General features: G+C 49.7%; 2 protein-coding genes across 2 annotated transcripts; one reads left to right on the top strand and one right to left on the bottom strand.

Moving 5' to 3' along the window:
• The first annotated feature begins 1,436 nt into the window (after positions 1-1,436).
• On the top strand, positions 1,437-8,125 carry VAMP3 (vesicle associated membrane protein 3). The gene is made up of 5 exons (XM_090024518.1): positions 1,437-1,580; positions 3,676-3,757; positions 5,535-5,693; positions 6,393-6,444; positions 7,212-8,125. Coding segments are annotated over exons 1-5 (315 nt in total). The 5' UTR covers positions 1,437-1,578; the 3' UTR covers positions 7,232-8,125.
• A 41,095-nt stretch (positions 8,126-49,220) lies between these two features.
• On the bottom strand, positions 49,221-57,064 carry UTS2 (urotensin 2). The gene is made up of 4 exons (XM_090024706.1): positions 56,962-57,064; positions 53,476-53,586; positions 50,115-50,158; positions 49,221-49,435 (listed from the first exon to the last, which is right to left on the bottom strand). Exons 1-4 carry the CDS (start codon positions 57,062-57,064, stop codon positions 49,319-49,321), a joined length of 375 nt encoding a protein of 124 aa, XP_089880832.1. The 3' UTR covers positions 49,221-49,318.
• Between the last annotated feature and the right edge of the window lie 1,112 nt (positions 57,065-58,176).

Below are 58,176 nucleotides of genomic sequence, written 5' to 3' on the forward strand. Positions count from 1 at the left end.
CAAGTGCTCATGTTTCTATTGCACAATATTAATGACACTTCCCTGCAGGAAGGAGCAACTGAACCCTACATCCAGGAAGATTATAGATGTATGAATGATGTTAACAGAATAAAATGGAACAGGAGGAGCTTAAGAAAGTATCAAGAAATATTTGACCAGCACTTAGATGGCTCCAGTCCTGATTAAGGCCTTTAGAATCTATTGTAATGGAAATATATAATAATAAAATATATATTTCATTTAGCAATTTTTAACTTTCTGCAAACAAAAGTCAATACCTCTCCTATTGGAAATATTGGGAAATTACATTACATCAGATCTCAGTAATGGAAATAATCCTTTTTTGCTTTTATAGCATAAATAACCCAAAAGGTGTGCTGGTCCTGAGTCACATGATTCAAACATGTATATCTGGTCAAACCAGATTACACCGTGTCCTCACAGACTGTGCAGAGATCCCAGACAACTAAAACTGCCAAGGTAGATTGTTGTCTCAGGCCAAGACACTATGATTTTAGGTTTCCCTACACTTAAATGTAGACAGCTGCAAGACCAGATTGGATGACCCCTTGGTGCTTCTACATGTGCACTTCACCACAGAGCTAATTAGTTCTGCAGTAAAGCATCACCATCTACCTGTGCTCCTCTATTAGGAGGCAGTAAACTAATTAACTCTGCTGTAGGATGGTACTGTCTGAGACAAATACTATCCTACAGTGGAGTAGTTGCAGATGCCAAAACACACATGTAGACGGTGACCAGGGCTGGCTGAGGCACGAGGGTGCTAGTGCAGAGGCTGTCTGCCAGCTAGGCCCACAAAGTAACACAAAGTGTGCTGGAGTTCACTGCTACTTGCCAAGTGCACCCCCTCTGTCCCCAAGCTGGCACCGTAATCACTATCTTGCCTTCTACCTGACTTCAGGCTAATACTGCAGTGTCTCGCCAGCCATTACTGACAGGACAAGCCCTCAGCTAGGTAGGGGGAGGGGGTGCAGGCTCCCTACAGGCCCGAGGCACTTTTGAACCTTTCACCCCACTAACATCTACGTGGGGCCCAGGACACTAAAGGGGCTGCCTGCAGCCTGGGGGACGGCTGCGCCCAGCACTGACCCTCGGCGGCCAGGCGGGGTGTGCCGGATGGGGGTGCGAGTCTCCTCCGGAGCCAGGTCCAGCCGCTACGGGCGCGCTGGAGCCCAGGCCCTTCAGCCGGGACGAGCACGTCAGTTGCCGGGTTCTGGCCCCCGCTCCGTGCCACGCCGGCCGGGCCGCCCGCTCTGCAGCATGGGTGACGACGGGGCGGCTGCCAACACGGACATGGCCCGCGCGGCGGCACGGCAGGCTCGGGTCGGCCCCGGGCAGCGCAGGCGGCGCCCGCCTGACTGTGGGCTCGGCCGTGCTGCTCCCACTCCAGCCCAGCGGCCCAGGCCAGGCCCCTCCCACAGGCCGTGGCGGGGGCTGAAGAGGCTCTTCCCCGGCGTCATATCCTGCAGTTGTCCAGCCTGCGCGCTACTTCCGGCTTGGTGCTGCTCCCCGGGGAGCCTGTGAGGTGCGCAGGAGGCCGCCCGCCAGACCGCCAGCATGTGAGTCCAGGGCGGGGCAGGGGCCGTGGGGACCCGGCTTGGTCGCCGCGTGTCCTGGGCCGGGAGCTGGCGCTGTCCTTGGGCTTCCTCCGGGCGGGCTTGGGGGGTGGCCCTAGGCCCTGCCTGTCGCGCTTCTTGGGGCCTGGCAGGGGCGGACAGCAGCGTCCCCGCGACCGAGCTCTGGGCTGGTCGCGGAGCCGCTCGTCCCTTCCCGTGACCCCCGCCCGCAAGAGGCTCCTCGAGCCAGGCTGGTCCCAAGGCGCCGGGCCCGGAGCTGGGGGCGGCGAGCGTGGGCCTCGGCCGCGACGGCTCCTTGCGTGTAAGCCTCCCGAGCTCTGCGGGGTCCACGGCGGCCTCCTTTCTGTTTAAGAGCCGTCCAGCTTCCGTGAAAGACCTAAGGCGCTGGGGCTGACCTTCCGTACTCAAAAAGGTAGCACCAGTCCTGTCAGTGCTGGGCTGCAACTCTCTGGGAGGATTCCCCTAGGGGTCGGCATAGCCACCCTTGCAAATTGACAAGGGGCCTGAGCCTTCCCCTTTCCTTTCACGTGCAGCCCAGTGGGAATTCATTTCTAAGTCAGGGATAGTTCAGTCACCTCTAACCGCAGATATTGCTTTCAAGATTCCTAGAAAAAGTTAATTGCTTGAGTGCTGACTACCTGTTGATATTGGCTAAGGGGAATGTAATGGTATGCTTGGATCTGGAACAGAGTAAACCAGAATGCTAAACACAGTGCACTCTACACCTGCTCCAGGGGTGGGGGGAGTTTAATTAAAGGGGCTGTAATTAAAGTACCTGGAGGGTCTGGTGTATCAGCATCCCTGTGCTTCAAAATGGCAACGGGGTGTGTTTGAAGATAAAGTGCCCTAACCACCATTTTGAAGTGCAGGGATGCTGATATACCAGACAGAAGCTGGCTGTGGGAGCGTGGTAATTGGCACTCCAGATTCCAGTAATGGAGTTTGCTGTATTGTAATTGCAGAATGTCAGAGCAGCCTCTGCACTGGAGTATAGGCGTCTGGTGTTCATAACAGGAATAAAAGCTGAGCAGATGAGTAAACTGACATGCTGAGAATGAAGCTCTTCCCCTAACTTAGGAGGGATGTGAGAGAGAAAGGAAACACCTGCTGTGTTTTTATACTCTTATTCACTTGGAAGTTCTGAAGTTGTAGAAGGAAATAAGACAGTCACTTGCTACCTGAGGTTCAGGGGAAAAACTGGGCTCAGGGAAGCTCTGTAACTGTTTACAAAGCTTTTTGTCTTCTGAAGTATCTAGCACTGAACACTGAATTGCCTTTCTTTCCTAGTGACCTAAGAAAATTATTAATTAGTAGAAGATGCTGCTTGGACATAATTACTCAAAACCATCTGGTTTTCCACAAATTGATCTAAATATCTGTTGACAGCTATTGAACTTCCAAGTTCAAATAATAAAATGTGCCTGAATTAATGTGCCTTTATTTCAAAAGGGAGGAAAATATTAATGGGTTGTAGTTCTTGGCATTTGATCGCAATGTGAGCTATTGCTTATCTCATTTCCTTCTTGGCTGTTGTATTAGTCTGCCTCTGCTTGCCCTCTGCTGATTCTACAGCCACGCACTGGTGGTAAATAAAGACTTGGGAACTCTGCTGGTAGCTAACTTCACTTTGCTGCTTAAAGACTACAAACTTCAGAGAGATCCTGCTCTGAGGGAGTGTCTGTACTGCCTCTAGGCTGCTATTGAGGCTCTTGCCAATAAGTAAACCCTGGCCATTGGCTTCTATTTCTTGCACTCCAGAACTGGAGCTGAAGCAAGGAAGCTCAGGTGTGCCTCACCCTGCTGCTTTCTGGTTCTTTATTTTTGGCATGCTTGAAAGTGGCAGAAAGGCTACCCTCAATCCTTGCTTTAGAGCATTTGAATGGGGCTTTATTCTTGTTGGCAGTTGCAAGAACCCCATTGAAGGACTGTGGCAATGACTGCATTTCTCTCTCTTCATCCTACTGAGAATGGGGACTGGTTGCTGAGCCATTTTCTGTGACTTGCATATAAAATCTGTCTGGAAGTCTTGTGTCCCAGTTAGGGATGCAGTATAAAATAACTACAACTCTCTCTGCAGGTCAGCAAGTGGCACTGGAAGCTCAAACGCTGCCTCTGGCAGTAATCGTCGTCTTCAGCAAACACAGCACCAAGTAGATGAGGTACAGTCTTCACCTGCACCTCTCCTGGCTTACTGACCTCAGGAGACCCCAGGGGAGGGGGTGTGTGGAGGGAGATGCAGCTAGAATGTAATGTGGTCAAAATTTAAATTTTGTCTGCCTGGGTATGTTAATGAAGGGACAGCATCTCTTCATGTTTGTTCTTGCCCTTAGTCTCATGTACTGTTTCTTCATTTGTTGCAAGCAACTTGTTCCTATATTAGTAAGTGACCCTTGGTTCACTTGCCCTGTGCACTAACTCTGTGAGACTTGGACATAAAAAGGTGCTGGTGAGCTTGGCTTCTGGGAGAGAATGAGCCTCCCCTTTCAGGAGCTGAAAAGACATTGAAACTTGTAGTTATTGTAATTACCTGACTCCAAGATGAATCTGAATTTAAGATTACTACCCCCCACACACACTAGAGTTCAGGGGTTAGCAGCTTTTTTGGGCAGAGTGCCAAAAACACTCCCAACTTTGACTTGTAAGTTGTTGTAACAGGGCAGCCCTGGGCCCTTCCCCACCATCCACCCCATGGCATGGGTGCCAAGCAAAATGCCTTCATGTGCCACACTCTGGCACCCATGCCAGGGGTTGTCTACCCTGACCTAGATTCTGTGTAGACCAACTTTATAAATTGGTTCTAATCTTCCATGTATAGACTCTAGTTATTGGAGGGTCATCTTAAATTTGGGTTAACCCGCCACCACTCCTACCTCTGTGGTGTTGCCAGGCAAGCCGTGGTTGTGGGGCCAGGCAGTAGAGGAATCAAGTGGTCTAAAACCTGCCCTTTGTCCCCTTCTGTTTATCTGTGGCCTACCTAACCCCATCCCTCCAATTCCTGCCTTGTCCTGATCCCTAGCTCCTTGCACCTGTCCCATTACCTCTGTCCGTGTGTGTTGCCTGGGGAGCACAGCACATGGTTGCTTCAGTCCAGCCTTACAGTAACAGTTGTGGCAACAGCCCCATAGCCAGGCCACAACTGTTGTTGCCATTGTTACTACTGAGCAAGCACATGGGCTGGGGCCAGAGCAACCATGAGCTCCATGTTCCAGGTTAGAGCCAGAAAGTAAGTTGGGGGAGGATGGGAGGCAGAGAGGGGTGGGGGCAGCAGCTGCAGCTCCAAGTCTGGTTCAAGACTCCCTGGGGCAGGGTTGGGGTTGGAGTTGGAGTTGCAGCAGCCACTTGTTCATGTCATGGCCTTGTACTCAAATCCAAGATGAGGGGCTTCCCCCCACATGTTAAAGGAGAGGGGAGGAGAACAACCTCCTTTTGGATTGGAGTAAATGCAGTAGTTTTTATCAATTTTGTGTGGAAACCTAAAACCTATCCTTTGAAGGAGAGTACAATCCCTTGAGTTATTAGGCAAGCTGTGTGCTATTCTAGCCATCCAGAAAAGTTCAGTGGGCTTGTATGCTAAATGAGGAGGGGAGGATAAATGTATGGTCTAAACAGTAGGCTTTTCATATCTTTGCTCTTAAGCTGTGCTGATATCACCTTGCCACAACAGTCTTAATGGCTTACTTGTACTTCTTGGGGATCTCAACCCACAGCTTCTGATGGTGCAATCCTAGGCAGCATCAGTTCACAAGTAAATGAACGACTTACAGATGTTCTTACTAAAGTAAGAACTCCTTTAAAAGGTGGTAGCTTCTACTTGGTTTATGACAGTGGTATCTTTCAAGTTTGTTTGGGCTTTTTTTTTTTTTTTTTCTTTTAAAAAATCCAGTGGAGGGGAACTGATTTGGTTTATGAATCGTTAACACTGCCTTTGACTTGCAGGTGGTTGACATCATGAGGGTGAATGTAGACAAGGTGTTGGAGCGAGATCAGAAGCTGTCTGAGTTGGATGACCGTGCCGATGCCCTGCAAGCAGGAGCTTCCCAGTTTGAAACAAGTGCTGCCAAGCTGAAAAGAAAGTATTGGTGGAAGAACTGCAAGGTAACCATCAGGCTTGAGTGTTTTCAATACCAATTAACTACTCTCTTGAGCTAAAAGAACCTGTGTGCTACACAGTGGCAAAACTGCACGCAGAAATGCCTTGATTTTTAAAAAGAGTACTCTGGAACCACATGAAAGCCTCTGACTTCCTGTGTACTAGCTAAAGCCTGGCTTTACATAACGTATTTTTTTTTTTTTTTAGCTACATTGCTGTTTTGGATAAATGATTCTAGTAATCTAAGATTCAGAAGAAGTCCACTGATGCAGGTTGAGTAGCAACATGCAGAAGACTATGTTGTAGAGGACGCTGCAGTTGCTTTAAGTTTTTGACCATTTTCAATTATAGGAAGAGCTAGGAACACTTAGTAGCTTCTGGATAGTCAGTGGTAAAGGACAGTTGTAAGACAGTTGCTGGGTCTTAGTAAAGAAGGCTTCGTTTTGAGCACTTCAGCTTGCATGTTACATAACTCAGATGGGCTTTGTGCTGTAGTGTGAACAACTACAGTAAAACGGGCCTTTTATGTTCTGAACTTAAACCTAACTTGTCTAATGTTGCCTGAAGCAAGACTGAAGTGTACCTTTTTTTGCTGCTTTAGTGGCATATGTTGCAAGACTATGTTTGTATTGCTGCTTCAGTAGTAACTTAAAAGCTTTATTAGAGCTGATCCATGGGTAATGCTGTGATGTCTTTTTACACAGATGTGGGCAATACTGATTGTTACTGTTCTCATCATCATCATAATTATCATTGGTAAGTCTTTTGTGTCTTATTTTTTCCTTTTAAAGGACTCCTCAGTGGGGTTAGCTAGCTGGGGCATATTTATTTTCAGGTCAGACCAATGTATCAGCAGCAGCCACTGTGTTTATAAAGATAAGGGCATTCAAAACATAGCTTACTCGGCAATACTTACTTTTAACAATATTAAATGTCTGACAAAAGTGGTAGTCTGGAGTGCTAATATTGCCAGATTGCATGTTACTGGTATACCAGTAAAGACGTGGTGACACTTGGAAACAGTAACTTGTGTAGTGAAATGGGATCTAGCAGAGGACCAGGACTAAAAGTGAGTTCTAGTCACAGCTTTACCATGGAGTTCACCTTTTTTTTCCCTCTGGGAGCTTGAGAAAGATGCTCTCAAACCTTGTCTTGGTTTCTTAATGTTTAAATAGAGATGAAGAGGTTTATGTAGCTTAAGGCTTGTGAGAAATCCTGTCTCTAAAGTACATGGAGGTAGATGTGTGTGGTCTGCGATTACAAATGTGGATGCCATAAATAACTTGCAAGTTAGAAGTACCCAGTATGTGACCCTGAAAGCAAATACATGCAGAAAGAAAATCATGGGTTGGGGAGGAACAACTGCAGGGAATGATTTGAGACTTAATTGTGTTTATGAGTTTCAGTTGCGCGATATGCTTTTTGTTTTGTTGTTGTTTTTTCTATGCTTGCCTTTTGGGAAAGGGGGAAGTTCTCCTGATCTTGACCCACTCCCCTGCCTCCCCCCCCTCTTCTATTTATAGTCTGGAGTACATCCTCATGAGTTCTAAGAAGAAACTCACAACAGTTGAAGATCTTACTTCAGTCTCTACTGCAAACCTGCTGTGTTCTCAAGCTCACCTACTGATGTATGAAGCAAAACTATTCTGATTAGTGAAACATTAGCTTTTCTCTGACTTATAGAAAGTGTGCCTTCTTTAAGAGGCACTCCTAATTGTTAAATACTAATAAGCACAGCCCACAACTTGTACAGTGCCTTATAAACTTGAGTATGAGCTGGTGAAGAGGATTTAATAAGGTTTTGCAACTCTGGAGCCAATATAATACTGTCAGTAGTTGCTTTCTAAATGCATTTGAAGAAGGTACCTAGGTATCTACCCTCTTCTCTATCTTATTCTTTGCTCCATTTAAAGAGGTCTCTTTTTGACCCCGTGTTACTGAAGAAATGGGAGCCAAATATCCAAGTTGTGCCTTTCTGGACTAAACTCTAGACTCTGCCACTTGAACAGACTTTGCCTTAATTTAATAATGCCTTATAATCACTAATGTGTTGTACACATCTACATATTTGTAACACTTGTATACGCCAATATTTAAATTGCAGAGACTGCATGTAACAGTTAATACTGCTTTGAGGTATTTAGAATTGCCTTTCAACATGGTGGGATGTTTATAATCTCTTCCAAGTAAAGTATGTCACTTGGTGACCTTTGACCAGGAAAGGCTCCTTTTAGAAGCATTTGGTTTTTGTAATGGTACAGATGACTTACCAAAGTTTCTATTTGCCAAAAAATGAAAATGCTTCAAGCCAGTAAGATGTTTCCATTGTAGACTTAGTGACAAATGTAGTTGCAGAGCAATCTGTTCACTCAGTTGTTACAAGTAATGTGTCTGTATGACTCTGTCTAGGTGCTCTTTGTAAAATATTTTGCCCCTGTTTTGGATTCAGTGGCTCTTTTTTGAACTTTCCCTAAGCCTCTGTATTGGAGCTAAATGCTGCTATCCTTCACTCCCCCATGAGGGATGATAAAGCCAGCATCTTCCTGTATTTTCATGAAGTGGGGGAAGACTCATACTTCAGGTGGCCCTCTATGCAGGCAGTATTGTATTTGCTTTCCTGCTTCTGAAGTCAGCCTCTCAGCTCTTGAGCTTGTTTCCATTCTCACTGAAGTCCTGCCATGGAAAACAGCCTCAGGTGCCTGAAGCCAAGCTGGCACAATGCTCCGAGTGTTGCAGTGCTCTAAGTGTGTGCTGCAGGGGCCCTGCCTGGCTGAGGCTCACAGCCCCAGCCCCCGAGGCTGCTGCCCGCCCGAGCTCGCTCTGCGCGGGGCTGCCGCGGGCGGTGGCTCCGCAGACTCTCGGCTAGGCTTGCTGTTCCCTGGGGAGGGCGAGGCGGCCCCGGCACCCGAGCGCGCAGGCGTGACGGGCGGCGCCGAGCGGCAGATAGAGCAGATCCCGGGGCGAGGTCGGCCGGCAGCGCGGGCCAATGGGAGGCAGCGGTGGGCAGTGACGCTGCCAGGATGTGTGCAGTGTGCAGCAGCCGCAGGGCTGCGCGGCGGGTGCGGAAGCGGGAGCAGAGCCCGGCAGTGCTGCAGGGGCGTTGCGCGCTGACTGGGGGGTGTCTCGCCTGTCCGCGTCTCCAGTGGGCGGGGGGGGGCCTGGAAAGCTTCGTCTGCCTCCGGGTCTGTCGTCGGCCCTGACTCCGGGCCGGGCCTACCGTCGGGCGGTGACGGGACCGCTTTGAGCCTCGCGCCGCGCCTCGTGGGAGCCCCTGCCGGACTGGCTGCAAACGGCTCCGCTGCGGAGCTCAGGCTCCAGACAAGAAGCTCCAGCTGCTGCTCCTCTCTCTCTGCTTGCTGTCACCCCAGGCAAAGGAGTGAGCTGGTGTTAGCAGAAGAGGAAGGTGCCTGAAATAAAGTAGCAGGAGGAGGTCTCTGGGGTAAAGAAGTGAATCCAAGGGACCCACAGGGAGTGGAGGTGAGGTGCCTCTCTAGTAAGGCAGGATGCCTTGGCCTGCTGAACTGTCCCTTGTTGTGGTGTTTGCTTGTGTCTTTGTATGGCAAAAGAAGGAGGTTGGTTTCTAATGTTTGAGTTAAAGAACCATCTTTCTGAAGTGAAAGTCTCTGGGCTTGTCAGCAAGCCACACTAACATGCAGAGCCCCCCTGCTGCAGCACTTCACCAGCCTTTATGAACAGAAATCTGCTCCAAGGTGCTGGCTTGGATCTAAATGAGAATCAGTTGCCAGCTGTCATTTCTGAGATGAGAACTCAGCAAGATAGTATGGTTATCAGTCCTGGTTGCAGGAAGTAGGATGGCGAAGACTCCGGGGTACACTGCAACACATGCACAGGACCCAGCCCCAGGGGCAATGGACCAGAGTCCAACAGCAGTAATTTCCACACGCGTAGATCTGAAGGCTGCTCAAGTGGAAGACTCTGGAGACCAAGCAGTTCCTGCCAGCACAACAAACTCATTGATTTCTATTTTAGATTTAGGGGTGGGGGGAGGGTACTTAAGTTTGGAGCAGAGGGCTAACACACAAAAGCAGAAACCTGCTGCAGCTGCAGTACCTGAGATTTTGTTCATTCCCAGGTTGCCTGAATGGCAAGGTCTGGAGCTTGTAGCTGTCAAGTATGTCACCAGGAATACTCTTGTGTGACACCTCATACCTGGTCTGATTTGGATAATTGTTATAGAGCAGCCATTTTCAGCCTGTGATCCGTGGACGCTTGGGGGGGGGGCTGCAGACTATGTTTAAGGGGTCCATGAAAGATAACCGATTAACAAAAGTATGTGAACATCCACACTTGCAATTCATAGGGGTCCACACCACCATTTGAAGTTTCCAAAGTGGTTCATACCTCTATTTGAAACTTTTTAGGGGTCTGCAAGTGAAAAAAGGTTGAAAACAACTGTTAGAGGATGGTCCTAGGGGCTAGAGGGGTCAATGATTTTTCCTTTGAATTCACTTTGTTTGCCTAATGCCAGTACTTACTCTTTGTAAAGCAAGACACTTTGAAAACATTTTCTCAGAATACTTAGAAGTGTAGGAGTTCTCTTTTTTTTTAAATGTACTTCTTTAAAAACAATAATTTACTAAAAGTTAAATTGACATGTATAATGTATTCATTTTAAACAAATTTACCCAGTGATTTATACAAACAATAGAGCATTGCTAGTAAAGTCCTGGGAACAGGGAAGAGTTAACTACAATAACTGTATTCTTGTAATACCTGGAAAAATAAAGTTTGTCTGTTTGGAGTTTTGTTGTGCATGTTTAATAACCGAAATAAGAATAAAGCAAAAAGAGCAAAAACAAAGAGGTTTGGGTAGCTTTAACTTACACATCTGCAAGCTGTACTGACAGAGGCAGTATTATAAACAAGTTGTGTGGCTCAGGCTCAGGAACAAATCTAGACATTAGGGGCACTTTTACATGTGCTCCAGAGGTGGTGGAGGGCTGCACTTCAATTAGAGTGGCTCCTAGAGCCACTGTAATTAAAGCACTGCAGTGTCTCATGTATTAGTGTCCCCGCGCTTCAAAATACCAGTTGGGCACTCATTCAAGTTTTAGTTCAAGCTCCCCACGGAAAATTTTGAAGCACAGAGATACTGATACATGGGGGGCTGCTGGAGTGTGGTAATTACTACGCTCCAGCGGACTGTTAATCAAACCTGCTCCAGCACAGGGTAATTATATTGTATCAGATCAGTCTCCACCCTCATGTACAGGCAAACTAAGTGTATTCTGAGGGTTTAATCTCTCAGTGAAGTAGATTCATAGATTCATAGATGCTAGGGTCGGAAGGGACCTCAATAGATCATCGAGTCCGACCCCCTGCATAAGCAGGAAAGAGTGCTGGGCCTACATTACCCCAGCTAGATACACATCCAACCTTCTCTTGAATACCCCCAGGGTAGGGGAGAGCACCACCTCCCTTGGGAGCCCGTTCCAGACCTTGGCCACTCGAACTGTGAAGAAGTTCCTCCTAATATCCAATCTAAATCTGCTCACTTCTAGCTTGTGGCCATTATTTCTTGTAACCCCCGGGGGCGCCTTGGTGAATAAATACTCACCAATTCCCTTCTGTGCCCCCCTGATGAACTTATAGGCAGCCACCAGGTCGCCTCTCAACCTTCTCTTGTGGAGGCTGAAAAGGTCCAGTTTCTCTAATCTCTCCTCGTAGGGCTTGGCCTGCAGGCCCTTAACCATACAAGTGGCCCTTCTCTGGACCCCTCCAGGTTATCCGCATCCTTCTTGAAGTGCGGCGCCCAGAATTGCACGCAGTACTCCAGCTGCGGTCTGACCAGCGCCCAATAGAGGGGAAGTATCACCTCCTTGGACCTATTTGTCATGCATCTGCTGATGCACGATAAAGTGCCATTGGCTTTTCTGATGGTTTCGTCACACTGCCGACTCATGTTCATCTTGGAGTCCACTAGGACTCCAAGATCCCTTTCCACTTCCGTGCCACCCAGCAGGTCATTTCCTAGGCTGTAGGTGTGCTGGACATTTTTCCTCCCTAGATGCAGCGCTTTGCATTTCTCCTTGTTGAACTGCATTCTGTTGTTTTCTGCCCACTTGTCTAACCTGTCCAGGTCTGCTTGCAGCTGTTCCCTGCCCTCCAGCGTGTCCACTTCGCCCCATAGCTTAGTGTCATCTGCGAACTTGGACAGAGTACATTTCACCCCCTCGTCCAAGTCGCTGATGAAGACATTAAAGAGTATCGGTCCAAGCACCGAGCCCTGCGGGACCCCACTGCCCACACTCTTCCAGGTCGAAACCGACCCATCCACCACGACTCTCTGGGTGCGACCCTCCAGCCAATTCTCCACCCACCGGACTGTGCAGTCATCCAAGTCACAGCCCCTTAACTTGTTCACCAGTATGGGGTGGGATACCGTATCAAAGGCCTTCCTGAAGTCCAAGTATACGACATCCACCCCTCCTCCTGCGTCGAGGCGTTTTGTGACCTGGTCATAAAAAGAGACTAGATTGGTCAGGCACGATCTGCCTGCCACGAACCCGTGCTGGTTTCCCCTCAGCATAATTTGTCCTGCCGGGCTCTCACAAATGTGAGCCTTGATGATTTTCTCAAAGATTTTGCCAAGGATGGAGGTGAGACTGACTGGCCTATAGTTACCCGGGTCCTCCTTCCTCCCCTTCTTGAAAATGGGAACCACGTTGGCCCTTTTCCAGTCCTCCGGGACTTGACCTGTGCGCCACGAGCGTTCAAATATTCCCGCCAGTGGCTCTGCAATGATGTCGGCCAGTGCCTTCAGTACCCTCGGATGGAGCTCATCCGGGCCTGCCGACTTAAAGGCATCCAGTTCTTCCAAGTGACCCTGCACCACCTCAGGGTCCACGCATGGAAGTCTGGTGCCTTGCTGCTGCCTCCCTACACTCCCAGTGAGAGACTTGTCGTGCCTCTCGCTTAGGAACACTGAGGCGAAGAACTCGTTGAGGAGTTCAGCCTTGTCCCCTCTGTCCGTCACCAATTGTTTCTGCCCATTTAGCAGGGGTCCTATTCCTCCCTGGGCCTTCCTTTTACTCCCTATAGATCTAAAAAACAATTTCTTATTGTCTTTTACTTGGGTTGCCATCCTCAGCTCCATGGTAGCTTTGGCCTGTCTAACTGCCTCCCTACAAGCACGAACAGAAGAGGTATATTCCTCTTTGGTGATCTCTCCCTGTTTCCACTTTTTATGTGCTCCCCTTTTGGCCCTTAGTCTGCCCTGGATTTCTCTGGTCAGCCAGGGAAGCCTCCTGGCCCCTTTCCCTCTTTTACCTCGCACGGGGATCGTCTCGCTTTGTGCGAGAAGGATAGCTTCCTTAAGGCACAGCCACCCTTCTTGGGCTCCCATCATTTCAAAACTACTACTCTGCAGTGCATCCTTCACTAATCGCCTGAGTTCGCTGAAATCAGCTTTCCTAAAGTCCAGCACGTTCACCCTACTGGTTACCTTACCCACTCGACGCCTTATGTTGAATTGTACTTTTAGGTGATCACTGTCCCCCAGATGGCTACCGATCTGTAGGTCCCCTACTGTGTCATCCCCCGTTGCCAATACCAGATCCAGTAAGGCATTCCCCCTAGTGGGACCATGTACCTCCTGCGTCAGGTGGAGGTCCTGTACACAGGTTAGAAACCTGCGTGAGCGGTGGGACTTTGCTGTCTGTGTCTCCCAGCAGATGTCCGGGTAGTTTAGGTCCCCCATGACCACCGCCTCTTCAGCTTTTATGGTCTCTGAGAGTTGCCTCAGGAGCCCCAAATCTATTTCTTCCCCTTGATGTGGGGGTCTGTAGCAGACCCCTACCACCAAATCCTTTTCTCCTTGCCCCCCATGTAGCCTAACCCACAATCCTTCTACTTCCTCATCCTTTGATTCTGTCTTGATGAGGGTTGATGTATATTGCTCCTTAACATAGAGCGCAACCCCTCCCCCCCTTTTCCCCACTCTGTCCTTTCTGTACAATCTATAGCCCTCAATATGTACCGCCCAGTCGTGGGATGGATCCCACCAGGTTTCCGTCAGCCCCACTAAGTCGTAGTCGTTTAGTGCAACCAGGAGCGCTAGTTCATCCTGCTTGTTCCCCATGCTCCTAGCATTAGTATATAGGCACTTGAGCCCTGTGACTGGTGCTTTTGCTACCCCCTCGCTCCAAGTCCTAAAGGGCTTTTTGTCTCTAACCTTCCCGTTCCTTACCTGTGCCGTATTGCTGTCCACCCCCTGTCTTTCACATTCCCAAAGCTCTCTTTCTTCAGGCTGGGCTGTCCTTGTGGGTGCCACCTGGTTTGGTGGTCCACAGCTTCCCCCACCCTCATCTTCCCCATACTTCCTGGCTACCCCATACTGCAAAAATAGTCCTGGATTCCAATCCTTGATGGTGGGTATTGAGTACTAGTTCACATTCAGGAGTTGTAGAGAACAAGGATAAGAAACCAATATTTCTGCTTTTATTTTCTTGGCAGCTTGAGTCAATGGTGTCACTCCTTAACGTGGAGAGTAGAGCTCTCAGTTTGATGTCAAGCTTTGAAAGTTGCCCATAATTAAATCTGGCTGTGGTGACTGCCCTGATCCTAGTAGGAGGGGAGGAGAATAGAGTCTATAACAAGACAAGCATCCTAGGGTCGCTGTGCTCTCCCCTAGTGCCTCTTACCATGTCCAGTTTGTCTACAAAGCACCCTAAATTCTCACCCACCACATCTTTGATGTCAAATGTATATGATAGGGAGGCTGCCCCTTAGTCTCCCTGAACACAGTTTTCTTCTTGTACATTAGCCCTGTTTTGGTAATGGGTGTTCCTGCACACCCCAGCTTTATGGGCTATGCATGGCTCTAATCACCCCTTTACCACGCCCCGAGCCTCGCCAATGTACCAGACATTGTTCGGTCTTATACTCTTTGACGCTCGGGCTCTCTGCAGCCCTCATCTTGCACTGTGCCTCACTGGGCGCTCGGGCTTCTCACTGCCCCCTTGTCTGGAGCTTCTCGCTCTGCCGCAGGTCCGCTTATGAGGCCGCCTCCTTCCCCTTATAGCCTCTCCCAAGCCACCAGTGTAAACTGCAAACACAAAACACAAGCCCCTAGGCTATAACATTAATTTCTGCCCCTCAGCTAAACATCACTCGAGACACCCCCAAGGGTGCTCCATCCCTCACCTGTACTAAACTCATGCATTTTGGCCTCTTCTCTTTTCTCGCTCCAGCAAAGTTCCTTCCCCTTTGGCTGCCCAAAGGAAACTGCCTGCCTGGCCTCAGCCTGGAAGTTATATAGGAACCAGGCCCTGGCCCTTTCGGTCAGCTGACTGCTAACAGGGGTGGGTCACTGGCTCCCTCCATTTGCCCTAGCAACCTGCACCTGGGCTCCTTCATTACTGTTCCACAAGTAGCGGCACCTTAGTGCCCTGCTACAAAGGGAAAGGGATCAATTTTGAAAAAGGAAGTCAGTAATTTAATCATAAAGTAAAGGAGGCTTTAGGTGACTGATACTGCAAGTTTGAGGGAGAGAAGCTGGAGGGCCAGCCCACAAACTGGAAGGTTCAGTTAATAAATGTGAATCAGGCATCAAGAGAAATACCTCTGTGCCAGGGGTTTCCACTAATCAGTACCTCTTTTCCTATAGTGAACTACTGGATTGGAGCCGTTCTCATAAAACGCTGATGATGACAACCTGGGGAATTAGAAAAGTACCTCTGAGAAGAGAAACGGAGTGACAGGAAGCCTAGTACTGTCTGTTTTCAGCTATGCCTTGCAGTGTGTCCAGCAAGTCCAAGGTATGTGGAGGTATTGGAGGGAAAGATGCAGACGTTAGGGAGCTGCCTGTTTGACTGAACATTTGTGGTAACCAGAAACATCAGTGTAAGCTAGACACAGTAATCTTGGCACTTGCAGAGAGGAATCATTAACTGTGTTAGTCTAAAGTCAGGTAGAAGGCAGGGCAAGGTGGTGTTGTAGAGACTAAGGCTGCTTACACATATTCAAATAATCTGGAAAAATTCTCCCAGGTTTGTTCTTGTAGAAAAACTTACCCAAAGCCATACACACAGATGTTCACATTCTGAAGCCCTGAACTGTAGAGAGTGGGCAGTGCTGACATTGTACAGCAAGGCAAGGAGGGGGGCTGTGTCCACACCTCAGGGATGTTGATAGACTCCTGTAGTTTGCCTGGTGATCTATGGCAGAAGTGCATAGGGCAGCACTGATTGGCTAATCCAGCTGCCCATCAACAATCTGTGTTTCCCTGCAGCACTATCAGGATTATGAAGGAGGCATGGTCTGCAATCTGCTGGAGCAGCAGAGTCCAGTGAGAGTCCCTGAGGGGAAGGGGTGGAGGGGGCAGAGGGAATGATGGAGGACCGTGTTCTCTTCTGAAAGGAGCCACAGCATGTATAGACATTTATTCTCCCAGGAGAAACTTTCCTAAGACTGATTTAACCCTGGTTGTTCCCAGGTTATTTTTCTTCTGAAATGGCCATTTTTGCTCTGGTAGAAAGAGCCTGAACATCTGTACACTTGTGATTTCTTCTGGGAGAGCAGTGATACTCCCAGGAGAAACTAAAGTTCTATACAAGGCCTAACTAGTTAGTCTCTTAGCTGCCACCCTGCCCCGCCTTGTAACTTGCAGTAAGTGACTTGTTTTGAACTCTAATTAAATAATTGCTTTTACTAGAAGTGCACTGATAGAGATTTTGGGGGGCCGATATTAATAGCTGATTTTTAAGGAGGCATATCGGCTGATGCCCATTCAATTTCTGATACAACTGTGTGCAGCTGGTAAGTCTGTTGTGGTGAAAGGGAGTGGGGTAGGGAGGGAAGGAGCATGGGTCACATATTAGGGTCCCACAGTGAGGGAGGAGTGGGGCTGGGGCTGGGGCTGGGGCCAGTCTGCAAGTGCTGTCCAGCCAGAGCAGGATAGGCATGGGGCGGAGCTGCGGCTTGTCTGGGCACTGCTTGTCCAGAAGCTGCTTGGCCGGCCCTCACCCACTCATCCAGTGACTTCCATCACTTGTCCAGGACGGCATGGGGGTGGGGGGGGCGTGTGCCCCTGGATCTGCATGGGGCAGGCCGGGCGGGCTGCAGCTGCTCTCGGGGTGGGTGGTGGCGGTGCTGGGAGGGGGCCTATGGAGAGGGCTGCAGCGACCCCAAAATTTGCCACAGCCCCCTCCCAGTGCTGCCCCAGCCTGCAGCTGCTGCCCACTGAGCCTGCCGCACTCCGCGCAGATCTGGGGGCACACATCCCCCACCATGCCCTCCTGGACAAGCAGCAGGAGCAGTGGCAGGATCTGCCAGATGAATGGGCTAGTGCAGGATGAGCAGCTCCTTGATGAGCTGTGTGCAACGGCAGGAGCTGCACCCCCCAGATGAGCCACAGCTCTGTTCTGCGCCTGTCCCACCCATGCCAGGCAGTGCCTACTCTAGCCCCACTCCCTCCCTCACTGTGAGGGGTGTTGATCTGCCCCCCCCACGCCCCTTCCCTTCCCCCTCATCTTCCACCACAACAGACTTATCAGCTGCACCCAGCTTTCCATGCTGCCAGTCCGTGTTCCTCACTGCCTGCATGCTGCACTGTGGCTGCACACACCCATAGGTATTTATTGGCCACATCAGGTGAATTTGTGACATAGTCAATTCTCCTTTATTCGGTGCCGAGCTGATACCAAACCGATGTATCGGTACACCTCTAGCTTTTACCCAGACTATCTTCCACCTCCAGCTTTTCAACCAATATCTTTCTTTTAATCAAGATACAATCTGACATTGTTTCCTAGTAGCTTCCTCCATCTTCTAAAATAAAGAGCTGTCCTTAACTCACATCTGGAGCTCAGGCAATCTGTGTCTTTCCTGGTGAGGTGGGCTAATCCTGCCGGAAGAGCCTGTTTGGTTACTTTGGACTTCTTCAGGTTCAGATTGTGCCTGGAACTGATATGGGGGTGGCACATTAAGAAAATCAGTGATATCTTCTGCAGATTCATTCCCAGTTATTTGTGGATAAAGTTGTTTTGGTGCTGATGGTACTATTGATGGGGGCCCCCTTTTGGTGCAACTTTCTGTTTTTAATTCTTTTATCTGAGATTTCAGTTTCTCTTGGGAGTCCTTAAGACCCCGAACTTGAGATTCTTGACATCTTTTGAAAGCTTCTTCATACCAATCAAAAATGTGTCCCACTGAGTCTGTGGTATATTACTACCTCTTAACTCAAGGTCTCTGCGGAGATGAACAATTTTGCTTAAATCAAATGTTCCCTCCAGGGGAAACTGCTGGCTAAAATCATCTCTGGTATACCAATTCCACTTGTCTAGAGACTTACAACTTTTATGACCATAGTGTGTGTACATGTACAATGCTGGAATCCCTTTTGGCAGAGCCGTTATGTCTTTAGACTTTCCACTCCCCATATCTTTAAACTCAATTCACACAGGCCTTTCATACAGGAATGGCTTATTCAGGGTGTCCAGTCAGGTTGTGAGATTTGCTAGCTGCACAGAGATGCTGTGGCTGATGTCCAAAGACAAGACTCCACTGCAATAACAGCACACAATGCAGTTACTCACGGTTAGACATGGCTCATTATTAGGGTGGGGAAAGGGTGAACCTGTCCACTGGGTCACGAGGTTCCAGTTGAGCCCCCTTGCATTCAAAACTGCCCTTCCAGAAAGCCTTGGGGCGGCTGAACCCAACCTTAGTCCCAGACCTGGTCAGTGACTTATATTTCTCAATTCATACTCTCAGTTCACACAAGGGAATTTCTGCGTTGAGGCAGGAGGTTCAAGAGCATTTCTTTAGTATCAGCCTTGGTCAATGCTTATTGCGGAAAACAGTCACACTCTAAGAGTTTCTACCTTGCACCCTTGCTTTTAAAGAGCACACAGAGCCAATCTGTTGTCTTTGGGGCGGCTGCACAAGGTTTCTACTCCTGGCCGCAGAGAGACCTCATAGTTCTTTACAGAACTTAATTCACACAGGGAAATACTTTCATTGACAACAGCAACACAGAGTCTTTAACCTTAACTCTTTCTACTCACAGTTACTACTTACACAGTGGGTCTGACGGTTCTGGCAAAAAAAAAAAAAGTTCAGATAGGGTGAGCCTCAAGCAGTGACTCAGGAAGACTCAGAGACAGCCTGTCACTGAAAAGCCCCAAATAGAGATTTCAAAAGGTCTCTTACCTCAGTTTGGTGCCAGGGCTTCAGTGAAGAGATGTCTGTGTCCCAGCTGATCACTCTGGGCGTCTCTATCTGAGTCACGGCACCAAATTGTGGAAGAAACCAAACTCCGTGTTGTGGTTGAATCAGAACTGACAGAGCCTGCTTTTCTTTATTTAGGGCTATACTGTGATCACAGGGAGAATGCCATACAGCAAGGGGAATCACCCACTCATCTGTTTCAAAGGATTTCTCGGACTCTCTAAGTTTACAAGCATATTTATACTGAAGACAGAGAAAGAGATAAAAAAATACAACCTTGGAGAAACAAAGCAATAGTAAAGTACACAGAAATTTAGGAAGTTTACTTAAACAAACCATCTGTGCACAGGGTAATATATCAAGATAACCTAAGGATAACCCAAGGCATGCAGGATTTCTTATCTCAGAACATGTAACTGAAATAAGCAGTATCAGCACTTCTGACCTCTGTTTGTTTTTCTAGTCAAGTAGTCCAGAAGCCCAACTAAATTACTCATACAATATTTTGGTTAAGTTGTATGTTGGAGACTAAAACTGCCCTTAATGAGACTTGGGTTTGGCATGGAATACTTCCTATGTGGGTAAAAGTTCCCCAGCTTGCAGCCTTAGGGAATAATCCAATTTCTCTAATCTCTGCTGAGTCTTTTGAACTGTTGTGTTGCCAGCTGTCTTGTCCATTCCTTCTTTCTTGCCATGGTTGTAGAAAGAATCAGTTCTGCCTCACAGCCAGTCCACAGCAATGGCTCTAGTGGTTATGGAAGTCTTGGTAGCAGTGGATCTTATGAATACTATATCAGCATAGCATCTTCCAGTGACTCCAATGGAAATTGTGTAGAAGAAATACGAAAACCAGTAAGTATGTAATTGTTATTACCCAGATACAAGTGGAAATGCAGTAATTACACTGGAACGTTTCATGGCATACAGACACTACACATAGTGAATTATACTGAAGTGAGAAAGTACAGCTATGTAGGTCTCAAGTGTTTGAATTAAATATGCTTGGGATTCATCCAACATACAAGAATCTTAAAATTGCAGTAGTAATTATTTACCTGACTGAAGTAAGGAGATAGTTAATATAAAGGTACTTCACAGCAAGTTGAAAACCTCTGCAGTGATGTGACTTCTCTCAGAACTATTGGGTTTGACAGGATGGGGTGGGGGAGGAGGGAAGCCTCTGAACAGAATGACACTTAGGAGAGAAAAATAGCACAAGATAATTGTGCACAAATTATGCAGCTGCTATCTCTATCAATATCTGGTTGCAAATAAACATCCTCTGTAGTGTGGGGGGAAAGAGTACTTTTCTCAGAAAATCCTTAGCTTGGTTTTACCTCCCATCTCTGAAGACTTGCACCTCTGCAAGAAAATTATTTCAATTCATCATGGGGAATCAGACTGGTAAAAGTTAGGAAGTACCAAATTTATGATGACAAACCTTCTCCTGACATACCTTGGAGTAAATCAGATAGAGCTTCCTGAGTATGTTCTTGTGGTGGTTGCTTGCATTTACTCGTGTTTCCTCCATCTGACTGTTTACATGTTGCCATATCCCAGGATGACCCTGTAGCAGGTCTGTGCCAACATCAATCAAATAAAGAATTTGGGGCAGCAGTTGTATATTGAGTTCCAGAGCAAATGGCAAGATAGAAAAGACCAGGTCCCTGGTGCTGAACTGCTGGGAGGTGAGTTTATAGAGGGCTGATTCCCATATTTAAGTTGGAACTCCCCAAGACCTTACAGTCATGATGTGTTCTTTGCTGACTCTGATGGTTTCGCTCTTCAGATCTCTTTTAATAGCACAGTAGAATGTGAATACACCATACAGACAGCAAGATAGCATTGGCCAGAGCAGATCGCATAGGAAATGTTGGCACACTTAGATTCTTGGCTCAGTGTGCCAACTTATAAGCTAGTAAAATACTTTTAGTTTTAGTTTTGTGAGGAGCCATAGCCTCGTGTGGTTTAGAGGTGGGATGTTTTGATTTGTAAGTTGAGGTGAAAGCAGAAGAAAGTAGGTAACGCTACTTTGCAGTTTGCAGCATCTGAAATGCCAATTTATAAACCTAATTTATGCAGAGAAATTTGGTATTGGGGTTTGATTCAGGATGTGGAGGGTATTTCTATTTGCCTGTCTGTTAGTTTTACTTACTTCCCACCCCCTTAAGCCTAATGATGGAAGTGGCTGTTAGTAAATGCAAGAGAGAGAGGACACACTAAGTGAGGTGGAGGTTGCATCTTAAGTTTTAGAGTCTTTTTTGCTTTTAAACAATATGTCTGTTTCTGAAAAATGTTGCATTGGAATGTGCACATAGAAGTAGTGATGTAGTATTGCAGCACTGAAGGTTATAGTATTGCAGGCCACACACCCCATAAAGGCTTATGCGGGGGGGGCAGCTTTGAAAGATATTTTTGAAAATTTCTTCTTTTCTAGGCAAGCAGCACACCACTTCCTATATTTTTCGGGCACTAAGAAATAACATCAGTCAACACCAAGCCAGTTCCATCATATCAGCAGATTAATTGTGTATGGACAGTATCATCAGGTAGTAAACTGACAGATTTTTTTTTCGTTTTTCAGTCCAGTTTGCTTACTGTTAAGTAGGGGAGGGTAACTGTAACTAAGGAAAAGTACAGCTTGTATCTGAATCGAGTGCCTAGACATTTAATTGCAGGAAGGTGGTTGGAAATGAACCCTGTTTTGAGATGTGAAGTATGGCTTGTGTTAATTTAATTGTGCCAAAAATTGGTCTCTATGTCCTTACAGCGAGTTTGCATTTGAAGTGTGTCTATAAATTAACTTATGCAAATAGGACCAAGGGACTGGTGTAATCATATATAACATTGTTTTCCCATCTTAAGATATTCCATCTTATTAATGATATTATGAATACACAGGAAATACCTATCAAAAATGCAAAGGGTCTGCATGCAAATTCAGATTTTTCTCTTATTGAATGCAATATCTTTCCAACAATGAAATAAAAAATGATACTAAACTATATCTTTCCTGATCTTAAGGTGGTTTTGGCTTGGCGGTACTGAAGCTAAGAAATCTAAGCTGCCAATTTACCGTTGAGCAAGCACAGATTCTTACACTTCTCTTCTGTAGTCTGAGAATTTTGCAAAAACTGAAAACAAAACTCTCTTCTATCCCACAGATAGTGTTATACATTGTCCTTCAAAAGAAAACAATTGTAACTGTACAATTTGTGAGAGCTCATCAAGAGCTGGTCATGTAATTGTGATATGCTTATATTACAGATATCTAGACAGCTGCAGTATTCCAGCATTTTAAAAAAAGTGTACATCCTGTGCAAACGTATCCTCTTCCTCTTCAAGCAAGCCCAGCAAAGTCAGAGTGAAGTCCAAGCATTGGAAGGTAATAGGAAGTTAACAGGCATCCATAATGAAAACAGAACAACATATCTGCTTGTTATGCTACTGCCATATTTTCCAGTATTTCTGTCCTTTGAAACCTGCTGATTTACACACTGACAACACAAGTAGCTTCCCTTTTTTGGCTGTGTTTAGAGACCTTACTTAGAGCTGATGTAAACAGCTGGCTCTGTGCTGTTTTGGGGGTTTTTTGCTGAAAAATGAAACTTGAAAAATTTAAGCTGTTCATCTTGATTATGCTGCCATTTAATAAGCAGTGGTTTGAGGTATCCTATACTTTTTCATTTATTTTGAAAATATAATTTGTTTATTTAAAGAGTTTGCATAATGAGTGTAAGGGGAAAATGTCGTTTTTGTGAGCAAAGAAAACTAGATGAATTAAGAGACATGGGAACTAATTTTGGGACTTGAGATTTTTTTTCTTTAACCATTGGATGCATGTATCTTGCCACCAGTAATTTCCAAGGCTGCATTGTCAGCTGAACCAGGGGAGACTGTAAAAGAGCAGACAACAGCAGTTGCGGTCAGAGCTCCACTGACAGACCTGACTTTGACCACCAAGGCTCTGAGTGTGGTGTCTGTTACCAACCAGTGCAGTTACAGCAGCACCTCTGTGCATGTGCCACATCCTGAATCAGGATGGGGCCCAGCATATAGGGGCCAGGGACGCAGTGACTCGGAGGGAGAAATGAAGTTAGTGCCTCAAAGCCAGGTCCAATTTCAGTGGGCCTAGGCTAGAAGGCCTATCTAGATTAAAGGGGCAGAGTCAGAAGAGGCCAAAGCCCCAACAGAGGGACAACATACCTGTAACATCCACAAGGCATGAAACGTGGTAAAGGAGGGGATTTGGACCATGCAGTTAGCCCTTAAAGCTGCAGGTGCCCTGCCAGGCACAGCCGACTACAGAGGCCCAACCAGGGGCCTGGGACCAGTGTGAATGTGGCTTAGCAAAGGTCCATGGGCAGCCTCCGCATTCATCTACATTACCATCAAGGTGTGACATGCGAAACAGGAAGGTGCCCTAAAGGCGGAGCGAGGCACAGTTGCAGAGCCACCGGGGGTTTCACAGCCACCCCTGGGACCCTGATGTGTTACACTGAGCCTGTTTAATAGGGCTGTGTGAAATTTCAACGAGTGTTTTGTTTCAAACTTGTTTCAACTCATTTCAAGCTTGAAACAGGAAAATTGAATGGAAATGAAAGGCTTTAAAATAGATTTGAAACGAAACAAGGCCACTCGAAACGTTGTGAATTTCGAAGCCAGCTTGTTTGCATCTAAACAGAAACTAAGTAGAGGGAGGGGGAAGAAGGGGGAAGGACTGCTCTGATATTGACAGCTAGCTCCTGGTTCGATTCCCCAGCTCTCTGATCATTCCCCCAGCTCTTCCCAGGGGGCACAGACCCCTGCATCTCTGTGCCGGGTTCCAGTAGACTGCCACTGCAGGCTGCTGAAACCCAACATGCAGATCTGGGGGCCTCCGCTCCCTGGAAAGAGCTGGGGGAATGAGCAGAGGGCTGGGGAATCAAACCAGGAACTGGGGGAATGTTCAGGGATCTGAACATTTCCCCCGCTCCCTGTTATTTCCCCCAGCTCTCTGATTGCTTCCCTCAGCTATTCCCGGGGGTGGGGCACAGCCCTTAGATGATGCAGAATGACAGCAGGCTGCCGCTTCCAGCTGGGGATGGCGGTGGCTCTGAGCTATTTCCATAGCTGGCAGCAGCAGCCTGCCGAAAACCCGCACGTAGATCTGGGGGAATGATCAGAGAGCTGGGGAATCAAATTGGAAGCTCCGGCTGACACACGGAGCCACCCCAGCTCCCAAACAGTGCACGGTGCCTTGCTGAGCCGCGCCACATCTGCGTCATGGGGAAGCAGCTATGCGGGTGCTTGGTGGGGAAGTGGGTGATCCCCACTGCCTCCTGTGCTGCAGAGAGGGGCTCTGCCATAAGCCCCCAGAGGCATCAGTCACCGCTGCCAGAGCCGCTGAGTGTAGGGCTTTTGTTTTGTTTTTAAAGCTCAGCACTCCCCAGGTGCGGAGCATGTAGATAACAGCATGCTGCTGCTGGTGGCTGGGGCCAGCGTCAGCACTCAATTCTGCCCAGCACAGCCTGTGCCTAGTGCTGGGAAGAACCCAATGCTGGTGCTGGCACTATCCAGCAGTGGCAGCCTGCTATCATCCCACATGTGGATCCAGGGGTCTGTACCCCCTGGGAGAGCTGCGGGGCTGTGTCGGAGTCCTCCGGACTATGCCCCCTGATCTGCGTGAGGGATGACAGTATGCTGCCGCTGTTGGCAAGTGATACTAGTTTTGCTTTGAACAGTTTGAGGTGGAGTTTCACAAAACCCTCTGTACCTATCTCCTTGAAACTTGACAGGCTTCATGCCCTCAGAACGGGCTACCATTCGTGCAATTGTCATCTAAATTGGACATGAAATGAGAACGTTATAAGCATTTTCATGATTCCCTATTATAGCCTATGGGCGAAACAGCAAAACAGTTTTAATGAAATTAAATGGAATACTGCTTCGAAACAGTGGAATGAAACCGTGTTCCTTCCAAATTTCAAAATGAAATGGTGCTGTTTCACGCAACCCTTCCGTTTTTAACTCTTGATCAGGCAGTCAAATGAATCCATCCCAAGTAGAGAGATAAATAGTGATTATAAACATCATTCCAAGCAGACCTAGTTTTGATTTTAAGGACAGGCATATATGCCACAGTAATTCAGAGCTCTGATCCTACGTTTCATAGATGTATGGAGGTAGGGAGCAGAGAGGAGTGAGGCTGAATGTTCCCTGCTTTCCTGGGAACCTGCTCTTTGAGGAGAGAAGTTGTCATGTCAAAGTGCAAATAAGCTTCATCATACAGGACACATCCACACATGCAAACACATACGCTTGCAGCAGCTCAAATAGAAGCTGTGCAAAATTGAGCTGTGGCTTTTTGCCCCAGTGCATGTGCCTAGACATGCACATTGGTGTTGGGCAACTTGTGCCACTTGGGGCAAAATAACCCTGGCTGGCTCCTCTTGGATCTGCAGCCAGGGGGAGCTAGAGCCCAGGGCCAGCACCAGTGCTGTCCCCATCAGTATAAAAAGCTGCCCTGTCCTGGCCCTGTCCCCATCAGTATAAAAAGCTGGCCTGTCAAGTAGCTTGGAGCTACTTGCTCTCAGGAGCTTTTAGAGGAGGAGCCTCTGGTAGGAAGTTGGCCACGCCTGTTCCTGTCCCAGGCTGTTGCTGTTGCTGTTAGCTTGGTCTAAGGACCTTTTGGGGAGAAGATGGCCAGGCCTCTGGCTACTCCTAGCTGCTGGCTTGGTCTCAGAGCTTTTGGGAGTAAGTTGGCCACACCCCTTCCTGCCTTGGGCTGCTGCTGCTGTTGCTGCCCCCACCCGCTATGGTGGGGGTCCTCTGCTGCACACTGCTGTCCCTGCTCGGGGAGGGGCCCACCACACCCCAGCTTCTGCACCCCTCTTCCAGCCTGCTGCCCAGCCCACAGCCAAGCTGTGGTCGGGGGACAGCTTGGGGAGGAAGCCTGTACTGCATGCGGGCCCCTTCCCCACCATCGCTGCCAGAGCCTAAAGGTGCCTTGCCTGCCCTAGCTGCCTTGGCAGGCCACCACCCACCTTCACCTCCACTTTCACCAGGAGCACACCCTGAGTGGCTGAACTGGATGGCTCCTACTACCACTGCTGCTGTTGCTACTACTGCTACCCCTCTCAGGAGAGAGGGAGATTCCCTGCTGCACTGCCTTGCATCACCTGACACCACACCTGCACTGGATTACTCCCTAATTGGCTGACTGCTCTTGCCCTTCCCCACAGCTACCTCGCTGCATCTGATCCTGCTTTGTCTTCCTGCCTACTGCTCTGCTGCTGAGTGTCTGGCTGGAGGCCTGAGGGACTCCTGGACTGATCTTCAACAAACAAAGCCCCTCTACCGCTCCAGTCGTCTTTTACATCTCCCTTAGCAGCCTTCCCTGTGTGTCCTTTCCCTTGTGTGATAAGTCCTGTGGTCCACTCGCTCTGCCCTGCTGTTTGTTGTGTGGCTGAGTAAGCCAGCTTGTTTCCCCAGCCCTTGTGTGTTTTCTCCCTCCCCCACAGTTTCAAAGCATAGTTCTCCCATTTTTTTTCCTGTGGGGCTGTAGCTCAGTGAAGCTTCAGCCCCCTTCCTCCCTACTGCCTTCTCTCCCACAACCCCAGCCTGTCCCTATTAGATTCACCAGCCCCAATGGATATTTTGTTTTTCTTTATTGTCTTCCCTGGCCTTACGTGAAACAATGGTGGGGCAGATGCCCCCACAGAACTTCCTGCAGCTCCCACTATGGGGGCGGATCCCAGGGATGCATACCCTTGGAGAAGTAGAGTCCAACCAACCTCCTCCAAGGGTGGAGAAACCTGCAACCTCTACTGCAGGGGCAGATGGGACTCCAATAGGGAGCCACAGGACCAGGACCATCATCAGGGACCAAGGGCAAGGACGTGGGAAAGGCTCCTCTTCAGCCTTCTCCACAGGTTGGGGTGGGAAGGGCAAGGGCCCTGCCCCCAAGCCTAGACCACCAGCACTTGAAGGCACCAGGTGTGCTACGCCAGCCAGCACACCCACTCAGCCTGTCCCTGGCCCTAGCCCCGGCCTCACCAATGCAGCCCCCGGGGGGGGGAACCACAGCTATGCACAGCCATCTGTGGGGAGACCCGAAGCCAGGGGGCCTGGACCCTCCACAGCTTGCTCTTCCAGCTTGGTGGCAGGGGTCCCTTTTCTGTCAGTCACCTGCAGGCACAGGGTAAAGTGCCAACTGCCCAAGCAGGAGAACCTGTACTTTGAGACCTGGGTGCAGGCTCTGACTCGGGTAGTGGGGGCTCCCAAGGTTGTAGTGGCCTCCTGCTTTCAAGGGGGTCTTTTTCTGTGCTTCAGAGGCCACCACACACAAGGCGGTGGAGAGGGGGCTCATGGTGGAGGATGAGTACGTCCCCCTCAAGCCTCTGGAAGAGCTGGGGACCAGGGTGGTCCTCAGCTCCATCCCTTTCTATATCCCCAATTGGGCCCTGTTCCCCCAGCTCCAAACCCTGGGGAGAGTTATCTCTCTGGTGGTGGCCCTCTTGCTGAGGTGCCAAGACCCCGGCCTCCGCCAGGTGCACTCTTTCTGTCACCAGTTTATGATCCAGCCGGCAGCAGGAGTGTGGCTGGAGGCTGACGGATGCCTGATACTTCCTTATTGGGGTGCCCTGGTGAGGATTTTCTATACACTGGGGGACCTGTGGTTCTTCCAGTGTCTTGTCCTGGGACACTTGCATTGTGACTGCCCCATGGGCTAAGCAGGGAGGACATCTGCTGTCCCACTGGCAAGAGGGGTGACCCTACCACCAGCAGCCCTCCCCTCTCGGGCCCCTCTGGCACCCCAGCCGCAACTACAAGCCCCACCTTGAGCTCAAGGAACCCTTCCCCCCAACCAAGTTTGGTGGTCCCCTGGGGAGGGACAGCAGCAACCAAGGGGAGAGAGGGAGTAGGGCCACCCTGCCCCAGTCATGCCCCCATTGTAGCTGCCTCACCTCCTCAACCCTCACCTTCTACTGGAGCCTGTCCACCCCATGACTGAGTGGGTGCAGGTCCCTTCTAGGCACAAAGGCAAGAGAAGGGCCTGGGCACAGCTGGAGCTCTCTGACATGGAGGACTCCTCTCCCCCTCCCAAGACCACCACATGGAGGGAAGGAGCGGCCCAGCCTCAGGCCTCCCCAGCTGTTCCTGACACCCCACCCCCCAGGAAAGATCAAATGGGAGATCCCCGTGGAGGAGGTTTCAGGGCTGCTAGACAGTCCCAAACAGGAGCCCATGGAGCAAGCTCCTCATTCTGCTGAGCAGGGCATACCCCATAAGACCACGGGCATCGAGGCTGAGGCCTACCCAAATGAAGGCCAGGCAGCAGAGCCTCCTCCTTCTGATGATCTGGGGGATACAGAGGCCCTGGGACTTATCCCAGTGAGTCCTGAGGGAGGAGGTCCCTTTTTCCATGACCTCAAGACAGACGCTGAAGCCACTGTGGTGCCTGACAGGTCTCTTTCCTCCCCCTCCCAGAAAAACCTCACCTCCAGCCTGCCCCATAGACCTGCACTAGAAGGGGTCATGGTGGGGTCCCCTAATCAACAGGCCAGTCTTGTCGAGGAACCTGCACAGACCCCCCCAGGGCTCCAGCTCTACCCCATCATCTTGTGAAGGAGCCCCACCCTCAGACTTACCCCCACCCCAAGGGGTCCAGGGTCTTAGCGGAATGGGGGATTCAGATGGTGCCAGGCCACCTGCTGCATCTCCAGGTCCAGGTGCAGGGGCTGGTCCTGAACTTTCTGAACATGTATGTCTCTGCGAGGGACCCAGAGTTGGTGGATTTTTTCCGCCAGGTGACCGCATACATCGGCACCCTCAACCATCTCAAGTGTCTGGTCCTTGTGTTGCCCTGTAGGGTCAGGCCAACTCTCAGGATCTCAATATTGTGCTGTTAGACAGGAGGGTGTGACACAATTGCACATATACAAACACAGATCAATTGGATGTATACACACACACACACACACACACTACCAACTCAGGCACATACACATCCAAACCAGCCTAGGCACATGCACACCTATCACCAATTCAAGCACATACACTATACACCCCAAAAGTTAGACAAAAATTAATCATCAATACCCATAGACTCAGTACACATACACAGATCACTAATTCGTATATCATGCACACGGTGACATATATCAGTTCACATGCATACCATTCACCTACACATACACACAAGTAAGTTCCTAACTTAGATGGTATGGTATGTATGTGTGTGCATAGAGTACCTGGGATACTTGGAGGAAGGTTAAGCTGAGAGAGAGAGTTAAAGTGTAGGAAGTGCAAGTGCCAGAACCAGGATTAGAACCGGCGGACTAGAGAGAAGCTGGCTGAGGAATAGAGGCTTGGGTTTACTTAAGATCAAGTGGCCCTGGGGTTACTCAGGGTCACCTGGTGTCAGTGTGGAAGCAAGGAAAAAAAAGCCCTGTGGCAAGGAGGAAACAGCCAGGAGACAGAAGCAAAAGGCAGTGAGGATGAGCCAGAAACAGTGCAGAGAGCAGGGGAAAAGGCAGTGGGGATGAGACAGAAGTTAGAAGAGCAGAGACTGGAGCAGGGCCAGAACTGTAGTAAAGCAAATCCCATTTAGGGGTCCAAATAACAGTTTTATTAAACAGACAACACACTACACAGCCCCATGAAGTTATTGGTTCACACACAAGCACTCACAATGGCAGCAGGAGAAAGAGACTCAGTGGAAGGGTTGGGGTCCAGGTGAAGAGAAGCAGAGTCCAAGTCCTTGGTTATAGAGGGTGTGGGGGGTGGCAGCTACCTATCCAGGCTGGAAAGGGGTCCTTGTCCAGTAGGTGTTGTCCAGGGTGGGGGTAGCCAGCAGGGCCTCTGGGTGGATAGGTGGTGTGGCACGGTGCTGGTCCAGATGGAAAGGGTGTCCCAAGGAGTCAGTCTTCACTACTCCTTTTTATGGGGCAGGCTACCTGATTTCCTGTGGGAGGGCCTGTCCAGGCAATGTCAGTCATGTTCCAGGTGTTCTTACTGAGCATATGTAGCCTGGCACAATGGTGGGTAGCCTTATCTTTTGTTTCCTGAATGCTGAGGGTGGTTTCAATGGCTGGGTCCTTGGTCCAGGTATTGGTGTTGATGGTTCGGTCATTCAGAGGGAGCTATTTTTAGACCTACTGCCATTGTCTTTCAAGCACCCTCATTCATCCTCATTCATTCAGGAACCAAGTTACATAGGAGGGTGTGGAAGAGCCCTGACCCCAGGCAGCCCCAGGACTCACCGGGCTGGGCGGAGCACGCCCGGCCAGAGCCGGCAGCGCGGGAACGTGGGACGTGAAAGGCGCGGCACAGCCGGAGCCGGCGTGAAAGCCCGGGAGGGAATCTCTGCGCGGAGACCGGCGGCACGCACTTTAATTAACTCTCCCAGGTGCCGCGAGGAGCCAGCGGACTCAAAAGCGGTGCCGGTGCGGAGCAGCGGGGGCCAGAAGGAGTCAGAGGAGGAGCAGCAGCACGGCGGGCAGCAGGAGGAAACCCGGCAAGGACCTTCTGGAGCCGGGTAGGGCCCCGCAGGGTGAGCTATGAGGGACGGAGGGCCCTCAGGGCCACTGATCGGGTGGTGGAGGCTGGGAGTGGGGAAGCTCCCCCACCACAGCCCCGGCCGGAGCGGCCCGTGGCCAGAGGCGGTGGCGGCAGGCTGACCCAGGGAGGACTGTCGGGAGACAGACCCCTGGCAGGAACGGTGGGCCCCGGCTATACATAGGGGACCCTGTCGGGACTTACCGAGCGACCCGGGGGGGTCGCTAAAAGGACTTTCTTTGTGGGAGAAAAGAGACCCCGACCCTCGCCGAGGTAAAGGGGAGCACCATTGGGACTCACTGTGCGGAGGCTCGGGCGAGGGTGTAGGGGAGGCAGGAGCCCTCGAAGACCCCAGACCGGATTGGACAGGAGACCCATTTTTGGACGTGCACCCACCAAGGAAAATCACTGAACCAATACCATCAAAGTTGTGGCAGGTGGACTTGGCGGGAGCAGACTGGGAGCGGGAGTCACTCCAGAGCACGTAAGGGGGGGGCAGGACCCCACGCTGACCCACGGGTGCTTGATTCGCGCCCTTACAGGTGGACCCGTGGACAGAGGGGTAGGTGTGAGTCATAGGTTACACAGCCGGGCCTGGGGAGAGGATGGGGATATGACAAACAAAATTGAAACTTAACATGACTTATACCAACTTACATATGTAGGCCTAAATCATATAGTACCAGTAAAACAGTAATATAGAACAGTAGAAATCACTATAAACACAATAATTATACAAGATAAAGAAGGAGAAAAAACAAAATGCAACTTGCTACCAAAATAAAATGCTGAAGTTTATCCTATGTCTTAGCTCACTTATACTTATCTATAGGGAATAGAGAGGGAGAGACAAAGTCAGAAATGGTTGGGGAAGGCGGAGGAATGCATTTTAAAAAAAAAAGAAACAGAAAAATTGGGGTGTTTGCTACACTTGGCATGGATTTTAATGTCACCCTAGACACATGAAACTGCTCAGGCAGGAAGCAGAACCAGGCTGCCGTGGGTGTCCTCAGGGAGATCCTGATGGACTACTCCCTGGTGGACATCTGGCATGCCTGTCACCCTACCAACCCCCCTGCCTTCACCTATGTGAGGCTAGGGGAGGAGCAGGCATGCCACTCCTGGTTGGACCAAGTTTATATCTCTTTGCTGTACTTTATCTAGGCCCACTTCTCTGTTATCTTGCTGACCCATTCCAGCAATTACCATCTTGTCTGGGCCCAGGCCACATTAAGGCCTGGGTGTTCAGGGTCAGCCTACTGGCATTTCAATGCCAGTTGGCTGGAGGATGCAGGCTTCAGGGAGGCCTTCCGGAAGTTCTGGCTGGCCTGGTGGGAGCAACAGGCAGCTTTCCCCTTGGCTTGGAGATGGTGGGATGTGGGGAAGGTGCACATTTGGCTTTTTTGCCACGTCTACACTCAGGGGTACACCTGGCAGGGGGAGGCGGTCTGGGAGCAGCTCAAGTGGTAAGTGCTAGAGCTGGAGAGGCACCTAGCCACCAACCCAACCAACCTGTCCTTCTGCAGAAAGTGTCGGGAGAGACAGGAAGAGCTTCATGCTCTAGACCACCACTGCACGTTTTTCCACTTGTGCCTCCAGTTCCCGCTTCTTCTTTGCCCTGGTGAGGAGGTGGGGCCAAGAAGTACATCACTTGCCTTTTGGTGGGTGACAGCACCCCCTACACGGATTCAGGTGAGATGCACCAGCGTGTGCAGGCCTTCTACAAAGAGCACTTCTCCCTGGATCTGAAGCCAGTCTGACCAAGTGGGAGGGACTCCCACAGGTCAGGACGAGTGACTGGGCCTGGCTGGAAGCTCCTCATTCTGGCTGAGGTTTTGGCCACCCTCCACCTGATGCCTGACAACAAGGTGCCAGGCATCAATGGGCTGACTGTGGAGTTCTACCGAGGTTTCTGGGATGTCTTTGGCCAGCACCTTGCGGCCGTCTAGGCTGAATCTGAGAGAAGTGGGGAACTCCCCCTGTTGTGTCGGAGGGCTGTGCTGACCCTCCTGCTGAAGAAGGGGGATCCCAATGACCTGAGGAACTTCCTCTGCATGGACTATGAGTTGGCAATGAAGGCCATCTCACTATGTCTGCTGTCCGTGCTGATGGACATGGTCCACCTCGACCAGACGTACATGGTGCCCGGATGTTCCATCTTCAACAACCTGCACCTGGTTCGGGACCTGGAGGTAGCACATCAGGAGGGCCTGTCTTTTGGCCTCCTAGCCCTGGACCAGGAGAAGACATTTGCTAGAGTGGATCATGGATATCTCACAGGCAAGCAGCAGGCCTTTGGCTTTGGGCCTCCCTTTGTGTGGGCTCTCCAGGTGCTATATGCCTCTGCAAAGTGTTTGGTCAAGCTCCACTGGACCCTGACGGAGCCTATCCCATTCAGAAGAGGGGTGCGTCAAGGCTGTCCACTGTCAGGCTAGCTGTACGCCTTGGCCCTGGATCCCTTTCTCATCCTCCTGTGGAAGTGGGTGGTGGGGTTGATGCTCTGGGAGCTGGTGGTGTGGCTGCTTCTGTCAGCATATGCTGATGACAAACCCCTCATGGTCCAGGACTTGGGTGACCTGGCGTGGGTAGAGGCCTGCCAGGCATTGTACTTGGCAGCCTCCTCTGTCCAGGTGAACTGGATTAAGAGCTTTGGCCTGGTGGTGGGTGGCAGGTGGCTTAGTCCTACCTGCGCTCTGTGGGATCCGCTGGAGCGTGGGCTCGCTGCTCTACTTGGGGGTTTATCTGTCCCCCACAGACCCCCTCCCTGCCAGAGAACTGGCACCAGCTGGAGGCCAGGGTGGTGGAGCGGCTCTAGGCATGGGCAGAGCTCCTGAGATTTCTCTCCCTGCATGGGAGAGTGCTGGTGCTGAACCAGCTGGTCCTGTCCATGGTTTGGCACCACTTACACACTCTGCCTGTGCCCCCTGATGTCCTGGCAGGGCTCCAGAGACGGGTGCTGGTTTTCTTCTGGCCGGGATGGCACTGGGTTGCTGCAGAGGTCTTGAGCCTCCCCTTGTGGGAGGGCAGCCAGGGCCCAGTTTGTCTGCGCAGCCAGGTCCTGGGATTCCGCCTTCAGGCCCTGCTGCGACTGCTATACAGTGTTGGTAGCCTTGTGGCATGGGGCCACCTGGGGCACATTTTCTGTCGCCACTTCCGGGGGCTCTGATATGACTGGCAACTCCTCAGCCTGCGGGGCTTCTCTCTGCAGGACCTGCAAGAGCTGCCAGATTTCTATCAGGACCTCCTCTGGGCCTGGAAGCTGGTCTCCACCTCCAGATCCTCCACAACAGTCGCCCAGGTTGCCAACCTGCTTGTCGAGCCCCTCTGGAGCCCCAGCTGGAGGTGCTGATGGCAGAGATGCCTGGGTTGTGACAGGTTGATCCTGGCTGGTGTCACCCATATTGGAGACCTCCTGGACTATGATAGGCAGGAGTGGGTGGACCCCGCTGTGCTGACCCAGCGCATGGGTCTACCCATGACATGTGCAACCTGCCCTCTGGTTCAGGAGGTGAAATCTGCCCTGCCTCCCCGGTGCCCTTGCCTTTGTCAGTCTGGTCCTGCATGGTGGCAGTCCCCATGTTCTCCAGTCCGCCAGAGTTTGTCATGGGGCCAGTGCCTCACCTGCCCTTGTGGCACTCCCCACTCCACTCCCTGAGCCAGCTGGAGGACACCAGACCAGTCCAATTTTCCATTGCTGACACCTCTACACATTCATGTGCTACACGGTCCATCATGCTGCCTTTGCATCCCACCCAGACACCAAGTGGCAGGACCTGCTCAGTAAGGGTGTGGCTGGGGCACCTCAGTGGCTGATTCTGTACTCCACTCTCATCCCATGAGCCTCAGCTGGTGGCTCCTCCATAGCTGTAGCTATGAGCCATAGCTGTAGGCCTGTATGTGGTGAGCTTCACAGACACCCTGGTCTCCTGCCCCTTTTGCAGGCAGAGGGAAACCCTGGCGCACATGACCTGCCCCTTTTGAATGCAGCATGCTGCAGCCCCTCCACCTCCATCCCCAGAACCTCCTCCTGAGGTTCAGATTGAATTTCATCCCCCACTTTTCTATTTTTGGTCACTCCCATCTGCAGTCCCACCAATTCTTGGGACCTCCTGGTCAACCTCCTCCTGGCCCTGACCAAGTGGGCCCTGTACTTGACCAGGAAGGAGGCTTTGGCCGGGAAGGTGCCCAGAGACTGTGGGGCCACTTTACTTCTGCTTATCCATGCACCTTTCCATGGACAGCGTCAGTGGATAGTGTCCGCTGGCTCCTTGAATGCCTTTGAGGAGCGGTGGATGCAGCCTGAGGGGCTCTGATCGGTGTCTCCCCTCAGGCACACTTCTTTTTATGTTTTGACCCTTTGACCCACACAACACTCCCACCCTAGTTTTGCCTTAATTGCCCCAAGCATTTTGTTGTGTTATCCATTCATTGGCCCCACACCTTAGGGACTAGTTAGTCGGGTGGGCCTTAGGACCCCTGGCATTTGGGTAACACAAGTAGACAGGAGCTTCTGGGGCCCAGCCAATTGGTACCCGGGGACACTACCTTTTGTGCCAGCTGGACTGCTGAAGCAGCCCGGAGAGTTCCCTGCACCCTTTACCCACTGCAGCCGAGTTTGGCAGTAGGGGCTGCTACCCAGCTGTGACCTGCTGCACACCTGCCAGACCCAGATGGAAACTGCACAGCCTGTAGAGGCATTTGCTCCTCTGTGCTAGCTGCCGGTGGGCTGTGGCTACAGAGTTGGCCTTTGTGTGGCACTATTGCCACATGTGTCCCCTGTCCAGCCATCTGGGCAGCTATCACCCAGATGTTCCCAGTGTAGTGGCCTGCTTTGAACTGTCAGGGCATATCCTCCCAGCCACCTACAGCTGGGTCCTACATGCCAGCTCTGAGCAGGACCCTGTGCCTAGGTCCTGCCACTGGCTTCCCTAGTAGGAATTCTGGTGTTACCTATTTGAAAACTGAAAAATCCTGGTTAAAAAAAATCCCAAAGTCACTCTGTAAAATACCCCAAAATCCAAGTTCTTCCACAATTAAACAAAAGACCACTATATATATAGAGACAGAGAGACAGTGATCAGTTGAGCAATGTTTTATTGATATATCTAAAATGTTAAAGCAGTTTGGAAGCCTACCAGTGTCTCTATCATCGTAATAAAATTAATTCTAAATATCTATATGTTTTGCTGTTTGCCTTTGGTTTTCTTGCTATAGATCCCCCTGACCCTTTCACTAACCAGGTTGTGCAGACAGCTGCCCCTGCAGCCACAACTCCTGCCAGTAGGCCTCATCCTGTCTGGCAGCTGATCACACAGGGTGTGGGCTGGGGGAATGTGGGGTTTGCAGGAGGGGGAGGGGGAGGGAAAAGGGGTTGGGGGACATGGGGGGGCTGTGGGATGTGTGGGTATATTGTAGAGGGACTGTGCAGGGGGTACTGCTCAGGAGGGGTGGATCCCCTAACCCCCGCAGGGTGCAACCCCCCTGCACAGCTCACAGACTACCTCCCCCCACAGGAGCTACAGCCCCCGCAACAGGGGCCACATGCCCCACCCCCACTTGCTCCCTGCCTGGCCCCATCACCTGCCAACTCCTGCAACCCCCTGATGGCTGCTCCATAACCCACTTGCACTCTCAGCCCCCAATGGCTGCCTCACCTAGCCCCTACCCCCTGGCACTTAAAAAAGCCTTGTACTCACTGGCAGTAGCAGGGGCTATGGGGCCTTGTGGCATAGCCCCCCTGCACAGCAGGGGGCAGCAGGGCCCAGCCCCAGCTGCCTGGTACCTGCACCGTCACTGTCCCATCAGGCAGGTGCAGCCAGGGTTGGGCATTGTACAGCTCTGCACACTAATCAGGCAGCTGGGGCTGTCACCTAGGTGCCATGCTGCTGGGGGGGGCTCTGCCACCTCGCTCTAGTTACCCCAATAGCAGCTGCTACTGCCAGGGAGTACAGGATTTTTATGGTTTTTTAATTGCCCAAATGCTAGGGCCAGGTAGGGCAGCAATTCGGTGGGGAGGGGTCTGGGAGGCAGGTGGGGGATAGGTGGGGGATTACAACTGTCACTAAGCTAGTTAGTTCAGTGTTGTTTTCTAGTCATGTTCAAGTTGTTAAGTGAGGAGGTATTTAGTTCGCTGTTGCTTCAAGGAAAGCTGTGCATCTTAGCGTGGCCGTTTTGGGTACCCACAGGTAGGCAGCATGCTTCAGCACTGGGGTGAGGGCTAAACAGAGACCCTCTGACTGGCTATCCAAATGTCTCCGTAAAGAACATCTCTCATCTCTGTGGAGAACATCCGCCCCCTCAGTGTGGGGAACATTTTTTTGTTCCCAGACATGCCTCTAGCAGCCATCTCAAAGGGCTGTGAGATGTTGCAAGAGGCACATGCACGCTTGTCTGGACACGCCATCAGAAGGTTTCCCGATCTCTTCTGTCTTGGATTTGGAGTCTCTAGCAATTTGTATCCATAGGGAAAGATTATACATGTTAAATTTTACAATATCCTGTCCATGTGTTAACAGCTAAAACTCAACAACTATCATATCAACCTTGCTTTTCAAACAAAGCAGTCCTTACTTCTTTATGGTAAAGAATGAATCCTAGATCACCCAGATTTACCATATTCCTGTGATGTTTCCACCTAGCTTTCTGTGAGAATTAAAAGGGGTCCTGTTAGATTTGTTATGGCATTTTTCCCCTACATCATTAACACCACACACAGTTCCTAAACCAAAGTACTTTAGACTTTGATCTGTTTATCTTTGCTGTTCTCTCATTTACAACTGTCACTAAGCTAGTTAGTTCAGTGTTGTTTTCTAGTCATGTTCAAGTTGTTAAGCGAGGAGGTATTTAGTTCGCTGTCGCTTCAAGGAAAGCTGTGCATCTTAGCGTGGCCGTTTTGGGTACCGTGGGCTCCCCCGCTTCTCATCTGCCACGACTTCGATCTTGTTAAGAAAGTGGGAAGGAAAGTGATGATGTGATAATTAGGACCCGCGGAAGGACCACGCTCGGTCTATTTTATAGCCTCAGTGCTATTTATTCTTTCTTATTTTACAGGAAACCAGTTGGGAGGCAGCAGCTTATCAGGATTGTCCCTGAAGTCGTCCTCCCACTGCGCTGAGGACCCCCGACCCCTCAGCAGGGACGGTAAGGGCGACAGTGTGCTTCGCCAGTTCGAAATGCTGTAGACTATTCAGCGTCTGCAGGGTCCCCTCCGTGTCCTCTGTCCTGCAAAAGGGGATCCCCGGGCTTCTCGGTCTAGCCCGCTTATCTTAAATCAAAGGAAGAAACCGAAAGGAAAAAAAAAGTTTTCCTTTGTTGTGCTCTTGCTGGCAGCTTCCCGCCGTTAATTGTCCTATTAGCGGCTTGTTGCAGCCGCCGCCTGCGTCTTTCCCCGGCAGCCGGCGTGCAGGCTCCGTGGCTCTCCCACGGTCGGGGCTTGCCCTCTGGGTCCTCAGTGTCTCTCGCCCCTCGGGGTCCTGGATTCACCCGGGCCCTTCAAGGGTCTGGGCCGGGGTCACCCCTTCCGCTGCCCCTTCGGCTCGACGTCGACTCCCGATCCTTAACGCCGGCTGGGCTCCCTCCGCCCGCGGCGCGGCTCCGCTTCTCCCCGGTTCCACCGCCGCTCCCGCGGACTCGAGGTAAGCCAAGGCGAGGGCTGTGTTCCGGGATCCCTCTTCCCAGAGCTGGCTGGCGGGCGGGCTGTCGTGCCCGAAGGCCGTCAGTCCGTGCCTCACCACTCTTTTTATGTTGGTTTTGGCGGGCTAATCGCCTAAGCTTGCCCTAGGTGTGTAATTTCCCGCACCTGGCAGGGTTCGTCGTCGGGTCAGTTTAGCCCCGTCTTACCTAAGTAACAGGGCTCCCGTCAGAGTCCCTGTTACAGTTTAAAAGATTTCTGTTACCCTTTAAACACAAGTATTGTGTTTAAGCCCTTCTCCTGAAATAAGGATTTATAAAATCTAATTTTTACAGAAATTAAACTCCATGGCCATTGGTGACTTATAGGTCATGCCCCCCCTCAGGTTGGCTGTGCACCCCCTGGAAGCGCCAGCCGCAAGACTGGAAGTGCCGGTGGAAGTGCACTTCTGGTTTCACTGCTGGTGGTACTGGGCTCAGCAATCGGCCACTGGGGGATGCCCCCCTGCCCCACTGGCGATCTAGTGCCCTGCCCAGACTCGGGAGGCACCAGTCACCCATGTCCATGGCCAACCCGAGCAGACAGTATTCTTTAACCTTCTGCAGACTTTACCTGCTCTGCTGATGCCCCTTGGCTTCCTTTTTCCTGCTAAAAGTAAAAACCTTCATTTGGATGTTAGTTCTTTCATTTTGAATTTGTTCTCTTTGAAAGTATGAGATGCAGGAGGAACTCAGACACTTACTACCTAGTGTACCTGAACTTCAAACACCTATGGATTTAACTGCTTCAGTTTAGGCATCCAAATTCAGAAATTTTGGCTGTACTTTATATGTATCTTCTGATGCAGCATAAGCTGTTTAAGATGCTTGCACAGCAGGCAGCAGCCATGTGAATTGTGGAAATTGCATTAGTCATTTGCCAAATCCCAGTATTAAAGGAACTGCTTAAGCCGCTTTAAGCCTGACTGAATTTAAGATCAGCAGCTTGCTTCTTGCTTTTCATTTTTGCTCCTCATATTGGTATTTAATGTTTTCTCCTCTTCTCCAGCTGTTTCCACTTCCTTGAGAGCAGTTCCCATGTCACTGAAAGCACCAAATACAAAGGGGTGGGAGGTACTCCATAAATAACTTGCTGTGAAAAAAGTAATGCAGCTGTACAAAGGGGACTTCAGGCAATCACCCATTTCATTTCCTTGCTGGGCTTTTGAGCCAATTTTCCTGTTAATTTTGATAAAATTATTTGGGTTACGTTATAGTCACCAGTGTGCACATAAAATAATAGCTTGTATAGTTGCTGCTAGTTAGCAAAGCCAAAACAATAATTTGGCGCTTCTGAGTCATGATGGCGTGCCTCTTCACTAGTTGGACATGAGGCAGTTAATACTTGCATGGCTTTTTCACCATAGTTCTTATGGCAGGGCACAAGATGCTTCCGGATAATGACGGGCAGGGTAAGAGAACTGAGGTATAGGGGCAACTTGCCAAGGATACATCCCCGGAAGAGCCAAGAATGATCCAGTGTCTGGAGTCACAGTGCAGCATGCTATTCCTTGTGCCCTGCTTGTTATAAAGGAGAAAATGCTTGGTGTTTTTGGGACTCAGATATTTATTGCGGGTTGAAATTTCATATTGATTAAAACATCTCTTTAGTTTTGGGGAGTCCAGTCCTTTTTCTTCTCATGGTGTCTGCCTCTCTGAAACTTTGTCCAACAAGATTCCTTTGCAAGTCAAATCTTAAATGAACCGTACATGAGTGCTGTAAATGTGCATGGCATGCCATAGCCATAGAGTTTCTTATTTTGAGAAGCTTGCAGTCAAAGACCCCAATTCTACAGAGACTTAGACTCCTGATCAGTAATCATGCACCTTAGTATTCATTGGGTGTATCTACATGTTCATTAATGCACTTTTGGTAACGTGCATTAAATTTAGTACTTCCATTGTGAGGTACTAAAAAAGGTTCATTTGCCTATTTTAATGTACATTAGCGAAAGTGCATGGCTTTTTTGTGACCTTTTAATGCACATTAAAATAGGCTAAAGCTCATTAAAATGCATGTGTAGACATGCCCATTGTGTAGCAAGGAATGACAGATGGAGTGGGCAATAAGGCATTAAAAAAACAATACCTGAAGACATGTGATCGTGGTATGTGGGGAATTATATTTGTTTACTGATGGAAATGAAATAAGTTTACCGTAGGCTACAGACAGTTGCATTCCCTGAACCAGAGTTAGAAGGAAAATATGCCTGGCTCCCACGGCATCTGCTCAGCTCACTACCACACATCGCTTTACTATAGAATTGACCCATGCTGAAAACACATATCAGGTCTTTCTCTCCATCATTTCCAGGCATGGACGCATTAGTGTCAGTTTACCTTAGCTTTGTCTTTGTAGTTTGTGCACAAGGCCTGAGTGAGACCTAGTTTTGATCTGAAAGGCAGGCAGATCACGTATAGTAGCCAAGTTTTCTTAGTTCATTGATGTGGCCTGATTTTGCTTGGTGTAGTTAGAACACTACTCAGTGGGTTAGAGCTTTCCCTCAAGGAGTTGCTTTAAAAATAAAAAATTAAAGTGATATTGCTACTGGTTAAAGGTTAAAATGTAAGGACAGTAGTAATAAAGATTTTCCTGTCCCCTGCAGAGGCATTGGCAAATCAGACATTCAGTGGTTGGAGGTGATAAACCTTTACTACATACAGAACTGCAGAGTTGTTAGAACAAATCATAATTTTTTAAAATCTGTATTTTAAAGGTTGTCTTTTTTCACAGATCAACTGGATAACATCGTGTGAGGAATTACTTGAAGAGTGCGCTTATATTAGTGGTAGTTTGTAAACTTTTTTACTGCACACTATGTTGGATGAAATTACTTAATAAAGATGGTTGTATGATTTCAGTTGTTTTGTTTCCTTCTTTCACTGTTTTTCATTCACTTCCAGGAATGGTGTTGGTTGTTGAATGCTGATACACATTTGCTAACTGCAAAGGACATTTGCTGAAAACAGAAACTTGTGGGGTTCAGCATTCAGAGTTTAGAACATGAAGTTTGTTGGATCAGAGAGGCTGGTGAATAGTGAAAGCATCTTTTAATTATTTAATTTCATTTGCAAGGTTTAACTCCTTTGACTTATGATAATTTTCATTCTATTCCTGTGCGTTCTGATGCCCGTGGCTTTCTTTGTACATCAGCCTCTTCTTACCATTCTTTATCAGTTCCTTATTGACTCCTAAAATCTTTGAGGTCCATCTTTCTTCCATGTGGGTTTTTGAGTCATTTCCTAGGAGTTCTTGTTCGTTGCTGAAGCAGCAGGAAATGAGAGGCTTTGTGGCTGGTGCTGATCTGGTGACCTGTGCAAGAGAAAGATGCCTGTTGACACCCAGAGATTTCTGATAGATACTGTGTGCTTTCACCTGCTCCATGCTTTCAGGGACATTTTTCTGTGTCATGGCTGGTTCCATCTGTCTTAAGATTCATGAAAAGTGAACAAGATTTATTAGAGCTGTTGGCTTTGTTTAAGCAGCTGGGTCACAGATTGATGAAGTATGCCAGAGAGATTGATGTGACCTACTTCGCTGGTAGTTGCAGCTTTAACCCCAGATATACAGTACAGAAGCCCTTGCTAGCAGGCCTCTTACACAAGGTGCATGCTGCAGAAGGTACGATTCCCTTATACCTTTCTGCAGGCTTCTTGGAATTCTGCCAGCCTGCGAAGGGAAACCTGTGGTTTGTCATCTTTTTTCTTCTTTAAAAGATAAAATCCGTGTTTTTCCATGGCAAACAGAAAACTGGATCCCTGCTGGTAATAAAGATGGTTCCCCTGTTCTTTGCTGTGTGATCTCTCCAAGACAAGCACCCACAGATGCATAAAATTTCTGTGTTTTTCTCTAGTGATTAAAATTGGTTTCTTTTTTCCTAAATTTGGTTGTCCTTTTAATTGAGTACCTCACCTCAAGAGGAGTTTGCAACCTCACTGCTTTGACTGGCTTAGGGTACCATCACACTATGACAAGATCATCCCTGGATAATGCCTGTCCAACCTCCTCTTGAAAACCTCCAGTAATGGAGAGTCCACAGCTTCCCTAGGGCATTCTAGTCTACTGCCCTACCGTTTTATCAGTGAAGAAGTTTTTCCTGATATCCACTCTAAACCTACTTTGCTGCAACTTCAAGCCATAGATCTGTGTCCTGCTTTCTGCAGCAACGTGCTCCCTGTGTCCTGCTCTCTCTCTTTGTTATGACAGCCCTTCAAGTATTAAAACACTGCTACTGTGTCCCCTCTTAAGTGCCTTTTCTGCGAGCTGAACATGCCTAGCTCCTTCAACCTCTCCTTGTATGATTTCCTTTCAAGCCCTTTAGAATTTTTGTTACCTCCCTTTGGACCCTCTATGACTTCTCCATGTCTTCTTTAAAATGTGAAGGCCAAAACTGCACACAATATCGTAGATGAGGCCTAACCAGCGACTAATACTTTCCCTGTCTTGCACTGAATGTTTCTATTGATGCATCCGAAAACTGCGTTTGCCTTTTGTGTGGCTGCATCACACTGCAGACTTGTGTCGATTCTGTGATCCTTCTCAATAGTGCTGTTAGCTAGTCAAATGTCACCCATTCTATATTTGCACTTCTGATTTATTCTTCTCAAGGTGGAGCACCTTGCATTGGTCAGAATTGAAATTCATCCTGTTACATTTCAGTCCAGCTTTCCATTCTGTCAAGATACTTCTGAATTTCTGTCCCATCTTCCATGTTTTCAATCCTTTCTATGATCATACCATCTGCGACCTAGCTCAATAAGCTGTTATGCCAGCATCTGAATAATTAAAAAACATGTTGAACAGCATTAGTCCCAGGACAGACCCCCTGTGGGACTCCACTCCAGACTTCCTGCCATTCTGATAGTAATTACCCTTTGCTTGCAGCTATTGAGCCAGTTGCTTATCCACCTAATAGTAGTTTTGGCTAGCCCACATTTCTCCAGCTTGTTTATAAAAAGGTCAATGAAACTTCTTACAAGGCTTGCTGAAGTCCAGATATATTATATCCACATCATTCCCTTCATCATTCCCTTCAGTTAGGCTCTGGAGCGGTGAGAGAGGCGCGGGTGAAGCCCGCTGCGCCCCCGCTCCCCCGAAGCCCCCCAGACACCCCCTCAGCAGCCGCCGAGCCCCCTGCCGACCCCCAGCACAGCCGGAGGTGAGCGGGCTCGTGGTGGGAAGGGGTTAACTCCTCGCTCCCTGGGAGGAGGCCACTGCCTGGTGCGGGCCGGGTCAAGCCCCTGCCCAGGCCCCTACTTGGCCCAGCCCCCCAGGGAGCCCCGCAACCAGAGCCGGGCGAACAGGCTGTGTAAACAGGTGCTTGAGTTAGCACGGTGTTCGCGTGGGAGAGGGCTCAGGAGGGCACGAGACCCTGCCTGCAACCCCCCAGCCATAGCCAGCCCCAGCTGTAGCCAGCCTACCAGAGGCATGACACGGATGGGCACGCGCCGCACCCCGAGGGTCCCCTCTGGCTCTGCGGCCCCCCCATCGGCCACCTCAGAGACGGCCGCCCAGACGGAGCCCATGGTTCCGGGCTCCACGCAGACGGAGCCCCTGGCTCTCGGCTGCGGGGGCTGCCTGTCCCTTTTTCAGGCTCTGGGGCCCGGGAGCATGGCCACCTCCCCTTGCGGGGTCTGCTCCCTACTGGGGTCTCTGGCGTGCCAGCTGGAGGAGCTCCAGGCTACAGTCCAGAGACTGCGTGCCATCAGGGACTGCGAGCAGGAGATAGACTCCTACTGCCAGGCCCTTCTCCCCCAGGAGCCACAGGGGAGAGCACCATCTCCCTCCACGACTAAGGAGGACTCTGGGACCTCCCGCTCTGCCCAGTCAGGGGCATGGACCAAAGTTGGTCAAGGGCCCGAAGGCCCGCCGCACCAAGGCCCCTCCCTTGCTGGAGCTTAGCAACAGGTTCGCACCTCCTGCAGCCCCGGCAGAGCCTGCTCAGTTGCCGGCTCCCGCAGGCAACCCAGACTCAACCACAGCTACTGGCCCCACTCTCCCCAAGTCAAAGCGAAAGGTGTTTGTTATGGGAGACTCCATCCTGCGGGGCACTGAGGGGGCAATCTGCCGCCCCGACCCCTTAGCCCGGGAAGTCTGCTGCTTCCAGGGGGCCCGCATCCGAGACATTGCGGAGAGGATCCCGCAGCTCCTCCGGCCCACAGACCACTACCCCATGCTCCTTATTCACGTGGGCACCAATGACATGGCTCGGAGCACCCCCAGTCAGGTCATGAGGCGCTACAGGGAGTTGGGAGCGGGGCTTAGGGGTCTGGGAGCTCAGGTGGTGTTTTTGTCGATCCTCCCAGTCTCGGGCTATGGGCTGAGGAGGGAGAGGAGCATCCACGTAGTGAAACAAAGACTGCGGAGCTGGTGTCATCGAGAAGGCTTTGGCTTCCGTGACCACAGCCCGCTCTTTGGCGAGAGAGGCAGCGAGCTGCTGGGAAGACATGGCCTCCACCTCTCTCCCCTGGGGAGGAGGCTCTTCTCAGCCAGGCTGGCTGACCTGCTCCACCGGGCTTTAAACTAAGCCTGCTGGGGGATTGGGGGACTACTGCCACTGCTGGCCCGCTGAGCGACCCTTGCAAAGCCAGCAGACCAAGGCACTTAAGGGAGCCCACCCCTGCCCCAGCCCTGGCACAATCTGTGGGCAAGGCAAGAGCCCCTAAGGGCACACTTGCCTGCCTGTACACTAATGCCAGGAACCTGGGCAACAAGCAGGAGGAGCTTGTCCTTCTGCTCAGTGCAAAGAATTATGACGTCATTGGGATAACGGAGACCTGGTGGGACTCCACCCATGACTGGACCACGGGTATAGAGGGCTATACCCTGTACAGGAGGGATCGTGTTGACAAAAGGGGCGGGGGTGTAGCTCTCTATGTCAAGGAAAGCTACATGTCCCTGCAAGCTGATGTTGGCAACCGGCATGGACAGCTAGAGACCATCTGGGTAAAAATTCGTGGGAAAAACAGCACAGGGGACACAACGGTGGGAGTCTACTACAGACCTCCCACTCAAAGTCCTGAGCTTGACCAGGAGTTCGCCCAGGAACTGACTGAGGCCGCTTGCTCCAGGACCTTGGTTGTCATGGGTGACTTCAATTACCTGGACATCTCCTGGGAATCACTCAGCAAAATCCGAGCAGTCGCAAAGCTTTCTCTCGTGCGTGGATGACCTCTTCCTGACTCAAGAAGTCTATGGGCCAACGAGAGGCAAAGCGCTGCTCGACCTGGTACTGGCTACGGGGGACGACCTAATCGGCGACCTAGTGATCGATGGGAAGCTGGGTGACAGTGACCACGAGCTGATCACCTTCACCATCTGCCGTAAAGCTGGCAAGTTAGTCAGCAACACAGAAGTCCTTGACTTCAGAAAAGCCGACTTTGACAAGCTCTAGAGGCTAGTCGGTCAGGCCCTCGGGGACCATGACCCCAGGGAGATGGGAGTTCAAGAAGAGTGGTTGCTTCTCAAGGAAGCGATCCTCAGTGCACAAGCTAAATCTATTCCAACACGGAGGAAAGGCAGCAAGAAGGCACAGCAGCCCTCCTGGCTCTCTAGGGACCTAGCGGACCTCCTACGGCTAAAAAGGAAAGCCTACAAAGGATGGAGGACGGGATTCACCTCCAAGGAGAATTATTCTGCACTGGTCCGGTCCTGCAGGGAGCAAACCAGGAAAGCCAAGGCTGCAACTGAACTCCAACTAGCTTCAGGCATCAAGGACAACAAAAAGTCCTTTTTCAGATATGTGGGGAGCCGGAGGAAAAGCAAGGGCAATGTTGGACCCCTGCTAAACCAGATGGGGCAACTGACAACTGACACCCAGGAAAAAGCCAACCTATTAAATAGGTACTTTGCGTCAGTCTTTCATCAGTCCCATGGGGCGCCCATGCCTGCTATGGGACAGGGAGATCCGGGTGATGGGGATCCCCTACCCTCCATAAATGCTGACCTCATGAAGGAACACCTTGAGAAGCTGGATACCTTCAAGTCAGCCGGCCCTGACAATCTGCACCCCAGGGTACTCAAGGAGCTGGCGAGCGTCATAGCCCAGCCCCTGGCACGGATCTTTGAAAACTTCTGGCGCTCTGGTGTAGTGCCCGAAGACTGGAAGAAAGCCAATGTGGTGCCGATCTTCAAGAAAGGGAGGAGAGTGGATCCGGCTCACTACAGGCCCATTAGCCTGATTTCTATCCTGGGGAAGATCTTAGAAAAGTTTAGGAAGGAGGCCATCCTTGATGGACTGGCCCAGGCTAACATCCTAAGGGATAGCCAGCACAGGTTTGTTGCAGGTAGGTCTTGTTTGACCAATCTCATTTCCTTCTATGACCAGGTGACCTATCGCCTGGACAGGAGAGAAGAGATTGATGTCATATATCTTGACTTCAAAAAAGCCTTTGATCTGGTATCCCACGATCACCTCTTGGCCACACTGGCCAGTTGTGGCCTTGGCTCCACCATGATCCGCTGGCTGGGAAACTGGCTCCGTGGTCGGACTCAGAGGGTTGTAATCGATGGCAGTCACTCATCATGGTGCCCTGTGACCAGTGGGGTCCCTCAAGGCTCTGTCCTGGGACCCATCCTGTTCAACATCTTCATTAATGATGTGGACATTGGAGTCAGGAGTGGACTGGCCAAGTTCGCCGATGACACCAAACTTTGGGGCAAAGCATCCACGCCAGAAGATAGGCAGGTGATCCAGGCTGACCTGGACAAGCTCAGCAAATGGGCAGACGAGAACCTGATGGTGTTTAACACCGATAAATGCAAGGTTCTCCACCTTGGGAGGAAAAACCTGCAGCATCCTTATAGGCTCGGCAGTGCTACGTTGGATAGCACTACAAAAGAAAGAGACTTGGGGGTCATCATTGACCACAAGATGAACATGAGCCTGCAATGCGATGCTGCGGCTAGTAAAGCGACCAAAACGCTTGCTTGCATCCATAGATGCTTCTTGAGCAAATCCCGAGACGTCATTCTCCCCTTGTACTCGGCCTTGGTGAGGCCGCAGCTGGAGTACTGCATCCAGTTTTGGGCTCCACAATTCAAAAAGGATGTGGAGAAGCTTGAGAGAGTCCAGAGGACAGCCACGCGCATGATCAGAGGTCAGGAAAACAGATCTTACGATGATAGGCTGAGAGCCATGGGACTCTTTAGCCTGGAAAAGCGTAGGCTCAGGGGTGATCTGAAGTTTATCAGGGGTGACCACCAGGATCTGGGGGAACGTTTGTTCACCAGAGCGCCCCAAGGGATGACGAGGTCGAACGGTCACAAACTCCTGCAAGACCGTTTCAGGCTGGATGTAAGGAAGAATTTCTTTACTGTCCGAGCCCCCAAGGTCTGGAACAGTCTGCCAGCGGAGGTGGTTCAAGCACCTACATTGAACACCTTCAAGAGTAAATTGGATGCTTATCTTGCTGGGATCCTATGACCCCAGCTGACTTCCTGCCCTTTGGGCAGGGGGCTGGACTCGATGATCTCCCGAGGCCCCTTCCAGCCCTAATGTCTATGAAATCCAACCAAGTTGTTAACTTCGTCAAAGAAGGAGATCATATTTGCAACGATCTGTTCTTAGTAAATCTTTGCTGGGTGCTTGTGGTCAGCCTTTCCTCCTCCAGATGCTTGCAAATGGACTTCCCTAGGATATGCTCCAGTAAATTCCTGGGTATTGGGTTGATGCTAATTGGTCAATAGTTCTCCAGGTCCTCCTTTTTGACTTTTTTAAAGAGAAGCACTACCTTGGCCCTTTTCCAGTCTTCTGGTACCTTACCTGTCTTCCATGACTTCACAGTTATTATTGCCAAGAGCTCCAAGATCTCTTCTGTCAGTTCCTTTAGTACCCTGGGATGTCTTGAATTCATTTGGACCCTTCAACAGCTCTCTAATTGTCTCTGTTGTTATCTCATCCTTCAGCTTGTCCCTGTCCTTTATTAGGTGTCTGACTGTAGCTTAAATTTTTTTGTGAAGACTGAGGCAAAATAGCTGTTGAGTAGTTTCAGTTTCTTTGCATTTTCTGTAAAGTGTTCCCCCAAGCTGTTATAACAGTGGGCCCACAGCTTCTTTGGTAGCTGGATTGTGACTCCAGCCAGGAAGACTCCGGTTTTGGGCAGCGTGCACTGGCACCATGTGCACCAACTTGCTTTTTTTGGCATGGGTTTTTTTGACCCTGGGATCTCCCAGGGTGAAACTCTCCTATCTCCCTACCCCCAGTGCTGCAAAGTAGCAGCATGGAGAATGCCTGCATATGCAGTGTGTGGTGACGCAGATGAGTCTGTGCTCATCTGGATGCAGCCAAGGGACGAGTGAATCCTCTTCCCTTGAACTTGACCATCTACCCATCATTGAATAATCCAAAGCCTTCATGCTGACACCATCTCAGACATATGTACGATGGTTCCAGCCTAGGCCCTTGCCTTCCGTGGGGAGGATCGATGAGAACACAGCTTGCGCGCCACAGCTCTAATCTGCTCAGTGACATTCCTGGTGGTATTGTTGGTGCCTACATGGATAATCAGGAAAGGGTAGTGGTCTGAGGGATGAATGTTTGGTAGTCTTCCTCTGCAGATATAAGCACCACACTCATGTTTAGCTAGAAACGGCCCAGGGAGCCCAGGCCCTCTGGGCACATGCTTAGGAGAGTGAAAGCAGAAGGGTGTGGGAAGGGAAGTTGTCACCTGCTGGGCATAACTGCTGTGCTTGGTAATGTGCATTACAGCAGGGTCACATGCCCCCTACCCCTTCCCTCATGATTCCTCCTGCACCCTGGCAAAATGAACAATCTCCTGTGGGTTAATTTACACCATCACCCTCTCTCTTGGCTGGCATTAGTTTGTCACAATGAACATTCATGGAAACACCTTGCATAGGGCTGTGCAGTGTAGTGCTGATTCACTCATCCTGCTGCTGAGAAGGTTTAAGGGAGGCATCCTGTGGGGCTTCTGATTTCCCAGGCTGAGCCCTCTGTATGTTTGTTTCTCCCTGTTACCAAGTACAGGGTGAGAGGGCCAGAGCTGGAATCACCACAAGAAAGTAACTCATTGCTCGCAAAATATTTGCAAAACATAGAAGATTTATTCATTTCCAAACAGCACAGAATGTGGAGTTAAGAGTCAGCTTCATTTTTTTTTATTGTTCTCCTTTTAAGTCAAGTAAATCTATGTACACATTTCCAGGATAGTTGTTAACATCTGTATAAATAAAGCAGCTGGGCTCAGAGAGGTTACACGCAGGTGTAGGTTACACACAGTATTTCCAGAAGCACTCAGAGAGGTTTCCACGTTTCTTGTACTGTTTTCTCTCCTTGGCCAGCAGGCGACTCAGCAGAGCAAGTCGCGGATGACTTCCATAGAGGGCCTAAGATCAAACAGCCCAAGGCAAATTTAGTGACTGGGGAAGACTTGGCCTAAATCCTAGGAAAAAGTCCTTTCAGTGAAATACTTTGCTGTCTCTTACTGGGCTGTGTAACCCTATATTGTGCTTAGCTCAGAGGGAGGGAAACATAGCTCAGCTGTGAGGATTAACTGCTCTTTCTGCATCACTCTTTTATATAGGAGCAAGGTGTGGTAATTGTTCGTGATAGTTTTTGCATTACCTGTTGTCTTGGGGTTGGGTAACTTGAACTGCAGTGGCAAAGAAGTGTCATGTGGACACACCAGGTCCTGAGTGGGCCTTCATGTTCACATGGGCATGAGTTGACCAGGACTCCTAATGTCAGACCTGCTTATTTAAGAAGGCAGTTTTCCAGTGGAGGGCTGAAATGCTAAAATAATGAGGAAATGGTTTTGCCTTTCCCCAGTTCTGGGTTCCTTTGTCTTAAAAACTATTTTTAAATTAAGATTTTTTCCTGTCAGTATCTTGCTGAATTCCTCCCTTGCTGCTGCTTGTATACAATACTTCCTACACCTGCATGTGGAGTTGTCCTACATGGACTAAGCCATGTTTAAGGTCAGTGGATCTTTAAAAGCTTTCTCATTATGCACTTCCCTTTAGCCTAACCCTGGGCACCTTTCTCTGACAATAGCTGGTCAGTTACCTCTTTCATGCTTTCCTGTGGGCTGTAGCTGTTAAAGCTGAGACCTGAAAAATAAAATTCAATGAATTGCTTCTTTGCTTTGGAAATGGAGTTTGTACCTGCCCCCCTACCCACCCTCACACACTTGCTCTTTGCTGCAACAATGTAGTTCAGCAGAGCAGTGCAATATCAAGGCTTTGAGGAGCAGCTAACAGCTGTTCCCACCGACACAAGGCAGGTCTGTGCGGTGGCATGCCATTCCAATGCATCAAATTCTGGAGTGGCATTTTTGTACTATGTCTGACTTCCAAGGGCCCCTCCTCACAGCCCTTGTACTTAGCAATATCCACAGCTGTAAATTTCTATGCCTGAAAACACTGTTGCTTTTTCAGATCATGTGAGAGCTGTCTGTCAGGTGCAGTGACCATCCCCAGACTCAGTCCTGGTTTTACCTAGAAAAACCCCTTTCCCAGCAGAGACTGCAGCAGTTTAAGAGAAGTTTTTCAGGGGCCACCAACTCAGACTTGCCCACTGAGAGAGTAGAGGGTTCCCTTGCCCCCATTGTCTTGTTCTTGGTCAGGGGTTGGCAACCCCCAGCATGAGGGCTGAGCATGGCATGCGAGGCCATTTTCCTTGGCACACATGGGGGCTCGGAGGCAGCAGCTGTTTGCAGCCTCCTGGCTGCAGCCAGCCCCAGCTCTAGGCAGGTGCTTCCAGCCAGGAGGCTGGGCTGCTCCTAGCTGGTGGCTGGGAGGCTGCAAGGTCTGCTGCAAGCAGCTCGGGCATCATGGCTGGCAGCGGCTACCCCAGAGCCTGAGCTGGCTGCAACCCAGAGGCTATAAACAGTAGGGCTGTGCAAAGCTTCGGATCATGATTCAGATTTGGAGATGATTCGGAGCCAAATCTATGAATCCGAATTGAATCGTGGGAAGCTTTAGGCTTTCTGAATCAATTCGGAAAAGATTCAGCGATTCAGCTGTAGGGTACAATGGGGAATCAATGAAAAATCTATAACTTTGTTGTCTTTTGTTTGATTTGGATGAAACATGCAGGGATGGTAGCCTCTGCTGAGGGCATGATGTATGCCAAGTTTCAAGGAGATAAGAGCAGGGGCTTGGGGGAAACTGCACCCCAAATTCTTGAAAGCAAAACTCATGTCACATGTATGTGTTACACCACAGGGAGGGGCAAAACTGCAGGGATGGTAGCACCTGGTGAGGCCATAAAGCCTGCCAAGTTTCAAGGAAATAGGTGGAGGGCTTTGGGGGAAAATGCACCTCAAGCTGCGGACAAGTCAAACTTACGACATGAATGACTCTGTGTGTGTTAAGGCACAGCAGGATGAAAGCTGCAGGCTTGCTAGCCCCTGCTATGGCCATGAAGCCTGCCAGCTGTCAAGGAGATAGGTGTAGGGGTTCTGGGGCCCTGCACCTCTAGCTGCTGACAGGCAAAACTCGTGACATGGGTGCTTGTGCAACTGTGTCTGTCTTGGGGCATGGGGGAGGGGGGGGGAAACTACTGCAGGCCTGGCTGCTAAGCTACTGTGTTACTAATCAATCATGATTCATTCAGGGCTCAATACACAGTAGCTAGCTACTGGAAGCTACTAGATAACAAGTTAATGAGCAAGGATTAACACCTACTAAACCACACACTAAGGAGAGGAAATAATCAACCAAGACAGAGATAGTCAGTTGCACAAGCACCCATGTCACAAGTTTTGTCTGTCAGCAGCTAGGGGTGCAGGGCCCCAGAACCCCCCTGCAATGATGTCCTTAACAGCTGGCAGGCTCTGTGGCTGCAGCAGGGGCTAGCAGGCCTGCAGCTTTCACCCTGCTGCACCTTAACACACACAGTGTCACCCATGTCATGAGTTTTGCTAGTCCACAGCTTGAGGTACAGTTTCCCTCAAACCCCTGTACCTATCTGCTTGAAACTTGGCTGGCTTTGTGGCCTCACCAGGGGCCACCACCTTTGCAGTTTTCACCCCACTGTGGCATAACATGTACACGTGACATGAGTTGTGCTTTCAAGAATTTGGGGTGCTGTTTCCCCCAAACTCCTGCACCTATATCCTTGAAACTTAGCAGGCTTTGTGCTCTTAGTAGAGGCTACCACCCCTGCAAGTTTCATCCATATCAGACAGAAGACAACAAAGTTATAGATATTTCATTGATTCCCCATTATACCCTATGGCCAAATCTCCAAATCAGCTCCAAAGCTTCGGCCAAATCAACCGCTCTGGAGGATCCAGGGGAGGGCAGCAGGGCTGGCAGTACAGCGTGTGAGACCCAGAGCAGCAGTGCATAGAGGGACTGCACAGGGAAGCTGCCTGTGGTTGCAAGCTCTACACTGCCCAAGTCACGCTTCCCCTGTGTGCAGGGGAGCAGTGTGGGCAGCACATGGGGTTGTGCCCCTCATTGCTGCCCCTGCTTGCAGGGGAAGTGTGGCCAGGGCAGCGGGGAGTTTGGAGTGGCAGGCAGTGTTCTGCGCTCCCCACTGTGCCCTGCTGTGCCCAGTTCTACATGCTGCTCTACAGAAGCAGTGGTGAGGGCAGGACAGTGGGGAGCATCGCAGGTATCTACTGCCTCCCTGGAGCCCAGGGCCGGGGCTGGGAGGCAGCTGGGGTGGGGGCCGGGGTGGGAAGGCAGCAGCTGTTTTGAGCCTCCTGGCTGTAGCTGGCTTAGGTTCTGGGTAGCTGCTGATGGCCACAGAGCCAGAGGTGGGGGGCAAGGGGCAGCAGGGCTGGGGGGTAGGGCCTTTGGGTGGGGACAGGTGGCACAAGCAGGGCTGGGGGGAAGGGGCTTTAGGTGGGGGGCAAGGGGCACAAGTAGGGCTGGGGGGCAGGGGATTTGGGTGGGGGCAAGGGGCAGCAGGGCTAGGAGGCCGGGGCTTTGGGTGGGGGGTAAGGGGCACAAGCAAGGTATCCTGCCATGTACCCCCTGCCCTCGTTTTGTTTTTCTGGCATGTTGGCACTCTAGCACCTTCCAAGTTAGGCATTGTGGGGTTTTTTGGCACTCTGGCCAAAAAACATTGTCTACCCCTGTTCTAGGTAGTCAGTGAATCCTCCCTGAGTTGAAATGTCCCTGCCTGGGGAGGTTTGAGTGGTCCACAGACAGTGATCATTGGTGGCACCATGCTCTGGAAAGATTATTTCTCTCTGCTGTGAGTGGGGGGTATTCAAAGGGGCTGGGGACCTTTTGCTGGGATTGGCAGCTGACCTTGATACCAGAGCACTTCGAAGCTTTGCTCAGCAAAATGTAGCCAATCCCTGATGACTGCTAACAGGTTTCTCCCAGAGGCCCCTGTCTGCAGCCTGCATACTGTGGGCATTCCTGAGCGCCTGGGGTGTGTCCATGTAAATAGGGCAGGTCAGTCCTACCTGTTTTGCTATCCTCGTTCTGTGCATCCAGGAGCCCCTGCAGGGTCTGCAGCAGGGACGCTCTCCCCAAGGCATCTAGTCGCTCCAGGGTTAATTTTGAATTATCATCCTCTGCTTTTGAAAAAGAGACATGAAAGGAAGCAGTCAGAGCCCAGGTGTGTCATCCCTGCTTTGTTATGGGTCATGTGCCACTGACTAGCCGGTTAACTGGTTGGCTACCATGGGTTCTTATATCTGCTGAATTACATCGTCTCCATATCAGCCAGCTAAATGATTGTATGTACTATGCATATGTGTCAGACTTACCTACAAATGCCTGCCATATTTGAATGAAATGTTAAACATTTCTCTTTCAATCAGAAAAATAAATTGTGGAGATGTGGGGAGAGGTGGCAAGTTGGCTCAGAAAGTGACTATAGAATATGAAAGTTCTAGTTTGTAGGTTTCTAGACTGAATCCATCAATGTTCATTAGCAACCAAATGTACTTTCCATTAGTTTTCTTTGTGGTAGCCTATGTAAAATGAATTAACTTCAGTTTATCCTAGAAGATGTATTCCCTGCATCCATTTTTTTAACTACTTATTTTGTCCCATCCTCACAATATTAAGACAGAAGTTCAGGTCCAAGACTGGTTAACCTGGTCCATTTTATGAATGTTAAATACAATAAAATCTTGCAAAGATAAGAAATTATACCTATAATTACACTTCATGGTGCATTTTCCTTATAGCTGTCATTCTCAGTATGTACTGTGACAGATGTCACTAATCTTCCTGAAATAATAGGTCACTGGGATCAGATGGGATTGATTTTTATTTACACAGAGAATTAAAACAATTGGGTTCATCTCTCCAGGCAAGTTGCCAGGAAGAAGCCTTGCTGCAAATGACATGCTTTATGAGCTAATCATATCTTGTCAAGATGGGCAGCAAATTACATCTTTGCAAACAATAGTAGAAATTCAGAAGAGTGGGAAATGAATCTGGGTTGATTAGTAAAATCTGATGGGCTAGGGCAGGGATTTTCAACCTTTTTGGGTCAGTGTACACCCAGCAGCTGGATGTGGAGCAGTGTACCCCCAGCGGCTGGATGCTGGAGGGGGAAAGGGGGGGCGCATGCGACCTGCCCCTGCCCCCCCATATCTGGCCTGGTGAGCAGCGCCTGTGTGGGATGGCGCATGGTGGCACTCCTTCCCTAGAGCAGCATTTCTCAACTTGTAGGTCACAACTCAAGTGGGTCACAAGAATATATGAGAGGGTCATGAACAAACTTTAAACATGAATCAACAAGCTTTAAAAATGGATTATCCTTTAAAAGAATAAAGCATGGAAACTATGGCTTCTCCCTTGCAGGCTGTTAGATTTCCAGCCTGCAAAGGGCTGCTTGGGGCCCCCTGTGTCCCACATGCCCACCTCCTGTCCTACATACTGGGGGGCTGGGAGCAGGGGGCAATGGGGTTGGGAGTGAGAAGCACTGGGCTGAGACTGGCCATCGATGTTTACAGATGGGTCCAGGTACAAAAAAACTTGAGAACCACTGGGGTAGAGGAGAGTGATCCTGAAACCAATCCTGAAGCTCTTGAAAGGGTACCAGAAGCAAACTACAGGCAACTGGAAGACTTCCCACCTCATTCCCATTGGCTGTTGGAAAACTTTGTTTATGAAGTTTTAAAGGAAATTCCTTGACAGAACTGAAGGCTGTTTTTTTTCTCATTAATTATATGAAGGGATAGTTGCAGATGACATTGGAAAGTTTAAGAAATTAATCTGTACATAAGGCAGGATTTTACCTCCTTGTGTTGTATGAGGAGACATAACATATTTATTCCTCACCTCCTTATAGCAGTACTGGCAGATAATGTTGGTTTGAGAAGTGTACCGGACTCCCCCAGCATCCCGGCATGCCCTCTGGGTTGGGCAGGGATCTCTGCTCCACAGCAAAACTAGCTTTTCCCCTCTGCTCCCTGGCTGGAGCTCAGTATAGACTGCAGGCACAGCAGGGTCTGCCTGTCTTTCCCCTGCCCTACCCCCACCCCCTCGCTGCTCAAGCAGGGATCCTCCACTCCCTCCCATCTCCCACAACACGGACCCCAGCATCACGGACCCTAGGCATGTGGTATGCTAGCTAATGCTGAGAAGTGTCTCTAAGAAGAGTTTGATCTAATGGAGAGAGACTGTTATTTTGCATTGATAAACACTGTTATCAGCCTGTGCTGGCTTGCTTGCCTGTCAGTTTGCTGCAGAGAGGGAGATTGAAAAGTTCCATATCATCAACAGGTGCATGCACTGCAGACTTCCACCTTGCCTTAGTGCTAGCAGGGGGCTGGTAACACTCCTGCTCCTTGAGTAGCCAAGGGCGAAAAGCCTTGGATGGTACAGGCAGACCTACCTAATCAGAAGTCCTGCCAGGGCCTGGCCACGCCCCCCCCCTCAGTTCAGCCCTATGGAAGGGAAGGGAGGGCTGCTCTACCCCCCCACCCCCAGCTTCTAGCCTGAGCCACTGCAGGCATGTGTCTGAATTTCCTCAGTCCAGAGAGAATGTCTGTCTCATTGCAAACTGGTTTAGCCTAGCCAGGTTAGACTAACCTGCAAAGATGGAATCAATTCAGGCTCAGACTTTTTGAATGTTTGTCTCTAGCCCAGAAGAACAGCAGCATTTAAGATCCAGAATAGGTTATTGTGGTCCCCTCTGCCTAGGCAGTTCTGTGAGATCACTTAGGTGCTGTTCTGTAGCACTCCCTGTTCTGTGATTCCTGAGCCCCAGGAAATTGCTCAGCCAGTACTGCTCTGCCTCTGACTGCGGTAATGTCTCTCTTCTAGTTCTGGACCCCCATCCCCTTGTCCTGAAGCCTCTGTGTCCTGACCAGTGGTATCCCTGCTCTCCTGAGTCTTGGATTTCCAAGCAGCAGTGCTTTCCCTAACTAAGCTAAAAAGGGTCCACAGTGCTTGCAAACACCCAGGAGGCAATAAATGTGAGATTACCAGACCCATTCTCATTACTGTCTTAAGCCAGATTTTTGTACCCTCCTGATTATTGTTTCTGTGAGTGATGTCTGTGGCAACTAGATTTCTAGATAATTTAACTTTAAAAGTAACTGTAACAAGCAGCAATCTTTAAAGTGCAGCCAGAGAGCTGCTCATTCTGGCAGGAAACTTCCAATAGAGAATCCCAAATCTCCTCAGTGTTTTTGAGACAGAAGCTGTATGTGCCAGCTCACGTTCAGCATGGCAAAGTACAGACAGCTTGTGCTCCAGGCCTGAAGGCTGTAGCAAAGAGTGGTTCATGCACCCAGTGTCTCAATTCCATGAGGACACATACCCAGTATTGGTTCCCATTGTGCCTATGGCATCATGAAGAAATCTGTACTGCTTTTCACAGTTGAGGAGCCCAGATACAAAGAGCCCCTTCTGAGTGAGAAAAAAAAATCTGTCTGGTCCTCTGTCCCTTACTAGAATACTGACCACAAAAAACAAAAGGAACTTACCCGAGAGCTGATAGGACATCTCACTGAAGTCCCTGATGGGAAGAGATGAGAGAGGACAGGACAGGCTGATGATAATGAGCCAGCAGAATACCAGCCTGTGCATTGTTGCTGTTTTAAGTAGTTAGTCTTTGTCGACCCCTATAGTACAGAACTCTTGTCTGACTGGTGCAGTTTCACCTATTATATAGCTGCTCATGACCTCATAAATATCATCATTCCCCCAAACCAAAAAAAACCCATCCAATTAATTTATTGCCTGTGATCCTGAATGGAAACCTCTTTGCATTGATGTAATTTTTCAAGGTAACAGTTCATAGACAATAAATTTACTGTTGTGTTGCAAGGTGTACAAAGTGGATATTATATCAAACCCAGCACAGTCAAGTTTATAAATCTGGCATTCAAAAAAAAAGTAACGTCCAGTTATAAATCACAAGCTAACGAGAGGGTCAGACATTGGTTTGAAATGACCAGGGCAATGAGACAGCTGATTTATGAGCCTTTGCAGGCTTGACGCAGCACATCTGATATGAACTGTGCTTCTTTTTTTCTGTTGTGAAGTGGATGGATGAGTTGTCATGTTATATTTGGGGTTCTTGTGCCAGAAGAATGAGAATAGGGGGGATTGAAACTTCTACTCACTTTGTTTGCAAAGAAAAGTTGAGTTGTGTTTAAGATGTTTTTCTTAATATTTTTCCTGTAGAGTTTCATTTCTGTTTATTTGTGAAGGCCTCTTCCAACATTGCCCTAGAGAGTCACCTTGGCAGTGAGTGTGCAACTTCCATCTTTTACAGTTCAGTGGAGACTAACTCAATACGTATAAACACATTTGGGTCCGTGTTAAATGTAGGTCCCTCGCTGACCTGTAAGCAGGCCTGGCCCTTTCCACTCTCATTTCTCCCATTTCCCTCATCAGAAGGAGCTTGCTAGTCCATGTATTAGGTCATGGGCTAAGTTAACTTTCCTTTTCTTTTTTTAAAGCTCAGATGGTGGTAACTATGCATAACAAGCCTCCTCATAACTTTATTCTGTGGCTTCCACCATCCATCATTTCTCCTTGCAGTCACACCTGTCATATCCATCCTAAATTGTGAACTCCTCTGGGAAGGGATAAGTCCTTGTTGCCTCTGTAAAGCACCAGGCACATTCATATACAAGTTTTCAATCATAAGTTGACATGTGTTTTTGGTGCATATGGCTTGTTTTAGATGATCT

Source organism: Crocodylus siamensis, chromosome 12 (assembly GCF_052110815.1).
Source record: "Crocodylus siamensis isolate JL-2025a chromosome 12, ASM5211081v1, whole genome shotgun sequence".
Taxonomy (NCBI): domain Eukaryota; kingdom Metazoa; phylum Chordata; order Crocodylia; family Crocodylidae; genus Crocodylus; species Crocodylus siamensis.

What these genes read in the sequence shown, in the direction of transcription:
- VAMP3 (XM_090024518.1), top strand. An exon ending in CACAGCACCAAGTAGATGAG is followed by an intron (nt 3,758 to 5,534) that starts GTACAGTCTTCA and finishes TTTGACTTGCAG; the next exon opens with GTGGTTGACATCATGAGGGT. An exon ending in CATCATCATAATTATCATTG is followed by an intron (nt 6,445 to 7,211) that starts GTAAGTCTTTTG and finishes TTCTATTTATAG; the next exon opens with TCTGGAGTACATCCTCATGA.
- UTS2 (XM_090024706.1), bottom strand. Translation starts at nt 57,064, where the DNA reads ATGCACAGGCTGGTATTCTGCTGGCTCATTATCATCAGCCTGTCCTGT. An exon ending in GATGTCCTATCAGCTCTCGG is followed by an intron (nt 53,587 to 56,961) that starts GTAAGTTCCTTT and finishes TTTCAAAAGCAG; the next exon opens with AGGATGATAATTCAAAATTA. An exon ending in CACAGGAAAGCATGAAAGAG is followed by an intron (nt 49,436 to 50,114) that starts GTAACTGACCAG and finishes GTTTGATCTTAG; the next exon opens with GCCCTCTATGGAAGTCATCC.